General features: G+C 39.1%; 1 protein-coding gene across 2 annotated transcripts; it reads right to left on the reverse strand.

Moving 5' to 3' along the window:
- Nucleotides 1–39911: 39911 nt before the first annotated feature.
- GALAK (galacturonic acid kinase) lies at nt 39912–45023 on the reverse strand. 2 transcript variants are annotated; one of them, XM_016333842.3, is made up of 14 exons: nt 44753–45023; nt 44037–44150; nt 43776–43847; nt 43533–43576; nt 42832–42982; nt 42650–42715; nt 42326–42405; nt 41949–42048; nt 41559–41734; nt 41260–41300; nt 41119–41147; nt 40634–40703; nt 40437–40526; nt 39912–40323 (listed from the first exon to the last, which is right to left on the reverse strand). In XM_016333842.3, exons 1-14 carry the CDS (start codon nt 44786–44788, stop codon nt 40073–40075), a joined length of 1320 nt encoding a protein of 439 aa, XP_016189328.1. In that variant the 5' UTR covers nt 44789–45023; the 3' UTR covers nt 39912–40072. The 2 variants fall into 2 exon arrangements, with proteins under 2 accessions (XP_016189328.1, XP_016189330.1); XM_016333844.3 differs by having other exon boundaries at nt 44539–44775.
- Nucleotides 45024–72089: the final 27066 nt, after the last annotated feature.

Below are 72089 nucleotides of genomic sequence, written 5' to 3' on the forward strand. Positions count from 1 at the left end.
AAGCATGCCTCAAACTTTTACTCAAGCTTTTATGATTCTTGGCCCGGTTCACAATGGGTTTCTCTCCAACTCCAAGAGCAATCAACAAAGGCCATCTTCAACCCAAATCCAAAGCACGCAAAGCCCATTATCATCACTCAAAGGCACAAGAAACAATTTGATTAGGAATTTCAATTTCTTTATAATTTGCTTTTCAATTTTTATTTTCATTTGTCATGTTTGTAAAAGCCTATAAAAAGGCATCATTTTCATTTTAGAGAGGGGAGTCCCATCAGAGAGTACAGGGGAGCTCCATTAGAGAGCTCTCTCTTAGTTTTCATTCTTGTCTTGAATCTTGAGTTGAGAATTGAAGAAATTCTGTTTCAATCTCATCTTGAGAATTTTCTTGTTTACTTTCTCTGCACAATTGAATTTCCATTCCTGTTTACTGCTTCACCTTCTCTTGGCTTCTGCAATTTACTTTTCTTTAATTTCTCTTGCAATTGTTCTTGTTGGATCAAGGAAGGATTTGAGATCTAGACTTGTTTTCTAGTCTCTTCCACTCCTGAGATCTTCAATCTTCTTTTAAATTGCTACAAATTAAGCATAGTCTTTCTGTCTTTAAAGTCTTTAAGAAATTTTACTTTCTGTTGCATTGCTTCCAATTTGCTTCTCTGTTTATATTGCTCCCAGCACCCAGTTCGATTTATTCTTCCTGCAATTTACATTTTCAGTTGCTTGATCTATTGCTTTCTTTAATTTCCAGCACCCACTCCCCTTTAATTTCATGCAATTTACATTTCTTGTCATTTAAGATTTTGCCAATTTACATTTCTTGCTCTTTAAGTTTCTGTCCAATTTACTTTCTGCAACTTTAAATTCCTTGTCATTTACATTTTGTTGCTTTAAGTTTCACACAATTCACATCAATGTTAGCTTGACTAAACTAATCACCCACTAAAGTTGCTTGATCCATCAATCCCTGTGGGATCGACCTCACTCACGTGAGTTTTACTACTTGATGCGACCCGGTGCACTTGCCGGTTAGTTTTATGTGTTTGGGATTCGTTTTTCGTTTTTCGAAAATACACATCAAGTTTTTGGCGCCGTTGCCGGGGATTGATTTAGATCAACAATGATTAAGTGGGTGAGAAGTCTAGATCAAGCATTTTTTTTGTTTTTGTTCTCTGTTTTAAACTGAAACCAAGGTGTTTGTGTTTTTGCCTCACTAAGAAATTCTGTCTCTGTGACATGAATTTCTATTTTCAATGGTGTTGTGTTTTGCAAAATACAAATGGAGTTCAACTCATCTTGCAGTCAAACAAAATTTTTCAGGATATCACCCACCATCACCAACCTCTAATGGTGGCTGGGAATATCACCAAGAAAATACAAATTCTAAGCACTCCAATCCATGGAGATTTGCTTCAGAGACACAAGATGAGCAAGAAAACCATGTGGAATATTTCCTTCCACCACAAAATGATGCAAGTCATGATTCTAATGGTGGCTGGGAAGGGAATTCTAATGCTCCATATGATATTCATCCAAAGTTATCATCACTTGACCATGATTCAATAGAAAGCCCCTTTCAAAACTCACCACCCACACAAACTTCCATGAACCAAAGCCTCTCAAAGCTTGAGACCATGTTCAAAAGATATGAGGAAAAGACAATGAAAGTCTGGAAAGAACGAGAGAACTCCCTCAAAAACATGGAAGCACAATTAGGCCAACTGGTGAGTGCAATGAAGAAGAAGGAAAAACAAGAGGAAGATGCTACTGAGTCAAGTAAATTTTTAGTGAAAAAGAAAGAGGTGGTGGAAATAGTTGAAAATGAAACTGCACTTGAGGTGACAAAAGAACCTGAACACTCACAACCTCCTCAAACCCCCCTGGACCAAAAAGTCTCAATAATTGAATCTGAGATTAAAAGATATGAAGAGGAGATGAAGAAATGTTGGGAAGATCAACAAACCTCCTCCATGAAAGAGCTATTAAAACAAATGTTGAGTGTAAAAGAGGAAGTGGAGGAGAAAGAAAGTGAGGAAGGCATTCCAAACTCAAGTGAGGCAGAGAAGTACATGAAGGAGGAGTTCATGGAACCACCAGTTCAAAAGGCTCTGGATGAATACAAAACTCCAATAATCACACAGCAACCAAGTCTTGAATCCAAAGAAGTGAAGGCAACTAGCAAGAACACCAATTCTGTCCCTAATCCAGCAAGCAAGATCAATCAAGCCATTTGCAAAAGGAAGCTTGCTGAGGAAAGGCCAAGACAAGGGACACTAGCTGAATCCTTCCCTCCTTTGAGGTCATTCCTCTTGACAAACTGGAATAAGAGGAAGAAAGTGAAGAACAACATGTCAAGCTAATGACACTAAAAGAGCACTTGTTGGGAGGTAACCCAACCGTAGGTAACATTTCTTATCTGCTTTGTTTTTGTTCTTTGTTTTGTTTAAATTCAATAAATTGGCATATGGTTACATTCTAAGTTTGGTGTTGCCTAGCAACAAATTGTTTTCAATCTTTTTGGATGATTGCATCAAATCAAAAATGAAAGTGACACACCAAGATTTTAAGTTTGGTGTGCCACTTATTTTCCTATGCAATTTATTCAAGCAACACTACTTGTCTGCATAATCATAATGCCTCTGCAGTTTTATTTTCTCTTTTGACTTCACACTTTTTCATTCTACTTGCTTTAGTCATTTTTCTATCTTTACTTACTTTCATTTAATTTGCTGTTTAACTGTTCTTGTTAATACTTTACCAAGACATCCTTATTCATGACAGATTCTTCACTTGGTGATTGTATTTAACATATAACAGTCTTTCTTTTTTTTCATTTAGTATTAATTCAAATAAATTGACATAAGATTGCATTCTAAGTTTGGTGTTGCTATGCAACAAAATTTGCTTCCAATCCTTACAAGATACTTGCATCAATTCCAAGTGAAAGTGTCACACTAAGTTTGGTGTGCCACTTATTCTTTATGCAAAGTATTATGCTCACCTTCTTAAGTTTGCAATCACAATGTCTCTGTCTCTTGTGCCTTGATTATTATCTTTAATTTTGCTTGCTTAGAACACATGTACTACTAACTTTTCATTGTGTAAGACATTCATGATCCATCTTAGCCCCTAGCCATTGTTCTAATTGTTGCTTGAGGATGAGCAAGCATTCTGAGTTTGGCAAGGGAAGGAGGAAGAATAGAGGAAAAAGGACAACAATAATGAAGATGAACTACAAGGTTGTAGAGTTCCTTTTCTCCTCATTTGTTTCCAGCGCTTAAAATGCATGATTGTCTTCATCTTTTCTGTTTACATGTGTGTATGAATAAAGCATAGCTTGAATATTGATTTATAACATGTTGCCATGCCATTATGACTACCAACTTGAGTTTTGTAAAGCTTAAAGCAGTAAAGTATCATGATCATAAACAAACAAGGAATTAAAGAAGAGTTTAGCATGTGCATACAAGTATTGGAAAGCTAGTATGATTGATTGTTGCTTAATTGCATTAGATTTTATTTAATTGAAGTTTTCATCTAGGACATTTTGTGAAATCTTTTGAAAATCATGAAAACCTTGAAGAGGCAAATAAAATTAAAGCAAGAAAAGAAAAAGGGAAAGAATGAGAAAGCTGAAGGCTCTGAGTACCAATGGCAATTTATTTGTTAAGTACTTGTGGTGTTTATGTATCAAGCAAAATGCTTGAAAACAAAACACTTAGAAGTCAAGGTTAGGCTCAAAGTGCAAAAGCACTCCCTCAAAGCTCAAGGCTCTGAGCATCAATGATTAGAGAGTCAAGAAAAGAAAAGAAAAATGAGTTTAATGAAGTCCTCTAATCAAATGCTTGTGGTGCTTATGTATCAAGTGGTAATACTTGAAAACAAAGCATTTAGAAGTCGTAGCTTTGTTATTAACTCATGGGGCAAAGCACCCAAAAGGAGAAGCTAATAAGAAAAGAAAAAAGCTTGTTTCAAGGAAGAAATATAAGGAAAAGATTTCATAAAATGAGCTAGATAGAAGCATCAATCATTTACATTTCTTTTGTGATTGTAGCATGCTTAGAAAACTAGCTTACCATGAACATTGAGTTGCTATTCTTCTTACCTTGGATTGTCAATCTCTATTGCATGATTCTTTTCTTGCTTGGGGACAAGCAAGGTTTAAGTTTGGTGTTGTGATGACATGCCAACATGTCATATTTTTCTATGCTTTTTCATTTGTTTTCAATAGGTTTTATGCACTTTCTTGAGCCATAAGCAAGCCAATTGGGTAGATTTTCATGTTTCCTTTGATTCAATCAACCATGGATGAATTAATGCAATTTCATGAGATTTTATGCTATAATTGTCATATATTATGAAAGAATAACAAACTCATGATTTTGAGCAAAGCTTTGATGTGTTTGGTCGATTGATGATAGGTGAAAAGAGTTTTGAAGAAGGTTGAAGAAAGAAGGAATGGCTAGGAGCAAGAGAGAACAAAAAGCTTGAGCCAAAGTTTGCCTCAAACTTTAGCTCAAACTTTTGGGAGAAAAGCTTGAGCCAACGTTTGCCTCAAACTTTTTGGCAAACGTTGGCATCACAAAAACAACACCCTGGAGGAGAAAAGCTTGCGCCAACGTTTGCCTCAAGCTTTTTGGCAAACGTTGGCGCCACACACCACAACAGCCTAAAGGGGTATACTTCCAACAAGAATAACTTGAGCTACAGAGCTCCAAATGAGGTGATTCAAAAAGCAATGGAAAGTAGGAATCGAGAGATTTCCAAGGATATATGGCACTACATGGTGGACACTAGAATTGAGGGAGAAAACTGCCCCGCAATGTGCATAAACGAACATGGTGGCAACCTGCAGTGAGGCCAACTGACCTCTGCACCTTCGACAAAGTATAACTCGAGCTGTAGAGCTCCAAATGATGTGCTTCCAACGGCATTGGAAAGTAGACATCCAGGGCTTTCCAACAATATATAATAGTATGGGGTGGACAATACGTTTGAGCCTCCAAAACTGGCGTTTTCGACCACGTTTGAGGCAAACTTTACCTCAAACGTTGGGCACCAAAGCCAGCGACCCTGTCCTCTTCAAAGGAACATAACTTGAGTTGTATATGTTCAATTGAGGTGATTCCAATTGGGTTAGAAAGCTGACATTCAGAGCTTTCCAACCATATATAATAGTCTATAGTGGGCATAAAATTGACAATGTTGACAAGAGGACAAAGTAGCACCACAAGGCATGCAAGGAGACTCAACGTTTGGCTAAAAGTTTGACCTCAAACTTTAGCCCAAACGTTGATAGCAGCAAAATGAGGGCAGCTGGTATAAAAAGTTTGAGTAAAAGTTTGCCTTCTTGGCCCGGTTCACAATGGGTTTCTCTCCAACTCCAAGAGCAATCAACAAAGGACATCTTCAACCCAAATCCAAAGCACGCAAAGCCCATTATCATCACTCAAAGGCACAAGAAACAATTTGATTAGGAATTTCAATTTCTTTATAATTTGCTTTTCAATTTTCATTTTCATTTGTCATGTTTGTAAAAGCCTATAAAAAGGCATCATTTTCATTTTAGAGAGGGGAGTCCCATCAGAGAGTACAGGGGAGCTCCATTAGAGAGCTCTCTCTTAGTTTTCATTCTTGTCTTGAATCTTGAGTTGAGAATTGAAGAAATTCTGTTTCAATCTCACCTTGAGAATTTTCTTGTTTACTTTCTCTGCACAATTGAATTTCTATTCCTGTTTACTGCTTCACCTTCTCTTGGCTTCTGCAATTTAATTTTCTTTAATTTCTCTTGCAATTGTTCTTGTTGGATCAAGGAAGGATTTGAGATCTAGACTTGTTTTCTAGTCTCTTCCACTCCTGAGATCTTCAATCTTCTTTTAAATTGCTACAAATTAAGCATAGTCTTTCTGTCTTTAAAGTCTTTAAGAAATTTTACTTTCTGTTGCATTGCTTCCAATTTACTTCTCTGTTTATATTGCTCCCAGCACCCAGTTCGATTTATTCTTCCTGCAATTTACATTTCCAGTTGCTTGATCTATTGCTTTCTTTAATTTCCAGCACCCACTCCCCTTTAATTTCATGCAATTTACATTTCTTGTCATTTAAGATTTTGCCAATTTACATTTCTTGCTCTTTAAGTTTCTGTCCAATTTACTTTCTGCAACTTTAAATTCCTTGTCATTTACGTTTTGTTGCTTTAAGTTTCACACAATTCACATCAATGTTAGCTTGACTAAACTAATCACCCACTAAAGTTGCTTGATCCATCAATCCCTGTGGGATCGACCTCACTCACGTGAGTTTTACTACTTGATGCGACCCGGTGCACTTGCCGGTTAGATTTGGGTGTTTTGGAAAAATCAGTTTTCCACAAATTTTCACATCAAGGAGTAATCTACCCGATCTCAGACAGCCCCTGGGTCAGCCCCATGCATGTCGTGCCCAAAAAGGGAGGAATCACTGTAGTTCCCAATGAGAAGATCGAACTAATTCCTACAAGGACCGTCACAGGATGGCAGATGTGCATAGACTATCGGAAACTCAATAAGGCTACACGAAAGGACCATTTTCCCCTCCCATTTATGGATTAGATGTTGGAAAGACTCGCAGGACACGCATATTACTGTTTTCTTGATGGTTATTCAGGATATAACCAAATAGTGGTTGATCCCAGAGACCAAGAGAAAACTTCATTTACTTGTCCATATGGAGTGTTTGCCTACAGGCGCATGCCATTTGGGCTATGTAATGCACCTGCGACTTTCCAACGCTGCATGCTTTCTATCTTCTCAGATATGATAGAGAAATTCATTGAAGTTTTTATGGATGATTTCTCGGTATTTGGAGATTCCTTTACTCGCTGCCTGAGTCACCTTGCCTTAGTATTGAAAAGGTGCCAAGAGACCAATCTGGTCTTGAACTGGGAGAAATATCACTTTATGGTGACAGGAGGAATAGTCCTTGGCCATAAGGTTTCTAACCAAGGCATTGAAGTGGACAGGGCTAAAGTGGAACTTATTGAAAAACTTCCTCCACCCAATGATGTCAAGGCAATTAGAAGTTTTTTAGGGCATGCTGGCTTTTACAGAAGGTTTATTAAAGATTTTTCAAAAATAGCTAAGCCCTTGAGCAATCTCCTTATATCAAATACACCATTTATCTTCGATGAAACATGTATGTTAGCATTCGAGCATTTGAAAGAAAGATTGTCATCTGCCCCTATCATTTCCCCACCTGATTGGAACTTACCCTTTGAATTGATGTGTGATGCATCTGATTTTGCAGTTGGGGCAGTGTTAGGGCAGAGGAAAGATAACTTAGTTCATGTGATATACTATGCTAGCAAAGTCCTCAATGATGCTAAAAGAAATTATATCACTACTGAAAAGGAGTTGCTAGCCATAGTTTTTGCATTTGACAAGTTCAGGTTATACCTCATTGGTGCTAAAGTGATTGTTTTCACAGATCACACAGCACTTAAATATTTGTTTGCCAAACAAGAATCAAAACCAAAATTAATAAGATGGATCTTATTGTTGCAGGAATTCAATATTGAAATCAGAGATAAGAAAGGAGTGGAGAACATGGTAGCGGATCACCTATCTAGAATCCCTCATGAGGAAGGAGGAACACATGATACAAGTGTGAACGAGCTTTTTCCTGATGAGCAGTTGATGACAGTTCACAAAGCACCATGGTTTGCAGACATTGCCAACTTCAAGGCAACTGGGGCTCTATCTCCAAGGATCAATAAACATCAAAAAAGGAAGCTCATAAATGATGCAAAGTACTTTGTCTGGGATGAGCCATATCTCTTCAAGAAGTGTTTCAGATGGAATCTTTAGAAGATGTGTTTCGGAAGAGGAAGGACGAGAGGTCCTATGGAATTGCCATGGCTCTTGCTATGGAGGACATTTCGGAGGGGACAGAACTGCAGCAAAAGTGTTATAAAGCGGATTCTTTTGGCCCACCCTTTTCAAGGATGCCAAAGAACTAGTGAAGAGCTACAACGAATGCCAAAGATCTGGAAACTTGTCCAAAAGGAATGAGATGCCACAAAATTTCATCTTGGAACTGGAACTGTTCGATGTATGGGGGATAGATTTCATGGGACCATTCCCAACCTCATATTCAAACAAGTACATCTTGGTAGCAGTGGATTATTTTTCCAAGTGGGTAGAGGCTATTGCAACTCCAACGAATGATAACAAGGTAGTCATGAACTTCCTCAGGAAGAACATCTTTAGCCGTTTTGAAGTCCCACGAGCACTCATCAGTGATGGAGGGAGTCATTTCTGTAACAGACCACTAGAAGCTCTCCTCCTACGATACGGGGTAAAGCACAAGGTTGCCACGCCTTACCACCCCCAAACAAGTGGGCAAACTGAGATATCAAATAGAGAGCTAAAAAGGATTTTGGAAAAGACTGTGGGTGCATCAAGAAAGGATTGGTCGAAGAAGCTGGATGATGCTCTTTGGGCATACAGAACAGCATTCAAAACACCACTTGGCATGTCCCCATATCAACTAGTGTATGGAAAAGCTTGTCATTTACCACTAGAGCTGGAACACAAAGCTCTCTGGGCTATCAAGATACTAAATTTTGACAGCATTGCTGCTGGTGCAAAGAGGATCTTGCAGCTGCAAGAGATGGAGGAATTCAGGTCACAAGCCTATGAAAATACCAAGATTTATAAAGGAAAGGCAAAGAGAAGACATGACCTGCATCTTGCACCCAAGAGTTTCGAAAAGGGGCAGCAAGTACTCCTCAACAATTCCAAATTGAGACTGTTCCCAGGAAAACTCAAATCAAGGTGGTCCGGACCTTTTCTTGTCACAAAAGTCTCGCCATATGGACACATTAAAATCATGGATGAAGGTTCAGAGAGGACGTTCACTGTGAATGGACAAAGACTCAAACATTATATGGGCAACATGGGGGAAAATCCCAGAGTAAAGTATCATCTCAAGTAATTGAGGAATCGTCGAGCTAGCGACGATAAAAGAGCGCTCTGTTGGGAGGCAACCCAACCTCAGGTAGTTTCCTTTTCATCTTTATTTCAATAAAGGTCACAAGTTGTTTCCCATGTATTGCGAGGAGCTAAGTTTGGTGTTCCACACCAAAACAATCCAAGAGTGAAAGTGTAATTCTAAGTTTGGTGTTCCACCAAAGGATATTAGTTAGAATCACACTCCACTCCCAAAGCACATTGCTAGCTCCAACCAATCAAGGGAAACCACTTAGATGTAGTTAGACTTTAGTTAATAATTTTTTTGTTAATAACAAGATATGAGGTTCTCTGCATATATGCAAGGTTTTGTACTGGGCAAGGAACTAAGTTTGGTGTTCACACACCAAATTAAGTTCAGAAGTCACAAGCATACATGCAAGATAACTATTTCTCAAGTGCTTTGGGAACAAGCAACTTCCAATAACTTTGCAGGAATCTTATGAGGAAATGGTGCACCTTCACCCAAGGAAGTGAAGTAGCAAAGACTAGGATGATGACAAAAAGAGGGCAACTAGAAACCATCACCCAAAGGTTGTATTGTACTTAATTCCATGTACTTAGAATGATGAAAATTGGAAGTCCGAATGCACTTTTGATTAATAGTTACTCGTTAGTTGGAACCTTTTTAAATTCTGTCTTTTAAGTTTTTCATTGCTTAGGTCTAGGATTGCTAGTCTGAATGTCATTACTGCATCATTTCCTTACTTACTTGTATGCTTGTCCTTTTGAATCAAATGAAAAGAGAATGAGTGTTTTATAAAAGACCAGAGTGGAGTTCATACTATGGAGTAAGTTCCTGAGTTTGTGGTGTGGTCATAAGTTAGCTAAGTTGGTTCAACCACAAGGTGGGATGACAACTATCTGTCATGAATCATATGCTTGAACACACCCCATGAGACTAGCTAAATAACAAGATCCTAATAAGAAAAAGGGAAAGAACAATCAAAGTTGAAGAATAAAAGAAAAATAGCAAGAAAAGAGGCTGGGCACCAAGGGTTTGAGTCTTGAGGGATGTGTCTGTGGTGTTCCTGTACCAAGGATCTGCTTGGATTACTAAGCTCTCAGGGATGCTTTATCACCTGGTAACTTGGGTTAACTAACCCGGGATTATCAGCTGAAAGTCCACTATCAAGAGCAATCTTTACTACAGAACATTTAGTAACCCAAAGAGGTGATGGACACCAAGACCTCAAGGAAAGAAAATAAACAAATCATGTGCCTGTGGTGTGTATGTATGGGGGAGAGACTTGAGGAAGTATGTCCTTAGGGGTGCTTCAACACCTAACACCTTGAACCAACTGGTTCGGGAGTGTTGGCTGAAAGCTTATTCTAAAGAGTTGCCCCCTAACAGAGCACTTAGCCTAAAAACACAAATAAGCCCTAAAATGACAACAAAAGGATCAATGAATAAAAGTCTCATGGGATGCAATCAAGTGAGTATTCTAGAACATGATAAAGGTCTAAAAGCCAGTAAAGGAATGAACCTAAGTTGCTATGCATGAAACCACCATAAAACCAAGAACATGACTTCCACAAGAATGACTCATTTCTCTTGGCATTCCATTCATCATTCTCTTGTTCCAGTACTTGTTTAGGGACAAGCAAGCTTTAAGTTTGGTGTTGTGATGCCAGGGCATTTTGGCCAGTTTTACTGACCTTTTTTTTACTGTTTTTAAGGTAGTTTCATGCATTTTCTTAGAAAATAAGCTAGTTTTGGGTAGATATTCACTTACATCTTGATTCAAGCATACATTGTGCACTTTACATGATTTCATGAGAATTTTGCATGAATTATATGACAAATTGGATGAGGCATGACTCATGACTTGGACTAGAACTTTGATGCACTTTGTTGCTTGATTTCAGGACAAAGAAAGCAAAGAAGAACCACGTCAGCAGTCACGTTAGTCCCACTAACGTGACCTTTAACGTGGAATGGATGCTAACTTGCAAAGTTAATGAGAAAGGTAATCGCCAATAACGCCCTCGAAGCCATCATAAGCCCATGTTAAGAGTCACGTTAACTAAGTTAACGTGAACCCTAACGTGGAAGAAGACAACAAGGCCAACGTTAGTGACACTCTCCTTTGTCACTAACGTTGGACCAAGCTCATAATTGGCCACGTTAGTTGCCACGTTAACTTAGTTAACGTGGACTCTAACGTTAAGAAGCAAAAGAGAAGCCAACGTTAGTGACATTCACCTTTGTCACCAACGTTGGCCAAGCCTCCATAAGCCACGTTAACTCCCACGTTAACTTAGTTAACGTGGAAGCTAACGTGGAGAGAGCAATTGATAGCCAACGTTAGTGACACTTACCTTTGTCACTAACGTTGGGGTGAACCACCAAGAGCCACCATGAGCAACGTTAACTCCCATGTTAACTTAGTTAACATGGAAGCTAACATCGATAAAGAGATGATGAGCCAACGTTAGTGACACTCACCTTTGTCACTAACGTTGGGGATGGCTAGCATTACTACGTTAGAAGCCATGTTAACCTAGTTAACGTGGACTCTAACGTGGGAGAGGGGCACATTGGAACGTTAGTGATAAAGGTAAGTGTCACTAACGTTCTCGAAGAATTGACACTGCTATATTAGAAGCCACGTTAACCTAGTTAACGTGGACTCTAACGTAGGGACAAGGGAGGACTCTCCACGTTATTGGGAAAGGTAAGTCCCAATAACGTGTGCGAAGGACCAAGAGGCAACGTTAGTGGTCACGTTAGTGCCACTAACGTTGAAGTCAACGTGATCATATTTGGGTTAGGAACGTTAGTGAAAAAGGTGATTGTCACTAACGTTCTCGAACCCACACTTTCACTTAACGTTGACACCACTAACGTCCTGAGTCAAAGTCCCTGCCTACTTCACCTTTTCTCTTTGCAAGCAAAGCTAAGCCCAATGAAAAGGATAACTGCTTCAAACTCAAGATTCAGAGGCCCATACCTAAGACTTGAAGAGCCAACTAGAAGATGAGAAGAGTAGTATATATAGGAGTAGCTTTGAATTAGTGAGAGAGTTGGAAACTTTAGGGAGCCTTTGGCATAGAACTACTCTCTGTATTTTACTTTCTCTGTACTTCTAGTTTTACTTTCATCATGTATTCTCCATCTTGGTTTTCATTTTCCAAAGCTATGAACAACTAAACCCCTTTCATTAGGTTAGGGAGCTCTGTTGTAATTTGATGAATCAATATTAGTTTTCATTCTCCTTCTTCTATCTATTCTCTTGATTTTACTAGAAAGCTTTCGATCTTCATCCAATTGGGTAGTTATCTTGGAAAAGAAGCTATTCATACTTGGATCTCTTCTGAACCTTGAAAGAGGAATGAAGAGATCATGCTAGAAATGCTTTCTCATGCTGGACTAAATTGGGTTTGGATGGATATGTGACTATAATCCTACCAACACTTGATTTGGGAAATGCATGTGGTATAATCAGTGACCATACTTCATCTCTTCTCATGAGCAATTGACCAAGGAATTGGCTATTGATCAAGATTTGAGAGATTAAATTACCAAGAAATTGGAATTCGATCACTTAAGATTGCCAAGGAGATCAATGAATGCATTGATTGAGGAAGAGATGAAAATGAACTTGATCCGGAGAATGCAACATCTCCTGAGCCCAATGAACTCCCCATTTCTGATCTTACCCATTCTCTTTAATTTCTGCCATTTACTTTTATGAGCAATTACCCCATTCCCGTTTAAGATTCTGCAATTTACTTTCCGCCATTTACATTCAGCTCTTTATTTCTAGCATTTACTATTTCTGCTATTTACTCTCCCGCCATTTAATTTTCTGCAAATCTCAAATCAAATTCTGGTTCGCTCAAATAGAACATTCCTCTAATTAAAGTTGCTTGATCAATCAATCTCTGTGGGATTCGACCTCACTCTATTGTGAGTTTTTACTTGACGACAAATTCGGTACACTTGCCGAAGAAAATTTGTTGAGAGACAAGTTTTGTGCGTATCACCTCACCATTCAAATTCAAACCACTTTCCCTCCCAAACCCACCCTATATGGCCGAACCCACACCCCCTTCTTCACTCCTATATAAACCCATCTTCACTCCTTCATTTTCACACAACATACACACCACCTATCCCCCTTGGCCGAAACACATAGCCCACTCCATCTCCTCTATTTCTTCTTCTTCTACTCTCTTCTTTCTTCTTTTGCTCGAGGACAAGCAACCTTCTAAGTTTGGTGTGGTAAAAGCTAAAGTTTTTTTTGTTTTTTCCATAACCATTAATGGCACCAAAGGCCGGAGAAACCTCTAGAAAGAGGAAAGGGAAGGCAAAAGCTTCCACCTCCGAGTCATGGGAGATGGAGAGATTTCTCTCAAAGGTGCATCAAGACCACTTCTATGAAGTTGTGGCCAAGAAGAAGGTGATCCCCGAGGTCCCTTTTAAGCTCAAAAAGGGCGAATATCCGGAGATCCAACATGAGATCTGAAGAAGAGGTTGGGAAGTTCTCACCAACCCCATTCAACAAGTCGGAATCTTAATGGTTCAAGAGTTCTATGCCAATGCATGGATCACCAAGAACCATGATCAAAGTGTGAACCCGGACCCCAAGAATTGGCTTATAATGGTCCGAGGGAAATACTTGGATTTTAGTCCGAAAAATGTAAGGTTGGCATTCAACTTGCCCATGATGCAAGGAGATGCACACCCCTACACTAGAAGGGTCAACTTTAATCAAAGGTTGGACCAAGTCCTCATGGACATATGTGAAGAGGGTGCTCAATGGAAGAGAGATTCAAAAGGGAACCCGGTTCAACTAAGAAGGCATGACCTCAAGCCCATGGCTAGGGGATGGTTGCAGTTCATCCAACGCTCAATCATTCCAACTAGCAACCGATCTGAAGTTACTATAGACCGGGCTATCATGATTTATAGCATCATGGTTAGAGAGGAAGTAGAAGTTCATGAGGTTATATCCCAAGAACTCTACAAGGTGGCAGACAAGTCCTCCACTGTGGCAAGGTTAGCCTTCCCTCATATCATTTGTCACCTCTGCAATTCAGCTGGAATTGGCATAGAGGAAGACATCCTCATTGATGAGGACAAGCCCATCACTAAGAAAAGGATGGAGCAAGTGAGAGAACCTCACCAAGAGCATGAGGAATTTCCTCATCATGAAATCCCTGAGATGCCTCAAGGGATGCAATTTCCTCCACAAAACTATTGGGAGCAAATCAACACCTCCCTAGGAGAATTAAGTTCCAACATGGGACAACTAAGGGTGGAGCACCAAGAGCATTCCATCCTCCTCCATGAAATTAGAGAAGACCAAAGAACCATGAGAGAGGAGCAACAAAGGCAAGGAAGAGACATTGAGGAGCTCAAGCACTCCATAAGATCTTCAAGAGGAAGAACAAGCCGCCATCACTAAGGTGGACCCGTTCTTTAATTTTCTGTTCTTCGAAAATTGTGCTTTATGTTTATGTTTGTGTCTTTATTACATGATCATTAGTGTCTTAGTATCTATGCCTTGAAGCTATGAAAATGAATCCATCACCTTTCTTAAATGAAAAATATTTTTAATTGAAAAAGAAAAAGAAGTGCATAAATTTCGAATTTTAAAACAGTTTAATTATTTTGATGTGGTGGCAAGATATTGTCTTTCTGAATGAATGCTTGAACAGTGCATATTTTTGAATTTGATTGTTTATGAATGTTAAAATTGTTGGCTCTTGAAAGAATGATGGGAAAAGGAGAAATGTTATCTGATGATCTGAAAAATCATAAAATTGATTCTTGAAGCAAGAAAAAGCAGTGAAAAGCTTGCAGGAAAAAAAAAGCAAGCAGAAAAAGCCAATACCCCTTTAAACCAAAAGGCAAGGGTGATAAAAATGATCCAAGGCTTTGAGCATCAGTGGATAGGAGGGCCCGCAGGAATAAAATCCTGGCGTAAGCGGCTAAACCAAGCTGTCCCTAACCATGTGCTTGTGGCGTGAAGGTGTCAAGTGAAAACTTGAGAATGAGCAGTTAAAGTCGAGGTCCAAAGCAAAAAGAAGAGTGTGCTTAAGAACCCTGGACACCTCTAATTGGGGACTCTAGCAAAGTTGAGTCACAATCTGAAAAGGTTCACCTAGTTATGTGTCTGTGGCATTTATGTATCCGGTGGTAATACTGGAAAACAAAGTGCTTAGGGCCACGGCCAAGACTCATAAAGTAGCTGTGTTCAAGAATCAACATATTTAACTAGGAGAATCAATAACACTATCTGGATTCTGAGTTCCTATAGATGCCAATTATTCTGAACTTCAAGGAATAAAGTGAGATGCCAAAACTGTTCAGAAGCAAAGAGCTAAAAACCCCGCTCATCTAATTAATACTGATCTTCATAGATGTTTTTGGAATTCATTGTATATTCTCTTCTTCATCCTATTTGATTTTCAGTTTCTTGGGGACAAGCAACAATTTAAGTTTAGTGTTGTGATGAGCGGATAATTTATACGCTTTTTGGCATTATTTTTAGTATGTTTTTAGTATATTTTAATTAGTTTTTATTATATTTTTATTAGTTATTAAATAAAAATCACTCTTTTGGACTTTACTATGAGTTTGTGTGTTTTTTGTGATTTCAGGTATTTTCTGGCTGAAATTGAGGGACCTGAGCAAAAATCTGATTTAGAGGCTGAAAAAGGACTGCAGATGTTGTTGGATTCTGACCTCTCTGAACTCAAAGTGGATTTTCTAGAGCTACAGAAGTCCAATTGGTGCGCTCTCAATTGCGTTGAAAAGTAGACATCCTGGGCTTTCCAGAAATATATAGTAGTCCATACTTTGCTCGAGATTTGATGGCCCAAACAGGCGTTCCAAGTCAGCTCAAGAATTCTGGTGTTTAACTCCAAAACTGGCACAAAAGCTTGAGTTAAATTCCCAAACTGGCACAAAAGCTGGCGTTTAACTCCAAGAAAAGTCTCTACACATGGAAGCTTCAATGCTCAATGCAAGCACACACCAAGTGGGCTCAGAAGAAGATTTCTGCATTAATTACTGATTTCTGTAAACCCTAGGCTACTAGTTTTCTATAAATAGGATCCTTTGCTATTGTATTTTCATCTTTTACTCATACTTGGATAGACCTTTTCACGTTTGGGGGCTGGCCTCACGGCCATGTCTAGATTTCTTGTTCTTATGTATTTTCAACGGTGGAGTTTCTACATACCATAGATTAAGGTGTGGAGTTCTGCTGTTCTTCATGAATTAATACAATTACTATTGTTTTTCTATTCAACTCAAGTCTATTTCTTCTCCAAGATATTCATTCGCACCCAAGAACATGATGAATGTGATGATTATGTGACACTCATCACCATTCTCACCTATGAACGCGTGACTGACAACCACTTCCGTTCTATATGCAAACAAGCTTGAATGTGTATCTCTTGGGTTTCTAATCTAAGATTGGAACCTTCGTGGTATAGGCTAGAATTATTGGCGGTCATTCCTGAGATCCGGAATGTCTAAACCTTGTCTGTGGTATTCTGAGTAGGATCTGGGAAGGGATGACTGTGACAAGCTTCAAACTCGCGATTGTGGGGCGTGTGACAGACGCAAAAGGATCAATGGATCCTATTCCGACATGATTGAGAACCGACAGATGATAAGCCGTGCGGTGATAGCGCATTTGGAACGTTTTTACTGAGAGGACGGGAAGTAGCCATTGACAACGGTGATTCCCAACATAAATCTTGCCATGGAAAGGAGTATGAATGATTGGAAGAAGGCAATAGGAAAGCAGAGGTTCAGGAGGAACAAAGCATCTTCATACGCTTATCTGAAATTCCAACCAAAGAATTACATAAGTATCTCTATCTTTATTTTATGTTTTATTTATCTTTTAATTATCAATTCTCCATCACCATCTGAATTCACCTGACTGAGATCTACAAGGTGACCATAGCTTGCTTCAAGCCGACAGTCTCCGTGGGATCGACCCTTACTCACGTAAGGTATTACTTGGACGACCCAGTGCACTTGCTGGTTAGTTGTGCGGAATTGTAACAAAGTGTGATTCATGTTTAAGAGCTCCAAGTTCTTTGGTGCCATTGTTGATGATCACAATTTTACATACCATCTCTCTAGGATTAGGATTAGGTTTAGGTCAATAAGCTTAGATCTAGGTTTTAATTCATGCTTTCATCTACTTCTACCTTTCAATTCTTTATTCTTACATCTTGTTCTTCTATTCTTTTATTGTAATTTCCTCTATTTTATTTCCATACTTTGTTGTTGATCTACTCTTGTTCCTTTTATTTTCTTTCAATTCAATTTGAGGTAATTCATGTCAATAATGTTCTCTTTGATTGTTGTTGTTAATTATTTGCAATAATTTTTGTTGAATTTTACTTTTGTTGTCAATTTGCTATGTTTTCCTTTTATACCTTCCAAGTATTTGTCAAAATGCTTGAAAGGATATTAGAGTATATTTTTACACTCTTGTCTTGGGAAGGTAACTTAAGAATTCTTGAGTTACTAATGTCCAAGTGATTGTTAGCTGGTAGCCATTGACTCTAGCTCTCATTGATTCAATTAGTGAATAGCTAAGCCTTATGGACTTGGATTGATATAGCTCAGTTGAATTTCTTCTACTTGTTAGAGGATGACTTAATAGGATTGATCCTTACAATTATCATATTGTGGTTAGTACTAAGGATAGAGATCCTTGACCACCAACCTTTGCCAAGACCTTTTCATCATTTGAATTTCTTTGCAATTTACTCTTCTTGTTTCTTATCCAAAACCCCAAAATTTATATGTCCATAGCCAATAACAAGAACACTACCCTGCGATTCCTTTGAGAGACGACCCGAGGTTTAAATTAGGGGTGCACATGGGCTGGGTGAAGCCGGGTTTGATGTGACCCAGACCCGATCCAAAATATACATCGGGTCTATTTATTAGACCCGAACCCGACCCTAGACCCGATGAAACCAATACACTTTCGGGCCACAATTATACCGGGTGAAAACTGGGTGAAAATCGGGCCATTAACATTACATTACGTTGATACCTTCTTGTAAGCTAGCATGTAAAAATATCCAAATTTCCAAGACTCCAACCATTATTTAACATGGTAAAATTCACTTAGAAAAATATAACAAGAACCCACCCTTCTTTAAAATTAAAGTATAACCACAATCAATACTAAAGCAAAACCACAATCAATACTAATATTGTCTAATAATACCAAATATTTAAATCAATACAAATAACACAATATTATGCATTAGTCTAAAGTCTTATGCATTCTAAACATAAAACATTAACTTATAGTTTTATAATGACTAATAACATAAAATATTAAGGTTTACAATACTTAAATTCCACATAAGAATAGTCATGATCCATCACTAATAACACAAAATATTAATTGTGTATGATGACCGGGCCACTGGGCCGACTTCGGGTGACTCGAGCTATGACCTGGACCCGACCCGAAATAATGACCGGGTCTATTTTTGAGACCCTTACCTGACCCTAAATCCAATAAAATCACATCAAATTAGCCCCTAAAGTGTTTGGGACTGGACCGGGTCTTCGGGCCGGACCGGGTCTGTGCACCCCTAGTTTAAATACTTTGGTTTATAATTTTAGGGGTTTGTACTTGTGACAAACAATCTTTTGTATGAAAGGATTATTTGTTGGTTTAGAAACTATACTTGCAACGAGATTTCATTTGAGAATTCTAAACTTCAAAAATTAATTCATCAGCGCCTAACTTGAGCATGGCCGCATGGATTGGAGTTCACTTGAGTGATGTTGCGCCTTACTTGGAGAAATCATACGCCTTACTTGGAGTGAATGACATTATTAGTGTGTTATTGTGCATTGCCCTAACTTGAGAAATCTCAAGTTAGGCGCATCCTTGGCAGTCTCTAGGGAGTGTTGTTAGTGAAACTTGTGCCTAACTTGACAATTTGGGCGCCTAACTTAGAGTGTGGCCTAATCCTTATGCGTGCTTATTAATGTCTTGCGCCTAACTTGAGAAATCTCAAGTTATGCACAGCCTTGGCAGTGTGGTTGGAGAAGAAGTATGGACTATTATATATCGTTGGAAATCTTTGGAAGTTGGCTTTCCAACACCACTAGAATCATGTCCATTGGACCTCTGTAGCTCGAGTTATTCAGGTTTGAGTACAGAGAGGTCAGGATTGACAGCATCATTCGCCTTCTTCTCTTTTTCTGCGGAAACTCCATCAAATTCATCCGAATGCTACCTGAAATAAATAGAATTGCGTACAACTCAAAGTAGCATCCATAGTGGCTAAAAGATACTTAATTCTTGATTAAACTCACAAATTAAATGCAAATTTACTAGGAGAAGATAGTAAGGATGCTCACGCATCACAACACCAAACTTGAATTGTTGCTTGTCCTTAAGCAACCAAAACTAATACAAGGTTAAGATGTGAATTTGCATGAGAAGTGAGAGTTTAGTTATGCTCATGTCTCTCCTTAAAGTGGGGTTTATCTCTTGCAATTCTGAACAGTTCTGGCATCTCACTCTCCTTTGAATCAGAGGAATTTCAATGTCATTCGGAATTAGAATCCGGATCATATTATGAGTTCTCTGATCTTTATACCTTAGTTTAATCCTTGAATACAGTAGATATCCCTTAATTCTTAATTAACTGGTGCTTTACACCTTGAGCCTAGCCGTGACTTTAAATGTTGTGTCTCAAGGGTTAATTGACACAAGAACACCACAAGCACTTAACTGAGGAACTCTTTTGAAGTCCTGATTTTTCTTTCAGCTACTCCCAGACAATGGTGCTCAAAGCCTTTGGCATACTCTGCTAAATGCATTTGATCTCGACTCTAAATATTTTGTCTCAAGGATTACTTGAGACAAGAACACCACAAGCATATGACTAGGGAAACAATGCTTTGAGCTTTTAATCATGTCTGACCTCCCTGGTCATTGATGCTCAGAGTCTTGGACCTTGATTTTTATTTTTATTTTTTATTTTTTTGCTGTTTCTTTTTGCTTCAAAGATTAACTTTCACTAATTTCAGAGAATTCATAATGGTTCTCTAAATTCCTGTTCCTTATACATCAACATTCCTTTATTCAAATTCAAATATGCACTGTTCATATCATGCATTTAAAATCACAGATAATACCACCACATTTAAGTAAATAAGACTACTCTTTGATATAAACTCTAGTTCTCATACAATACATCTTTTTCTTATTTTTCTTTTGGATTCAAGCTCAGCGAGCAATACATGAGACACTTTTCAAAATTAAAAACGAATAACAGAATAAAAATAACTAATTAAATAGAACCTAGGAATTGAAATAACAAAGGATCATGCAGAAACCAAGTAAAATAGTAGAAAATAGGAATACAACATAATAAGAATGGAAGGAAATATATAATGAAAGGAACTCAACTACCTCAGTTATCCTAGTGGCCATCTCATTCTTCAGGCTGTGCTCCTCTGTGAAGATGATTCGCCTCCCTTTGGTGCCATTAAAATAAGCAGAAAAGGCACAAGCGAAGCAACAACACCAAACTTACAAGTTTGCTTGTCCTCAAGCAAGGAAAAACTGAAAATAAGGAGGGACATAAAAAAAACGTACGGAGGAGTAAAAACAAATATTATTACAAAATAAGCCGAAAATAAGAAAAAGACAAGAAAGATAATAAGTAAAAATTATATTTTTTTTCATAAACATATATATATAATTATTTATTTGAGTAAATAGCCAAAATCGTCCCTGAAAGATACCCCGATCTCCATTTTGGTCCTCGAAAGATAGAGTTAATCGAAATCGTCCCCGAAAGATACACGATTGGTCACGTTAGTTCTTCCGTCAGTTGGATGATGATGTGTCACGTTAAGTGCCACGTGGCATATGATGACGTGGAGGGCTAATGCCACGTGGCACTTGACATGTAAAAGAGTTATTTATAATCAAAATAGTCCTTGAAAGTTCAAACGTAAGTCATTTTCATCCCTTAAATTTTAAAAATTAATCAAATTAGTCCTTATATAATTTTATTTATTTTTTCTTGATAATATTAAATTTAAAATATTTTTTGATACTACTAATTTTAATAGAAATGTAATTGACAATCAAAAATTAGTAATTGTATCTTTTCTTCTTAAAAATTTTTTCAATAAAATTATCTCTCTCCTTTAATTCTTGTCAAAATCTCTCTTATTCTTTTCTATTCAGAAACCTTTTATATATATATACTCAAAATTGAAATGTAGGTATTTGTTAACCTAAATAAAGTTATATGCTCAAAATAAAAATTTATGTATGTTAACCTTAATGAAAGTAATACCATAATGAAAAAAAAAGACGTATAAATTTTTATTAACTTTGTTTAGGTTAACAAATACATATATATATATATATATATATATATATATATATATATCTTGATTATTATATGTATTATGTTATCTCTTGTACCTTTACGCTTGTAGTTATTTCGTGTGAACGTTACTGATGAGCGGATATTTTATACGTTTTTTGGGGTTAATTTCATATAGTTTTTAGTATGTTTTAGTTAGTTTTTAGTTTATTTTCATTAGTTTTTAGGAAAAATTCATATATCTGGACTTTACTATGAGTTGTGTATTTTTCTGTAATTTCAGGTATTTTTCTGGCTGAAATTGAGGGAGCTGAGCAAAAATCTTATTCAGGCTGAAAAAGGACTGCTGATGCTGTTGGATTCTGACCTTCCTACACTCAAAGTGAATTTTCTGGAGCTACAGAACTCGAAATGGCGTGCTTTTAATTGCGTTGGAAAGTAGACATCCAGGGCTTTCCAGCAATATATAATAGTCCATACTTTTCTCAAGGATAGATGACGTAAACTGGCGTCCAACGCCAGTTCTCTGCCCAATTCTGGCGTCCAGCGCCAGAAAAGGATCAAAAGTTAGAGTTCAACGCCAGAAATGGATCCAAACCTAGCGTTGAACGCCCAAAATGGCCTTATGCACGTGAATTGCTTAAGTCACAGCCCCAGCACACACCAAGTGTGCCCCAGAAGTGGATCTCTATACCATCTGCTATAGTTTACTCATTTTCTGTAAACCTAGGCTACTAGTTTAGTATTTAAACAACTTTTAGAGACTTATTTTGTATCTCATGATATTTTTAGATCTGAACTTTGTACTCTTTGACGGCATGAGTCTCTAAACTCCATTGTTGGGGGTGAGGAGCTCTGCTGTGTCCCGATGAATTAATGCAAGTATTCCTGTTTTCTATTCAAACATGCGTGTTCCTATCTAAGATATTCATTCGCACTTCAATATGAATGTGATGAACGTGACAATCATCATCATTCCCCCACGAACGCGTGCCTGACAACCACCTCCGTTCTACATCAGATTGAATGAATATCTCTTAGATTCCTTAATCAGAATCTCCGTGGTATAAGCTAGATTGATGGCGGCATTCATGAGAATCCAGAAAGTCTAAACCTTGTCTGTGGTATTCCGAGTAGGATTCAGGGATTGAATGACTGTGACGTGCTTCAAACTCGTGAGTGCTGGGCGTAGTGACAGACGCAAAAGGAGGGTGAATCCTATTCCAGTACGATTGAGAACCTGCAGATGATTAGCCGTGCGGTGACAGCGCACCTGGACCATTTTCACTGGAAGGATGGATGGTAGCCATTGACAACGGAGATCCACCAACACACAGCTTGCCATAGGAGGACGTGCATGCTTGAATCAGAAGACAGAGGAAAGCAGAGATTCAGAATACACAGCATCTCCAAAACTCCAACATATTCTCCATTACTGCACAACAAGTAACCTTTAATTCATGCTCTCTTGTTTATTCGCAATTCAACTCATAAATATAATTGACTTCCTGACTAAGAATTACAAGATAACCATAGATTGCTTCAAACCAACAATCTCCGTGGGATTCGACCCTTACTCACGTAAGGTATTACTTGGACGACCCAGTGCACTTGCTGGTTAGTGGTACGCGTTGTGAAAAGTGTGATTCACAATTCGTGCACCAAGTTTTTGGCGCCGTTGCCGGGGATTGTTCGTGTTTGGACAACTAACGGTTTATTTTATTGCTTAGATTAGGAAAATTTTCTTTTTTTGTTTAGAGTCTCTTATTATTGTCGTGTTAAAATTTTAGAATCCTTATTTTCTTTTTAAAATATTTTTCAAAAATAATTTCTCTATTAAATCCTGTGCCAAACTTTAAGTTTGGTGTTTTCTTATTGATTTTTCTGTGTTTTTCAAACATTTTAGTTTGGTTTTCTAAAAATTTTAAGTTTGGTGTTCTTCCTTCACGTTCTTGTGTCTTGATCTTAAAATTTTTAAGTTTGGTGTTCCTCGGTGTTTTTCTTCCAAAACTTTTCGAAAACAAGGAGCATTAGATCTAAAAATTTTAATTCTTGTGCTATTTTATTGTTTTTCTCTCTCTTCTTAAAATTCAAAAATATCTTTTCTCTCTATTTTAAAGCATCTTTTTCGAAATCTATTTCTAAAATTTAGATTTTTATTTCAAAATTTAAAACCTTTTTCAAAAATCATCATATCCTTTTCAAAATCTCTTAACCACTTTCTCTCTCCTCACTTTTTCGAAAATCTTTCACTCATTTTTATTTATTTTATTTTGATTTATTTTGATTTCGAAATAAATAAATAAATAAATAAATAAAAATAATTTTATTATCATCTCCCTTTCTCCATCATGGACCTAAGCGAAAATGAACAGTCCAGGAGGACTCTGGGGTCATATTCTAACCCCTCTACTGCTTCATATGGGAGTAGTATCTGCATACCCTCCATCGGAGTCAGTAGCTTTGAGTTGAATCCTCAGCTCATTATCATGGTGCAGCAAAGTTGCCAGTATTCCGGTCTTCCACAGGAAGAACCTACAGAGTTTCTGGCACAGTTTCTACAGATTGCTGACACATTACATGATAAAGAAATAGATCAGGATGTCTACAGACTATTACTGTTTCCATTTGCTGTAAAAGATCAAGCTAAGAGGTGGTTGAATAACCAACCTAAGACCAGCATAAGGACATGGAAACAGCTGACAGAAAAATTCCTGAATCAATACTTTCCCCCAAAACGGATGACACAGCTAAGGCTGGACATCCAAGGCTTTAAACAAGGAGATAATGAATCTCTTTATGATGCCTGGGAGAGATACAGAGAAATGCTACGAAAATGCCCCTCTGAAATATTTTCAGAGTGGGTTCAGTTAGACATCTTCTATTATGGGCTTGCAGAAGGAGCTCAGATGTCTCTTGATTACTCAGCTGGTGGATCTATCCACATGAGAAAGACAATTGAAGAGGCTCAAGAGCTCATTGATATAGTTGCCAAGAATCAGCATCTGTACCTAAGCAGTGACCCTTCCATGAAAGAAGAGGTTAAGACAGCAACTGCTGAACTCAGTCCTGTAAAACAAGCTGCTGAATTCAATCAGCAGTTGGACTTTCTAACAAGGCAGCTAGCCGAATTTAAAGGTAGGCTGCAAGAGACAAGAATGGCAAATCTACATATGGAAGAACAGTTTAGGCAAACAAAGCAACAGCTATGAAGACAAATAACAGAAGAATGCCAAGCAGTTCAATTAAGAAGTGGGAAAACATTAAATAACCCACCTCAAGGCAGCAAAAAGCCAAGAAATGAGCAAACCACCCAAGATTCACCTGAGGACAGTAAGAGCCCAGGGAAAAATAATTCTGGCGCTAAAACACTAGAAAATTGGTGGAAGGATGGCGCTGAACGCCCAGACCATAGCCAAAACTGGCGTTCAACGCCAGAAACAAAGCAGGATTGGCGTTCAACACCAGAACTGGGCAAGGATCTGGCGTTGAACGCCCAAAATGGGCAGGATCTGGTGCTGAACGCCCAAAATGGGCACAATTCTGGCGTTCAGACGCCAGGAACAGACAAGGAGTTGCCATCTAACGTCACTCCAGCTTCTAACTCTGGCACTCAATTGCCAGTGAGGGATCAAACACACACAAATGCTGATAACAACCCCTCTAAAAAGGCTTCTTCAACCACTTCTGTAGGCAGTAAATCTACAGCAACTAAGGTTGAAGAATATAAAGCCAAGATACCTTATCCTCAAAAACTCCGGAAAGAGGAGCAGGATAAGCAATTTGCTCGCTTTGCAGATTATCTCAGGACTCTTGAAATAAAGATTCCATTTGTAGAAGCACTTGAGCAAATACCTTCTTATGCCAAGTTCATGAAAGAGATCTTGAGTCATAAAAAGGATTGGAGAGAAACAGAAAGAGTTCTCCTCACTGAAGAATGCAGTGCAGTCATTCTGAAGAGCTTTCCTGAAAAGCTTAAAGACCCTGGGAGTTTTCTGAGACCATGCATATTAGAAGGTAATTGCACCAAGACAGCTTTATGCGATCTTGGGGCAAGCATCAACCTAATACCTGCATCCACTATCAGAAAGCTTGGCTTAACTGAAGAAGTTAAACCAACCCGGATATGTCTCCAACTTGCTGATGGTTCCACTAAATACCCATCAGGCGTGATTGAAGACATGATAGTCAGAGTTGGGCCATTCGCCTATCCCATTGACTTTGTTGTGCTGGAAATGGAGGAGCACACGAGTGCTACTCTCATTCTAGGAAGACCCTTCCTAGCAACTGGACGATCCCTCATTGACGTCCAACAGGGGGAAATAACCCTGAGAGTCAATGATGATGAATTCAAGTTGAACGCTGTCAAAGCCATGCAGCATCTAGACACATCAAAAGACTGCATGAAAGTTGATCTTATTGACTCTTTAGTAGAAGAGATCAACATGGCTGAGAGTCTTGAATCAGAGTTGGAAAACATCTTTAAAGATGTTCAGCCTGATTTAGAGGATTCAGAGGACATGAAAGAGCCTCTGAAATTTCTTCTGGAAGAGGAAAAACCTCCTAAACCCGAGCTCAAGCCATTACCACCATCCTTGAAATATGCGTTTCTGGGAGAAGGTGACACTTTTCCAGTGATCATAAGCTCTGCTTTAAATTCACAGGAAGAGGAGGCACTTATTCAAGTGCTAAGGACGCACAAGACAGCTCTTGGGTGGTCCATAGGTGACCTTAAGGGCATAAGCCCAGCTAGATGCATGCACAAAATCTTATTGGAGGATAATGCCAAACCAGTGGTTCAACCACAGAGGCGGCTAAATCCAGCCATGAAAGAAGTGGTGCAGAAAGAGGTCACCAAATTACTAGAGGCTGGGATTATTTATCCTATTTCTGATAGCCCCTGGGTGAGCCCTGTCCAAGTCGTCCCAAAAAAGGGAGGCATGACAGTGATTCATAATGAAAAAAATGAACTGGTTCCTACAAGAATAGTTACAGGGTGGCGCATGTGTATTGACTACAGAAGGCTCAATACAGCCACCAGAAAGGATCATTTTCCTTTACCATTCATAGACCAGATGCTAGAAAGACTAGCAGGTCATGATTATTACTGCTTTTTAGATGGCTACTCAGGCTATAACCAGATTGTAGTAGATCCCCAGGATCAAGAGAAAACAGCATTCACATTTCCATCTGGAGTGTTTGCTTATAGAAGGATGTCATTTGGGCTATGTAATGCGCCTGCAACCTTCCAGAGATGCATGCTCTCTATTTTCTCTGATATGGTGGAAAAATTTCTGAAAGTCTTCATGGATGACTTCTCAGTATATGGAGACTCATTCAGCTCCTGTCTTGATCACCTGAAACTTGTTCTGAAAAGATGCCAAGAGACCAACCTAGTTTTAAACTGGGAAAAATGTCACTTCATGGTGACTGAGGGGATTGTCCTTGGGCATAAAATCTCAAACAAGGGAATAGAGGTAGATCAAGCAAAAATAGAGGTAATTGAAAAATTACCACCACCTGCCAATATTAAGGCAATCAGAAGCTTTCTGGGGCATGCAGGATTCTATAGGAGGTTTATAAAGGATTTTTCAAAAATCGCAAAACCTCTAAGTAATCTGCTAGCTGCTGACACGCCATTTGTGTTTGACACAGAGTGCCTGCAGGCGTTTGAAACGCTAAAAGCTAAGCTGGTCACAACACCAGTCATTTCTGCACCAGACTGGACGTTACCATTTAAGCTAATGTGTGATGCTAGTGATCACGCCATTGGTGCAGTATTGGGACAGAGGCATGACAAGCTTCTGCATGTCATTTATTATACTAGTCGCGTTTTAAATGATGCCCAGAAAAATTACACAACCACAGAAAAAGAACTACTTGCAGTGGTTTACGCCATTGACAAGTTCAGATCATACTTAGTAGGATCAAAAGTGATTGTGTATACTGATCACGCTGCTCTTTAATATCTACTCACAAAGCAGGATTCAAAACCCAGGCTCATCAGATGGGTGTTGCTTCTGCAAGAGTTTGATATAGAAATAAGAGACAGAAAAGGGACAGAGAACCAAGTGACTGATCATCTGTCCCGGATAGAGCCAGTAGAAGGGACGCCCCTCCCCTCTCTTGAGATCTCTGAGACTTTTCCGGATGAGCATTTATTTGCCATTCAGGAAACACCATGGTTTGCCGATATTGCAAACTATAAAGCTGCAGGGTTCATACCCAAGGAGTACAACAGGATACAAAAGAAGAAATTAATTACTGATGCAAAGTACTACTTGTGGGATGAACCTTATCTCTTTAAAAGATATGCAGACGGAATAATCCGTAGGTGTGTGCCTAGAGAAGAAACACAGAGGATCCTATGGCATTGTCATGGATCACAATATGGAGGCCATTTCGGAGGTGAGCGAACAGCCACCAAGGTCCTCCAATGTGGCTTCTATTGGCCCACACTCTATAAAGATTCCCGAGAGTTTGTACGTAACTGTGACAGTTGCCAAAGAGCTGACAATCTGCCTCATGGTTACGCCATGCCTCAACAAGGAATCTTGGAGATTGAGTTGTTTGACGTATGGGGAATTGACTTCATGGGACCTTTCCCACCATCATACTCAAACACTTATATTCTGCTGGCAGTTGATTATGTATCAAAATGGGTTGAGGCCATGGCCACACCCACCAATGATACTAAAACGGTGCTGAAGTTCCTCCAGAAACATATCTTTAGCAGGTTCGGTGTCCCTAGAGTACTAATCAGTGATGGGGGCACCCACTTTTGCAATAAACAACTTTACTCTGCCATGGTTCGATATGGGATTCGCCACAAGGTGGCTACTCCATATCATCCACAAACTAATGGGCAAGCTGAAGTCTCTAACAGAGAATTAAAGAGAATCCTGGAACGGACAGTAAATACCCGTAGAAAGGATTGGGCACGGAGCTTGGACGATGCTCTGTGGGCTTACAGAACAGCATTCAAGACCCCTATAGGGACCTCTCCATACCAACTCGTGTATGGTAAGGCATGTCACCTGCCCGTGGAACTGGAACATAAGGCCTACTGGGCAACCAGATTCATAAACTTTGATGCCAAATTAGCAGGAGAAAAATGATTGCTCCAGCTAAATGAGCTAGAGGAATTCAGATTCACAGCTTTCGAAAATGCCAAGCTTTATAAAGAGAAATAAAAAAAGTGGCATGACAGAAAACTGTCATCTAGAATCTTTGAACCAGGACAGAAGGTTCTGTTATTTAATTCTAGACTCAGGCTATTCCCCGGGAAACTGAAATCCCAGTGGAGGGGACCATACGTGATTACAAGCGTATCACCATATGGTTATGTGGAGCTTCAAGATATTGATTCTGATAAGAAGTTCATTATCAATGGACAGAGAATCAAGCACTATCTTGAAGGCAACATTGAGCAAGAATGCTCAAGGCTGAAGCTAGATTAAAATCTCAGTAAGGTCCAGCTAAAGACAATAAAGAAGCACTTGCTGGGAGGCAACCCAGCCATGGGGCAACAATCCTCTAAGCATTTTGCCCTATTTTTATTTTTATTTGTTTATATAAAGTTCACTGACACTAAAGTGAGGAATCATTTGTATAAGTCCACAGAGTTACAGAAGGACTCGGCACACAAAACAGAGAAAAAGAGCTCACTGGCAAGAAAACGCCAGTAAAAGTGTATTTTGGGCGTTTAACGCCCAAAATGGGCATCCACTGGGCGTTGAACGCCAGTAATGGTAGCAATCTGGGCGTTCAACGCCAGAAATGGGCACTCACTGGGCGTTGAACGCCAGTAATGGCAGCAGCTGGGCGTTGAACGCCCAGGAGAGCAGCATTTGGGCGTTGAACGCCCAAAACAGGCAGTGTTTGGGCGTTCAAATGCCAGGATGGCAGGGAGGAGACAAAACTCATTTTTATTCAAATTTTTTCATTCTAAATCTTGATTTTCATACTTCAATACATGATTTCTTGCATAAACATGTTAAGAACCTTGATTTCTAAATTCCATAATTTCTAAAAACCCTACCCTAAAAATATCAAATGTATTTTAATCCATAAGCACCAGGCCTCTTTGCAAATTCAATCCAACTCTTTTCAAAACTATTTTTTTACAAATCTATCTTTTCAACTCATTAATATCTTTTTCAAAACCTCCACTTTATCTTTTTCAAAATCTAAATCTATCTTTTTCAAAAATCTTTTATATCCTCTCAATTTTAAACTATATCTTCTCTTATCATATCTTCTATCTTATCTTTTCCAAATAAATCTTTTTATCATATCTCTATCTCTTTTTTTTCGAAAACCCACCCTCCCTCCCTATAAATTTGAGTTCGGCCTCCCTCCCCTCCCATCAACAATTGCACCTAGCTCTCCTTCTATCCCTCTCCTTTCTTTTCTTTTGCTTGAGGACAAGCAAACCTCTAAGTTTGGTGTGTTTATCCGCAATCACTAAGATCATGGCTCCCAAAGGAAAACAACCCACTCCAAGAGGCAAGAAAGAGAGCGTTCCAAAACCACTTTGGAATCAAGGGAAGTTCTTATCTAAAGAACATTCAGACCATTATAACAAAATAATGGGTCTGAGATCAGTGATCCCGGAAGTTAGATTCGATCTGAAAGAAGATGAATATCCGGAGATCCAGGAGCAAATTCGAATCAGAAACTGAGAAGTCCTAGCTAATCCTGAAATGAAAGTGGGAATATGTGGCAGACTGACAAGCAAAAACTATCTGGAACTGCTTTCTATGAATATCGGACCATGGTCAGAGGAAAGATTGTTCATACCATCCCTGATAAGATCAGAGAGATCTTAAAGCTACCTCAGCTGAAAGACGATCCAGACTCCTTCAATAGGAGAATGATGAGAACAGACAAGGGCCTGGATAAGATTCTAGAGGACATATGTATCCCTGGAGCCAGGTGGACCACCAACACAAAGGGTGTCCCAAATCAACTCAAGAGAGAGGATCTCAAACCAGTCCCCAGAGGATGGCTGGACTTCATTGGGCATTCTCTGTTGCCTACTAGCAACCGTTCTGAAGTCACAGTTAAAAAAGCAGTGATGATCCATTGCATCATGATGGGAAAGGAAGTGGAGGTTCATCAGCTGATCTCAGCTGAATTCTACAAAATTGCTAACAAAAATTCTAAAGAGGCCAGGTTAGCTTATCCAAGCGTGATTTCTCTGCTCTGCAAGGACGCCGGAGTAAGAATGGGAATAACTGAGTATATCTCAGTTGAGAAACCAATCACCAAAGCATCAATGGAAAAACAACAAGCGCAGGAAGATCCCACTAAGAAGAAAACATAGGAATTTCTCCCAGAAATCCCTCAATCTGAATACTGGGAGTATCTTGAGACGTCTGTCACCAAGATCCGGGAGGCTATGGAGCAGATAATAAAAGAACAGAAGGAACATAGTCAAATGTTGACCTATATGTTTAAAGAACAAGAGGAGCAAGGGCGTGACTTAAGGGAATTGAAGCGCCAGAAGTTTTCTCTTGAAGAATCAAGCACCCCACGGATTAGAGGAACACCCATTTCCCAGAACAAAGGTTGTTAAATTCCAATTTCTGCTTTAACTCTGTGATAGTGTCGTTATAGAAGTTCACCTTAGGAGTCATATAGTAGTAATTAGTATCTATTTTGATTTTATCTCCAATTAAGCCATAGTTTATTTTTCTCATCATCAGCAAACATGAATAAAATAGTAGATCTTTTGAATAAGAGGCAATAAAATTTCGAGTTTTAATAAGAGAAATTCTAATTAGTTACATGTGGTGGCAATACTTTCTGTCTTCTGAATGAATGCTTGAACAGTGCATATGTCTTTTGAATTTGTTGTTTAAGACTGTTAAATATGTTGGCTCTTGAAAGAATGGTGAACATGAGACATGTTATTGATAATCTGAAAAATCATAAAAATGATTCTTGAAGCAAGAAAAAGCAGCAAAAAAAAAGAAAAAAAAAAGCAGAAAAAGCCAATAGCCCTTAAAATCAAAAGGCAAGGGTAATAAAAAGGATCCCAAGGCTTTGAGCATCAGTGGATAGGAGGGCCTAAGGGAATAAAATCCTGGCCTATGCGGCTAAATCAAGCTGTCCCTAACCATGTGCTTGTGGCGTGAAGGTGTCAAGTGAAAACTTGAGACTGAGCAGTTAAAGTCAAGGTCCAAAGCAGAAAGAAGAATGTGCTTAAGAACTCTGGACACCTCTAATTGGGGACTTTAGCAAAGCTGAGTCACAATCCAAAGGGTTCACCCAATTATGTGTCTGTGGCATTTATGTATCCGGTGGTAATACTGGAAAACAAAGTGCTTAGGGCCACGGCCAAGACTCATGAAATAGCTGTGTTCAAGAATCATCATACTAAAATAGGAGAATCAATAACACTATCTGAATTCTAAGTTCTTATAGATGCCAATCACTCTAAGCTTCAATGGATAAAGTGAGATGCCAAAACTGTTCGGAAGCAAAAAGCTATTAGTCCCGCTCATCTAATTAGAATCTGAGCTTCACTCAAAAACTCTGAGATATTATTGCTTCTCAACCTATTAGTCTTCCATTTTATTTGTCTAGTTGCTTGAGGACAAGCAACAGTTTAAGTTTGGTGTTGTGATGAGCGGATATTTTATACGCTTTTTGGGGTTAATTTCATATAGTTTTTAGTATGTTTTAGTTAGTTTTTAGTTTATTTTCATTAGTTTTTAGGAAAAATTCATATTTCTGGACTTTACTATGAGTTGTGTGTTTTTCTATAGTTTCAGGTATTTTTCTGGCTGAAATTGAGGGAGCTGAGCAAAAATCTGATTCAAGCTGAAAAAGGACTGCTGATGCTGTTGGATTCTGACCTCCCTGCACTCAAAGTAAATTTTCTGGAGCTACAGAACTCGAAATGGCATGCTTCCAATTGCGTTGGAAAGTAGACATCCAGGGCTTTCCAGCAATATATAATAGTCCATACTTTTCTCAAGGATAGACGACGTAAACTGGCATCCAACGCCAGTTCTCTGCCCAATTCTGGCGTCCAGCGCCAGAAAAGGATCAAAAGTTGGAGTTCAATGCCAGAAATGGATCCAAACCTAGCGTTGAACGCCCAAAATGGCCTTATGCACGTGAATTGCTTAAGTCTCAGCCCCAGCACACGCCAAGTGGGCCCCAGAAGTGGATCTCTATACCATCTGCTATAGTTTACTCATTTTCTGTAAACCTAGGCTACTAGTTTAGTTTTTAAACAACTTTTAGAGACTTATTTTGTATCTCATGACATTTTTAGATCTAAACTTTGTACTCTTTGATGGCATGAGTCTCTAAACTCCATTGTTGGGGGTGAGGAGCTCTGCTGTGTCTCGATGAATTAATGCAAGTATTCCTGTTTTCTATTCAAACATGCGTGTTCCTATCTAAGATATTCATTCGCACTTCAACATGAATGTGATGAACGTGACAATCATCATCATTCCCCCACGAACGCGTGCCTAACAACGACCTCCGTTCTACATCAGATTGAATGAATATCTCTTAGATTCCTTAATCAGAATCTCCGTGGTATAAGCTAGATTGATGGCGGCATTCATGAGAATCCGGAAAGTCTAAACCTTGTCTGTGGTATTCCGGGTAGGATTCAAGGATTGAATGACTGTGACGTGCTTCAAACTCGTGAGTGCTGGGCGTAGTGATAGACGCAAAAGGAGGGTGAATCCTATTCCAGTACGATTGAGAACCTGCAGATGATTAGCGGTGCGGTGACAGCGCACCCAGACCATTTTCAATGGAAGGATGGATGGTAGCCATTGACAACGGTGATCCACCAACACACAGCTTGCCATAGGAGGACGTGCATGCTTGAATCAGAAGACAGAGGAAAGCAGAGATTCAGAACACACAGCATCTCCAAAACTCCAACATATTCTCCATTACTGCACAACAAGTAACCTTTAATTCATGCTCTCTTGTTTATTCGCAATTCAACTGATAAATATAATTGACTTCCTGACTAAGAATTACAAGATAACCATAGATTGCTTCAAACCAACAATCTCCGTGGGATTCGACCCTTACTCATGTAAGATATTACTTGGACGACCCAGTGCACTTGCTGGTTAGTGGTACGCGTTGTGAAAAGTGTGATTCACAATTCGTGCACCAGTTACGCATTTTTGTATCTCTATTTTTGAGCTTCTTCATCGGACTTCTAGTATATCATACCCTTTGACTATATATTATCATATGAGCTTTAGAACTGTCGTGGCACTTTGCCTTTACTTTACGGATAGAGATAAAGCTTCGATTAATAAGGTGTTACACCGGTACTGCGTATGAGGGAATTAAAACTGTAGAAATGACGAGAAAAAGATTTAGAATAGAAATCCGAACACTTATTCTAAAGGTTTTGGTGCAAGATAGGGCTAACGGACCAAAAATCACAAAATGAGCCCATGTTAGGCCCAGGCCCATGATATTTAAGCTGATAACTTAGCATTTCAGCACATTCCACCCTTCATTTGAGCAAGAGAGAGAGCAACAAGAAAAGGGGAAGAGAAGAGAGTGAGCCCTAACTTTCACTATTCACATTCATACTAAAATCCACATAACTTTCAATCTGTAGCTCCAATTGATGACCCATTTGTGACCACGCGACCACCTCGTCATGCTCTTTGATTTTATACTAATTTTAAGGTGAGTACTTACAAGAATCTTGAGCCATTTTGAAATCTCTCTTCAATTTACTTTTGGGTATGTGGTGTTAAGATTTTTGTGATTTTGATGCTTTAGGAGAAACTCAAGCAAAATATCTAGCAAATTTTTTATCCGAGATTGAGTGGTACAAGGTAAGAAAGCTTAATCCCCTTATTATCCCTAATTTTGAGTGAAAACCCTGGTGTAATTGTTGAATAATTGATGTAACTAGATTATATGGAGTAGTTTGGCTTGTTAGGTTATTTTGGTGCATGTTTAGGGTGCTCAGAGTGATTGTGGAGCTTTTGTTGAAGTTTGGTTTGTTCAGAAAGAGAAGAATTCAAGGGTTATATACTGCCGTCATTAAAGTACGGGCTTTGGTTTTGGGTAGGTATTATATAAAGTTATGTGAAAACCTAGATTAAATGCTCTATGATAGGATCGAATGGAAATAGTCGGTTGATGAATGACTAATTGTTGTGATATAGTGTAAATGAATATAAATTGTGATTAGATGTATATATGTATGCTTGTGGATTGATTTCTTATAATAACTATGAAAATTGAGAATTTGGGCCAAAGGACAATTATGGATGGGATGCACCCTTTTGGGTAAGTATGGTGAAATTGAATAGCCAAGTGAATTTATATGTGAATTGATGTGTATGATTGTTGGATATTGTATGTGAACTGTGATTGATGATAATAATGAGGAATGAATGGTCATTAATGTTGGATTTGATTGAATAGGCTTTGAATGGTTAGAAGGTGATTGAGAATTGATGAATTAGTAATGAGAATGCCTAGAAATGGTTTTGGTGGCTTTGGAACAAAGTCAATTGAGAATTTTTGAACTTATATTAATGCATAATTTTTGGAAAAAGTGAAAATTTAACCAACTTTAACGGGTCATAACTTGGCGTTCGGAGTTCAAAATTTTATGAAACTTGTCTTGAATTAAAATTGGTGATGAGAGCTTTAAAACCGTCCAAGAGCGGAAGAAAAACAAATTTTCTAGCAAAAATTATGAACATTTGAAAATTGTAGATTTTACAAAATTTGGAGCAGAGGGAGGTTCCGTGCGTATGCACGCATAGTGGGTACGCATGATCCTAGATTGGTGCGTACGCATGAATATAAATTTTTGCGAAAAACAGACTCAAGTTTTGCGCGTATGCACAAGGTGTGCGTACGCAGAACTTTTCAGTTTTGGTCAAAATGCTATTTTTGAACTATTTAGCATTCACAACATGTTTATAACCCCTTGTTTATCCCCGTGTGAGGTTGAATAACTAATTATTAAGAATTGAATACACTAGGGAGGATTATAATGAAATAAATTGAATTATTTTTGGATAAACACTTAGTTTACTGGAGGAAATGTTGCGGGGATGGTGGTTTTATCCCGCCCGTAGTAGGGACGGTGATGTTATCCCACTCATGAGAGAATAAAATTGATAAACTGATAGAGGATTGGGGTTAAGAAATCTAAGTTTGAGAATTTGAACAAAGAGTTGTGCTTAATGAATCTAATGATTATGAAATTGATTAAAGACATTACTGTTGACTTATTTTGGTCCGAATGATTGAATGGCATGGACAATGGTGAATCCCACTTGCGCATTGATTGAATTTTTTCCTGAGAAATGACAATAGTGAATCCCGCTTGTTCGTGGTTTTTGGTTAAGGACGGTGGTTAATCCCGCTTACTCGTGGTTTGCTATGATTGGCAAGGATGTGATGAATCCCGCTTGTGCATTGAATTGAGATTATTCCGGGCAAGGATGGTGGTGAATCCTGGTTGTCTATGGAACCATCGGGTAAGGACGGTGGTTAATTCTGCTTACCTGTGTCGGGTTCTGACAATACAACTGACGCGTGAGCTCATGGCCAGTAGGACAGGCATGCATCATATGCATCTATCTGCTATTGTTTCGGTGTGCATATTGTACTTTCCTATGTGAATAACTTTGTTTAGTTGCTTCATGTTTGCTGTAATCGTTATTGCATGTGTTTGAATATTATTACTTGTGCTTGCTATGTTAAACTGATTACTAAAACAGGTGTATTGAGATGTTGAGATATGTTGTGAAGGACTGAGGTTATGGACTTCTGGTATAGCTAAAAACTTAGTATATTTATCCTGTTTGGGATTAGTGAAACCCTGGGCTTGAATCTTATTTGTTTGGAGTTCAGGAATGCCTAGTGGGTTTGTGTAGTTTTACATCGTCTCTATTTGGAACTATTAACCTACTAGGAACCCTCAGATTCTCACCCATTATGGATTTTGTTGATTTTCAGAAGTAGGACGTGACGCACCTCATTAAGCGTGTGGGACTCTCTTTGGAAAACAAAGACTCTTTTGTATTTTGTACTTAGTATAATTATTCTCCACTTTTGAATATATAAATTTGTATATCCCTCTTAGAGGTTTTGTTTTGGAGAAACGGGATTGTATTTTGGGTATACTTCTGGTTTGTAATACTTTCTAGTCGGTTTTTCTTCGCAAGTCAAGACTAGTACTTGTTATGTATTTCATTCTTTTATATATATATATATATATTGTTTCTGTGTATCTACGTGTTTATCTTTACCGTTGTGTGATGACGATTATCGCTTTTGTTTTATCTTTCCTTCACATACTCCTAGATATATAACATATATGTATGTATTTTTGTTTTAGGTGTCGGAATGCCTCACCACCTCGAATTTACGACTATAGCGTAAGACTTTCTGTGGTAGGGTGTTACATTTAGCTTATTAATCCGTTTAAGAAAGTGTCAGGGATTCGAATCTCGTCTTATACATACCTTAACTTATTGGCCTATAGCAAACCCTTAAATGAAGTTCAAATCTGTGATGAATTAGTCTTGGCCTACTGGGCTAAAGGATACCGACAAAAAAAGAAAAAGTGAATACGTATAAATGGTGCCTAAAATCTCATTATTAGCTACACGTAACGTATATCCACTTAAGAATCCTAAACTGATTTAGTAATAATAGAATATATCTTTTCAATGTTTATTTGAATTTGAAGAGGTTTTTTCTTTTTTTCCTTAACTTTGACCACGGATTGTTCTAGAAAATCCTCAGAGACAAAGAGGCTTGCCAAAACTCAAGATTCAGAAGCAAATCCTCTATGTTATTTCTTGTTTGTGATGGTTGCACTGAAATAGACTTGATTAGGTATGGAACAAAATGTGGAAATTCCCAACAGATTAAGATATAAAGATGTTAATTGACTTTATGTCGTGAGAATCATTGATTGGTCATGAATAATTCATGTTAATTCTTGAGTGAATTCACTTTTAAAGACCCAAATAATTTTGACATGATCACATGTCCACAGCTATAATTGTTTATTTTATGCGTCTACAAGCAGTTCTATAATTCCATTATTATTCCTTTGTCTAAAAGATAAATTGTTAGATATCTTTTGACATCGCCATCTTTGCTTTTGCTTTATAGAATTCTCTGCCTAAAGATACATCAATTTTTTTTGTTTTTATTTATTTATTTTATGATTTTGTGTCATGTGCTTGTTAGTGTTTAGCATGAATAGCTAAGAACTCGGCTACGCTATCATTACAGAGGTGATGAATTCACAATCATTTTGCAACCGTAATTATACGTGTCAATCTTATTTAGTTTGGGTTCCAATTTCATTCCTGCTAGGAATAGGATAGGGGCTCGTGAAGAGTAAATCCCCTTAATAGTCCCTGAGATTCAGATCGTTACTCAATGTGGTCTCTGAGAACCCAATTGTACCATTGTAATCCTCTAGATATACCTTTGGGCACCATAGTATTCCCTGGATAGCTTTTCAGTGATGAGTCATCACCGACGATCTAATGTGTCACGAAGTTGCCACGTTGGAGAGAGTCAAAACGTTGGCGTTTTGGGTTGGCCCCCCAATTTGTTAAAAACGTCATCGTTTGACCCAAAATGAAAATATGAAACGGGCTTGATAAAAAACACACCCTCCCTTCACTTGTATTCTCCACTTCCACCACCTCTGTCTTCTTCTTTTCTTCTTGTTCTTCCTCCTCTCTTCATCAATGTCACTACCTTAGGGTTCCATTGGTGAGGTTAAAATTCTTGCACTCAGAAGACATCAAAATCAGGTTTCACTTCGTCATTCGTCTCCTCCTGTGTCAGAAACAAGAGGTTCTGCCATTCGTAAAGGTAAATTTTTTTTATTCTCTTTTTTTGTAATGCATGATGGTTTTTGTATATGCTTGTGTTGTGAGTGTGGTTAGAATTATGGTTTTTTTTTCTGTTACTATGGTTCTAGGGTTTGATTAGGTTGGGGTTTCATGAGATGCTCTGTTTGATTATAGTCATGCTCTGTTTGAAAATCATGCTCTGTTTCATGGTCATGAGTATTCTGTTTGATAAAACTCTTATCTGTTGATGTCTGTTATATGAGTGAGTAGTGCAATAACTTGTAATGTAGACAATACTATAAATACTTCTGCTGCAGTTGTCTAGTATAATCTATAATTTCTCTAATTCAGTTCTTATGTATAATGATGAGAATATTTAGAAGATCTATTTTACTTAAGCCACTTTAATTTTATTAGAAGATTGGAAATAAACAGCAACATGTTATCACAAAAGTATACTCTTTTTTAATTTTATAGAAGATGTGATGTTATGGAACTTGAAACATACATATCTTATTGTTCAATTAAAAATTTCGTGTCCAGGAGTCAATATTGTATTTGTCTTGTACTAAATAAAGTGACTCTATCCTGCAAATAATTATGTAAATAGGATAGAAAAATCTATTTGTGTACATGTATTATTCTTTTTTATCGTTTTTTTTTTATTGAATAGTTAGTGTAAATAGGACAGAAAAATCTATTTGTGTTTATGGAGATTGTCAAGTAATGGGTTTTGAATTATTGCATCTAGACTTGGGATACTATAAAGAAAATGGCTGGTGCTTTATATCCGATATGCAAAAGGTAACCATGCATATTCGACAAATATTAATCCTATTATTAGTTAACTGTTATTGTTGTTATGACAATTATGTTGTGAATGAATTAATACAACTTATTTGATTGAAATGTTGATTTTATCCTTTGTTAGTATGTATACTATATTAGTGCACAAAGGTTCCATTTAGTTTGTAAGTTATTTGACTGAAATGTTGAAGTTATAACTTGATAGTATGTATGCTATACTAGTGCACATAGGGTATTTGATTGAAATAACAGTCAGGTAGGTAGGAGCAATCATAATAACACAAGCAATACTCATAACTCGCATTATAATTGGGACAACCAAAAAATGGTTTATTTGGGTTTAAAATGATTTATTTGGGTTTGAATTTGTCCCAGACCATCTGAGAACTGACTGACAGCCGCAACCGCACCATTCCGACACCCCAGATCTTCTGCTCCTGCTTTGCGTTCTCGTCCGATGGCCGCTGCACGGTGAACTAATAGAGCTTCCAGCTCTAGTGCTTCCACCACCCATCATGGGTATTCGCTTCCAGCTCCAGGAACAACAGTAACAAGAAGAATGAGAAAACAACGATGAAGAAGAAGAAGAAATTAACTTACTGAATATTTGAGAATTTAGAGTTAAATATAGAGGGAGGGACCACATTAAGTATAAATTGAAACTGTGCCAGCTCAACTAGCCGTTGGCACCATCCAGTGTGACAAAATGAGGCCATGTCAGCGTCTTGATGATGACTCATCATCGGAAAACTGTCAAGGAACTACTATGGTGCCCGGAGCTGTATTTGGAGGATTACAATGGTGCAATTGGGATCTCAGAGACTACATTGAGTAACGACTGGAATCTCAGGATCATTATGGGAATTTACTCGGCTCGTAGATATAATCAAAATTTTATTCCAAATTGATGCATTATTACTAGCAAAACCGTGTTTCTCGGAAGTAGAATAGACCTGCTTTACATCGTCATGGGCAAATTGAAATTACGACAAAAAAAAAATAATCAAGATAGTTCAGAGCATGTGTGCTATCTCAAACTCAAAGTACACGTGCACAATCACCAGATTCACATATAAAAATTGATGTCTGTCCTTGTAATTCCATTTCCCTAGCCAACAAAGGCTGGGCCTTGGGATATTCCCTCTCAACAAATGATGCAGCTTCATCTGCAAGGTCAGCCTCCACAAATGCAATGCAGCATCCTCTAAACCCAGCTCCGCTGAAGCGCGCTCCCAATACACCAGGAGCCCTCAAAAGGATCTCATACAATTGAATCAGTGGTTCCGCACCTTGGAACACATAATTTCACATCAATATAATTATCCAATGAGCAATGCTAATATCTTCGAGATTGCAGCAAGATGGAAGTTCAGAAATTCAAATAATGGGGTTCAGGCTATACCGCATTCATAATTTTGAATTGAACTTCGACCAGAAGCTGAAACGAGATCTCCAAATTCTTTTAGATCACCCTTTGCCCAGGCCTCAACTCCTGAGTTTAATATTAAGTAAATGACATTCAAGCACAAAAGCTGAAGCGATCAGTACACAAATATAGCCTGAGTTTGAGATTTATCAAATCAATTAAAGAGATTATACCCTTTGCAACCCGCATATTCTCAGAGAAATAATGCTCAGCTCTTTTGGCTAGATTGCTATCTAATTTGCACTGCACAAAACAGGATATGTGGTCATGCTTAAATAGAACAGGAACAAATACATATGAAGGACACAATAACACTAGTAAACAACCTAGAACAAGAATATGTGGTAGATTAACTTAATCAACTAGAAAGGTGCAGGCACGGGTAATCATTCTTTGCCTATGTCCATATAACATGCATAATTTTATCGGTTCTTTGAATATTCAAAGTGGTAAGATTGAGATTGCCGAGTGCTAGTGCCCTTGCTCAAAATTATATTTCAACAACCAACGCATTTATTTAGCAATACATTTCATGTTTATTAAACACATATGCCTGCAGAGTGTTCATTATAAATGTGGACATTTGCACATCACACAAATAGAACAAGATAGGTAAAATTATGTACACTTTGGGTTTTAGCACATTAATGCTTTATACCTTGTGAGTCTCATAAACTTCTGGTTTAACTGCTCAGTTGTAAAAACAGAGATAAACTTAGATCAGTTGACGACTTGATAAATCATTAAAGATAAATGATAAAAAGATCCAAGTTAAAATGTGAGAAGTCAAGTTACTAGCCGTTAGATAGGATGGGCTCCGCTGTGAAATCTCCAGATGCTCTGCAGAATGAACACAAAATATCAAACATAAACCTTCAGGGCCATTGATTATCCTGCCAAATTCTCCAGAGAAAAAAATTAAAAGGGAAATGCCAAGGGGCTGCAGCAGCACATGTAGTTTTGGTAATTGTGAAAAAAAAAAAAACTGTAATTAGCCTTACTTGTTATTTGTTTGCCCTACTAGTGGTTAACTTTTTCCATTGAATATAATGGAAAAAAGGAAAAGTAATGGATTCCCAAGAGGAAAAGAAAACTTACTCCAAAAGAACGCGTGCTGCCTTTTGACACTCTGCAACTCGCCCATTATATCCAGGGTTGCTAGTCAAAGCTCCCTTCAACCCAGAGAGTGCCACCAATATTTTCGTTCCCTTTGGTTGCCCACTCTTCTTGTATTCTTGGACCTTTGGTCGTTGTATAAGCCTGTAATCTTTGGTCTGCATATACCAAACACACACTTGAAACAGAGTAATGCCAAAAACAATTGAGGGGAAAGTTGTACAGACATATAAATGCATTTGTTTTCTGATAGTATTCTGTATCATTTATTCATCAGACGTCCAAAATCCAAACAGGGAGATCTGATAACGCTTTTAACATATAACAACACATTTAGAAGTAGCAACGGAGACACCTTAATCCAGATATTACCTTGCAATTCATGCATAACAAACAACCATGGCTTGAAAGTAGTATGGCTGACTGGTCCATTATACCATTCTTCAGACCCAAATATTCATTCTCAATCAACCTGAAGTGAGAAATCACTTACGGGTTATCATCAAATATCACTAGATAATTAGGAACATAAGTCGGTAACTTAATATTCAAACTTAGATCGTAACATTTCAAAAGCATTTGTCACTGCTATGCATAGTACGAGTAACTAGCTAGCATAAAGAGGTATAACATAAATAAGAAGCAGAAGAGTGAAAATAGTATTGACCTACAAACACCCACGCATACATATGCGGATGCTCTAATTATAAATTCACTTTGACTGATTAAATGGATTTGGGTAAACTTACCTATCATATTCAATATTCTCTGTGGGAGATATTGCTAAATTATTTGCATGTTCAAAAGCCATGAGGTAAGCTATTCCGGCCTGTTAAACAATGAAAGTTGAATTCCCCATATGAGGGAGGAAAAGAAATAGCAGTTTCCCTGATGACCTCCCATCCAAACATCCCCAACCCATACTCTGAACCGAATCTTGCTAGTAAGCATTATGTTTGATCCTCTTTTCATGAAATTCATTTCAATTCTCATTGCAATGCCCTTTGATTCAGACTTTTCATAACTGTAAGGACCAGAGAAAGAGAAAGTAAACAGGGAAATCACTATCTTACTGCAGCAGAAGAGCTTAGACCCACACTGTTCAGGCCATCACCATCAGATATTAATCCAAAGATACCCTGTAAATGTACGGACAAGGATGTGTGGGTTTATATTTCAAAATGATGGAAATAACTTGCATACGGTGATCTACATTAAAAAGACCACAATTATATTTCATGGCAGTATCCCTGACCTTAGAAAGTTTGTTTCCTCTACTCTGTAGAGCATATACAGCTCCTCTAGCATAACGCCCCCATTTACATTGTTCTTGTTGCCCAGAAGAATCTTTTCTTGAGTTCCCATTTTCAGTGGTGGCTTGTATTGGCTGTTGAATCTCATCAACTCTATCAAATACCAATGACTTTAAAGTTCAACATAAGGAAATATAGTGGAAGATATACCTATTATACAATGGAATTCAGCAAGTTGAAGACAACAACATGATGCAATGAAAATCAGAATAGCACAAGATCATAACTGACAGTTGAAATGCCAACGAGCTAGTTAGTATGACAATTGATAATAGGCCCAAGTTGTAAAAATTTGGACGTAATGATTATGTCTGGTGCAATCTTCCCCCTCCACCCGACACACACACACACTTGCACGCACACACACTCCCAATAAAATAAAAAAGAAAAAGGGAACCCAACATCCAGCCATATAAATAATGATAGTCAGTAAAGCTTTACTTCATTTTTCCATTGGTAAGACTTAATGATGATATTTCATCTTCATTAACTATTTCTTCACATGTCTTGTAACACTAATTGTTTCCACAGAAGTGGCACACATCCAAATGATTGCAGCTGACAGGATAATTTTACAAGTGATGAGGTGAAAACTTCAACAAAATACTTAGGAGAAAACAAGACTTTATGATCCCCGACAGACCTGAACCGAACTTGCCCTTCAAAATCTCCTGAAATAAGTGACACCTACAAGGTAAAATCCCAAGGACCATTTATTAAACAGTGGAAGGTATTATGAATAATCAGTACACATGTTACTATTGAAAACTATGCATATATGCTTAGCAAAGGTAGATACTAATAACATGCTTAGCTTCAAAATGAACAAATTTGCAGATGTCGTCTCATGTTTTTCAAGATTGTAAATTGAATGTTGTCAAATTACCTCACTACTTCTTGAAGGGACAAACCCTAGAAGTATTCCCATATCTAATGTCATAGCCGAAACAGTCCCACCCTGCAAGTAGCAAAGTGCAATAGAACTCATTCGAATTTCAGGTGAAATTACATGAGGAGGCTGCCAGGAAATTGAAGGAGTAAACAGCTCCAGTACGTATTGCATAGTCACGTTTCCGATAAAACTTGTTCAAGATCAACATTGAGTTAAAATTGTACTGTCATAATAGAAAGACATATACTGAAGTACCTGGTGATCAATATGAGCCCCTAAAGGACAAATTCGATAGGGAGATGCCACAATTCGAACTTCCTCTTTAGTAACCCCTGCCATGCTAGAAACTATCCGTCTCACTTCAGCTACCTGCAGGTTACAACAAGAATTAATCATGACATTTGAAAGATTATTGAATCCGACTGGATGTTTAATCAAAAAGGCACTTTTCACTTTTCGGTCTACATTCTCATTCTATATATATTTTTCCCAATTATTCCACCTCCACTGCAATTTACAATTCCTTATTGATTCTTAAAATGCTCAGAAAACTCAACCGTAAACGATCTTGGCAAGGTGTCAAAAAGTGTACCAGCATAACCTTACGAAATTATAGGCATACTAAACAGTAATACTATCCTAATATTAGCCATTTTAACACAATTCAGCGCAGTTTTAACAAAATTCATGGCACCATAATTATCTGGTTATCAATCAATCTTCTATATTTAGCATTTCATGGCATCACAAATCTCACCGACGCAGATCCTGGCATTAGAGATCAGAGCAAGCAAAATATACAGTTACTGATCCGTACGCAAGACAAGTAGTATTAAGAAACAAGCTCGAAAACAAAAACAATACGAGATCGAATTTGAAAACGAAAACAAAAAGAAAAAAGCAGCGTGAAAGCGCGTAATGCAGCAAGGCGAAGTGAATCGGAATGCGGAATTGGTATATAATGTGTGTACCGCGCGATCAGAAGGCCAAGAGTAGTGTCGAGCCATATCCGCCGCAAGCAGTGACTAACTCTCGGTGCAATGCGGTGGATGAGGATGAGAATGAATTGATGATTGTGAAAGAAAGTGAGTGTGGATCTGTCGTTTGGTGAAGCGCCAAAATCAGTTGAAACGGGTCTACCGACTACCGTAGTGGTAGACAGACCACATTTCATTTCTCTTTTTTAACCTCGCTGCACCATCCTCGCCACGGCCACCTCATTTTTTTTAAGAGTAAGGTTATAATTAGATTTTTGAAAATTTTAATTTTATGCTAATTAAATTTTTTAGTATAAAATAAAATAAAATTGTCTATGTATTTCGTTATTTAGAGTGGGATATGTTCTGTTGTTATATGAGTAAAAAAAATAATATAATTTTAGACAGTAAAATATTTATTATTTTAAATTTTTATATCATTTTTATCAATTACTCTATATTTATTACAAATCCTATTAAAACAGATAAAGTTTTATTCCAAAAATTATTATTTGTATGACTATTTTTTATAAATATACATGTTACAGTAAGTAATAATACATATAAAGTATCATCATTAAATTTTACGTGATAAATTAATAGAAAAACATCACATATCTACCGTTTATTAATATTAAAGACTAAATTCATTTTTTTTAAGACTAATTAATTTGAATCAAAATCTACCGTGACCTAATTGTTACCTCATTTTTTTAACTGAATATAAAACATAAATTATTTACAATAATAAATATTAATATTTAAATTTTAAATCTAACCTAAATGTCATAAAAAAAATCTAAACCTAAATTTTCGTTTGATTTTTATTGTACACTAGTGTATGTATCTGTACCGTACATACTCTCTCGCTCTCTCCCATCACTTAAAACTTAAAAGTGTTTACAACTCACCAAAATACATACAAACATCGAATAATAGTTAGCCGTATGTATATATTGTGAGTTAATAAAAAGGAATTTTTATTTAAATTAAATAAATATAATATTTACTGATTTAAATAAACGTGAAAGAATTTACCAAAATGCGTAATTAGTTACATCTCAGATACAGTGGGAGAAACCAAAAAATAAACATATCTCGGGTGCACTGATCCCATTCTGTGATACGGAATCTGAGAGTCATATCTTGGGTGCACCCGAGATATGAACATGAGCGCATCACGGATACACTGCATCCGAGATATGCTTATATTTTGATATGGATCAGTGCATCCGAGATACGTACGAGGATGTGGGACGGGGGCACTGCATCCGAGATATAGTCAAGATTCGATACGCTTATAATATAAAGAGTTGATACGTAGCCTAAAACCTCGGTCAATGAAGCGTATCTCATCAAACAAAATCAAATAAATAACAAACACCACCAAATCCGAGGACCTAAACAGAACTCAGAATCCCAACTGACTAGGATTAACGTCATCAAGATAACCTCGGCAAACACGGAAAATCCCTAAACAAGCTCTAACTAAACAGCTCCTAACGCCTATATAAACAGATAAGTAACTACGGAGTAAAGCAGGTTACAGAACACACTCTCAGTTATTTCATTATTCTCTCATACTCTTGTTTACTTACTTGAGCGTTGGAGTGCTTTTTGCAGGTGCTCCCGCCGCGGTGTTTCTCCTCAGCCGAAGTATTACTCTCCCGTTCGAGCATAGTCACAAGCAGGAAGGGTTGCTATACCTCGGCAACAATAGGACGGAACATTTGGCACTCACCGTGGGGCCCTGAGTTAATTTAACCCCACTTTTACTCCTACATTGCCCTTTTTCCTTTTCTTTTGTGCAGGGATTTTGACCTTCCAGATATGGCTGAAAACGGAGCTCAACCCTTCAACCAAGCCGAGCTCCTAGCCCAGATGGCCGAGCTCCAAGCAGAAGTTCGAAGACTTGCCGAGCTCTCCACACAGAATAATGCAGGAAAGCACGAGGAGAGTAGCTCTAAAAGCTCGGCCTTGGGAAACTCAGACCCCTTGAGCATCACCCTGCCAAAGGAAAAGTTGACGCTAGACAACCCCGTCTCCGAAGAAATCACAAACTTCAAGATGCCGAAGAATTTCGTGTTGCCTAACTCCCTAGAGCCGTATAAGGGGATTGGTGACCCCCGAGCTCACATTAAAAAATTTCAATCTATGATGTTCTTTAACGGCGCTAATAATGAACCTATACTTTGTCGTTCTTTTCCCACTTACCTTGATGGTGCTGCTTTACTGTGGTTCTCTAAATTATCTGCAGGATCAATTTCATCCTTTGAGGACTTGGCGAGGTCTTTTATTGACTACTTCGCTGCCTCGAGGATATACGTCCACGGATCGGATTACCTCGGGACAATTAAGCAAGGACAACATGAGAGCCTTAAAGATTACCTAACCCGATTCGCCGAAGCCACCATGGAGATTCCAGACTTGGACCCTAAAGTCCACCTACACGCACTTAAGACTGGACTCAGGCCTGGGAAGTTCAGAGAAATAATTGCAATTACCAAACCCAAGTCGTTGGAGGAATTCCGAGAGAGAGTTGCAGGCCAGATGGAGATCGAGGAACTACGAGAGGCACAAAAGCGGACAAATAGCCGACCAGAAAGGAGGAAGAAAGGACGTTCAAGCCGCCGAGCAAGAAAGAACAAAAGAAACCCTTCAAGCTCACACCAAAATTTGATACCTACACCAGATTCAACACAAAAAGGGGGAACATAATCAAAGAAACCCTCAACGCCAAGATAGTTAAACCTCCCGCCAGAGCAGGTAGTTATCAAGATCAACAATTTGTGGACAGAAGCAAGCACTGTGCTTTCCACCAGAAGTACGGACATACAACGGACGAATGCGTGATAACCAAAGATCTGTTGGAAAGGTTAGCTCGACAAGGACTCCTAGACAAATATATCAAAGGACGGAAAAGCAGAGAAACCAAAAGGGAGCCAGAAGAGCGAAACAAGGGGGATCATAAACTGCATATCAGGAGGATACGTAGGAGGAGGCGAAACAAGCTCTGATAAACCACTATTTTATGGTTTATATTGTGTTTAATTGTGTGGTTTTATCATGATCATTACCCACTTATTCATTAAATAAGCATGCATTTATAATTCCTTCCTAAAGTTATCACATGATTGAAAACTTGCTTCCTAGAGACTTTTAATTATGTATTTTATTTCTCCTTTATTCCATTCGATGCCGTGAATTGTGTATTAAGTGTTTTAGGCTTTATAGGGCATGAATAAGTTGGAGATTGGAAAGGAAGCTTGCAAAAATGGAAGGAACACAAGAGATTGAGGAGATGACCAGCGAGAAGCGACGCGGGCGCATGGATGACGCGACCGCGCGAAAGAAAAGAAATCGCAGTGACGCGGCCGCATGGATGACGCGACCGCGTGGCAAAGCAGAAAGCCGAATGACGCGGCCGCATGGATGACGCGACTGCGTGACATGCGCGATCTGCATAATCTGAAGAATCGCTGGGGGCGATTTCGGGCCTTATTTTGACCCAGTTTTCGGCCCAGAAAAGCAGACTAGAGCCAAAGAACATGCAGAAACCAACAACAACATTCATTCCGCGTAGTTTTAGTTTTTTAAATCTAGTTTTCCTCTCCTCTAGGTTTTCTCTCTACACATTCATAGTTTTTAGGATTTGTTATGTTCATTGTTTTGCATTGGGATATTGAGAAGAGTTATTGCCTCATCAAGACTTCGACATTCTAGTTCGTTTTCTTTACTTGTCTCTTACTCTTCCATGTTCCTTAATTTACTTAATTTTACTATTGGATTATTTTAGCATTTATTAAATACAAGAATTACTTTTTATTTTCAATTAATCCTTTGATCATTATTTATCATGTCTTTCTTTAATTCCCTTTCTTATGTTATGAATTCTTCATTTACAATGAGTGAGTAGTTCCCTAACTTGATGGGGAGTTGGTTGAAAGAAACCCTTGAGTTGGGATGCTCAAGAGAAAGATTGTAATTGGATTTATTGTTGGATTGCTCTCTAGTCATTAACACCAATCCTCCCAAGAGCGGATTGGAACTTGTGGATAGAACAGCATTCCAACTTGTTTGACTTACCCCTTACTTAGTGATGAGCGGATATTTTATACGCTTTTTGGGGTTAATTTCATATAGATTTTAGTATATTTTAGTTAGTTTTTAGTTTATTCTCATTAGTTTCTAGGCAAAATTCATATTTCTGGACTTTACTATGAGTTTGTGTGTTTTTCTGTAATTTCAAGTATTTTCTGGCTGAAATTGAGGGAGCTGAGCAAAAATCTGATTCAGGCTGAAAAAGGACTGCTGATGCTGTTGGATTCTGACCTCTCTTCACTCAAAATGGAATTTCTTGAGCTACAGGAGTTCAAATGGCGCGCTTCCAATTGCGTTGGAAAGTAGACATCCAGGGCTTTCCAGCAATATATAATAGTCCATACTTTGCTCAAGGATAGACGATGTAAACTGGCGTTCAACGCTAGTTCTATGCTGCTGTCTGGCGTCCAGCGCCAGAAACAAGTTACAAAGTGGAGTTCAACGCCAGAAACAGGTTACAACCTGGCGTTGAACGCCCAAAACAGCCCAGGCACGTGAGAAGCTTTAGTCTCAGCCCCAACACACACCAAGTGGGCCCCAGAAGTGGATTTCTGCACTATCTGTCATAGTCTACTCATTTTCTGTAAACCTAGGTTACCAGTTTAGTATTTAAACAACTTTTAGAGATTTATTTTGCATCTCATGACGTTTTAGATCTGAACTTTGTACCTTTTGATGGCATGAGTCTCTAAACTCCATTGTTGGGGGTGAGGAGCTCTGCTGTGCCTCGATGAATTAATGCAAGTATCTCTGTTTTCCATTCAAACATGCGTGTTCCTATCTAAGATATCCATTCGCGCCTAATTATGGAGAAGGTGATGATCCGTGACATTCATCACCTTCCTCAATCCATGAACGTGTGTCTGACAATCACCTCCGTTCTACATCAGATTGAATGAATATCTCTTAGATTCCTTAATCAGAATCACTGTGGTATAAGCTAGAATCCATTGGCAGCATCCTTGAGAATCCGGAAAGTCTAAACCTTGTCTGTGGTATTCCTAGTAGGATTCTAGGATTGGATGATTGTGACAAGCTTCAAACTCGCGAGTGCTGGGCGTAGTGACAGACGCAAAAGGATAGCAAATCCTATTCCGGTATGATCGAGAACCTACAGATGATTAACCGTGCGGTGACAGCACACCTGGACCATTTTCACTGAAAGGAAGGATGGTAGCCATTGACAACGGTGATCCTCTAACACACAGCTTGCCATAGGAGGGACGTGCGTGCGTGAAGAAGAAGATAAGGAGAAAGCAGAGATTCAAAGGACAAAGCATCTCCAAAACTCCAACATATTCTCCAATACTGCACAACAAGTAATTAATTTGCACTCCTTTATTTTCCACTATTTAAACTGATAAACATAATTGACTTTCTGACTAAGATTTACAAGATAACCATAGATTGCTTCAAACTAACAATCTCTGTGGGATTCGACCCTTACTCACGTAAGGTATTACTTGGACGACCCAGTGTACTTGCTGGTTAGTTGTGCGGAATTACATTGTGAAGTAATTTTCGTGCACCAAGTTTTTGGCGCCGTTGCCGGGGAATCAATTTCGAACAACAATTCACAACCTGAGTAGCAATTTCGCATACCAAGTTTTTGGCGCCGTTGCCGGGGATTGTTCGAGTTTTCGGCAAGCTTTTGGTCCGGTAACATCAGTGCCAAGTTTGATCCGGCAACAACACCAAGTTTTTGGCGCCGTTGCCGGGGATTGTTTGAGTTTGAACAACTGACGGTGAATTTTGTTGCTTAGATTAGGAAAATTTTTCCTTTTGGTTTAGAGTCTCTTATTATTGTTCTTGGTTAAAAATATCCTTCTTCAAAACAAGTGTTACATTTATTGCCCAATTGGCTAGAGTATTGGTTTATGTTCTTGATGATTGGGCACCAGTTTTATTAAAAATCTTTTTCAAAAATAATTTTCCCTTGATTAAATCTTGTGCCAAACTTTAAGTTTGGTGTTTTCTTGTTGATTTTTCTTGGGTTTTCTAAAAATTTTAAGTTTGGTGTTCCTTATTCATGTTCTTGTGTTCTTGTGAATCTTCAAAATGTTCTTGAGTTTTCCTTTTATCTTGATCTTAAAATTTTTAAGTTTGGTGTTCCTTGGTGTTTTCCCTCCAAAATTTTCGAAAACTAGGAGCAGTAGATCTAAAAATTTTAAATCTTGTGCTATTTTGTTGTTTTTCTCTTTCCTCACTAAATTCAAAAAAATATCTTTTCTCTCTATTTCTAAAACAAATTTTCGAAATTCATTTCTAAAATTCAGATTTTTTTTTCAAAATTTAAAATCTTTTCCAAATCATATCTTTTTCAAAACTCCCTTACCACTTTCTCTCTCCTCATTTTTTTCGAAAATCTTCACCTATTTTTATTTATTTTATTTCAATTTATTTCATTTTCGAAATAAATAAATAAATAAATAAATAAAAATAATTTTTTTTTATTTTACATCATCTCCCTTTCTCCATCATGGATCTAAGTGGAAATGAACAGTCCAGGAGGACTCTGGGGTCATATGCTAACCCCTATACTGCTTCAAATGGGAGTAGTATCTGCATACCCTCCATTGGAGCCAGTAGCTTTGAGTTGAATCCTCAGCTCATTATCATGGTGCAGCAAAGTTGCCAGTATTCCGGTCTTCCACAGGAAGAACCTACAGAGTTTTTGGCACAATTTTTACAAATTGCTGACACAGTACATGATAAGAAAATAGATCAGGATGTCTACAGACTATTACTGTTTCCATTTGCTGTAAAAGATCAGGCTAAGAGGTGGTTAAATAACCAACCTAAGGCCAGCATAAGGACATGGAACAGCTGACAGAAAAATTCCTGAATCAATACTTTCCCCCAAAACGGATGACACAGCTAAGGCTGGACATCCAAGGCTTTAAACAAGGAGATAATGAATCTCTTTATGATGCCTGGGAGAGATACAGAGAAATGCTACGAAAATGCCCCTCTGAAATGTTTTCAGAGTGGGTTCAGTTAGACATCTATTATGGGCTTGCAGAAGGAGCTCAGATGTCCCTAGATTACTCAGCTGGTGGATCTATCCACATGAGAAAGACAATTGAAGAGGCTTAAGAGCTCATTGATACAGTTGCCAGGAATCAGCATCTGTACCTAAGCAGTGACTCATCCATGAAAGAAGATGTTAGAACAGTAACTGCTGAACTCAGCCCTGTAAAACAAGCTGCTGAATTCAATCAGCAATTGGACTTTCTAACAAAGCAGTTAGCCGAATTCAAGGATAAACTACAAGAGACAAGGATGGCTAATATAAATATGGAAGAACAATTGAAGCAAACAAAGCAGCAGCTGTCAAGACAAAAAACAGAAGAATGCCAAGCAGTTCAATTAAGAAGTGGGAAAACATTAAATACCCCACCTCAAGGCAGCAAAGAGCTAAGGAATGAGCAAACCACCCAAAATTCACCTGAGGACAGTAAGAGCCCAGGGAAAAGTAATTCTGGCATTAAAATGCCAGCAACCTGGTGGGAGGCTGGCGCTGAACGCCCAGACCATGCCCAAGACTGGCGTTCAACGCCAGTAACAAGCAAGGACTGGCGTTCAACGCCAGAAACAAGCAAGGATCTGGCGCTGAACGCCCAAAATGGGCAAGATCTGGCGTTGAACGCCCAAAATGGGCACAGTTCTGGCATTCAGACGCCAGGAACAAACAAGGAGTTGACGTCTCACGTCACTCCAGCTTCTAACTCTGGCACTCAATTGCTAGTGAAGGATCAGACACACACAAGTGCTGATAACAACCCCTCTAAAAAGGCTTCTTCAACCACTTCTATAGGTAATAAACCTACAGCAACTAAGGTTGAGGAATATAAAGCCAAGATACCTTATCCTCAAAAACTCCGGAAAGAGGAGCAGGATAAGCAATTTGCTCGCTTTGCAGATTATCTCAGGACTCTTGAAATAAAGATTCCATTTGCAGAGGCACTTGAGCAAATACCTTCTTATGCCAAGTTTATGAAAGAGATCTTGAGTCATAAAAAGGATTGGAGAGAAAAAGAAAGAGTTCTCCTCACTGAAGAATGCAGTACAGTCATTCTAAAAAGCTTTCCTGAAAAGCTTAAAGACCCTGGGAGTTTTCTGATACCATGCATATTAGAAGGTAGCTGCACCAAGACAGCTTTGTGCGATCTTGGGGCAAGCATCAACCTAATACCTGCATCCACTATCAGAAAGCTTGGCTTAACTGAAGAAGTTAAACCAACCCGGATATGTCTCCAACTTGCTGATGGCTCCATTAAATACCCATCAGGCGTGATTGAAGATATGATCGTCAGAGTTGGGCCATTCACCTTTCCCACTGACTTTGTAGTGCTGGAAATGGAGGAGCGCAAGAGTGCTACTCTCATTCTAGGAAGACCCTTCCTAGCAACTGGACGAACTCTCATTGATGTCCAACAGGGGGAGATAACCCTGAGAGTCAATGATGATGAGTTTAAGTTGAATGCTGTCAAAGCCATGCAGCATCCAGACACATCAAAAGACTGTATGAAAGTTGATCTTATTGACTCTTTGGTAGAAGAGATCAACATGGCTGAGAGTCTCGAATCAGAGTTGGAAGACATCTTTAAAGATGTCCAGCCTGATTTGGAGGATTCAGAGGAGATTAAAGAGCCTCTGAAATTTCCTCTGGAAGAGGAAAAACCTCCTAAACCCGAGCTCAAACCATTACCACCATCCCTGAAATATGTATTTCTGGGAGAAGGTGACACTTTTCCAGTGATCATAAGCTCTGCTTTAAATCCACAGGAAGAAGAAGCACTTATTCAAGTGCTAAGGACACACAAGACAGCTCTTGGGTGGTCCATAGGTGACCTTAAGGGCATAAGCCCAGCTAGATGCATGCACAAAATCTTATTGGAGGATAATGCTAAACCAGTGGTTCAACCATAGAGGCGGCTAAATCCAGCCATGAAGGAAGTGGTGCAGAAAGAGGTCACCAAATTACTAGAGGCTGGGATTATTTATCCTATTTCTAATAGCCCTTGGGTGAGCCCTGTCCAAGTCGTTCCAAAAAAGGGAGGCATGACAGTGATTCATAATGAAAAAAATGAACTGGTTCTTACAAGAACAGTTACAGGGTGGCGCATGTGTATTGACTACAGAAGACTCAATACAGCCACCAGAAAGGATAATTTTCCTTTACCATTCATAGACCAGATGCTAGAAAGACTGGCAGGTCATGATTATTACTGCTTCTTGGATGGCTACTCAGGCTATAACCAGATTGCAGTAGATCCCAGGATCAAGAGAAAACAGCATTCACATGTCCATCTGGAGTGTTTGCTTATAGAAGGATGCCATTTGGGCTGTGTAATGCGCCTGCAACCTTCCAGAGATGCATGCTCTCTATTTTCTCTGATATGTTGGAAAAATTTCTGGAAATCTTCATGGATGACTTCTCAGTATATGGGGACTCATTCAGCTCTTATCTTGATCACCTGAAACTTGTTCTGAAGAGATGCCAAGAGACCAACCTAGTTTTAAACTGGGAAAAATGTCACTTCATGGTGACTGAAGGGATTGTCCTTGGGCATAAAATCTCAAACAAGGGAATAGAGGTGGATCAAGCAAAAATAGAGGTAATTGAAAAATTACCACCACCTGCCAATGTTAAGGCAATCAGAAGCTTTCTGGGGCATGCAGGATTCTATAGGAGGTTTATAAAGGATTTTTCAAAAATCGCAAAACCTCTAAGCAATCTGCTGGCTGCTGACACGCCATTTGTGTTTGACACAGAGTGTCTGCAGGCGTTTAAAATGCTGAAAGCTAAGCTGGTCACAGCACCAGTTATTTCTGCACCAGACTGGACATTACCATTTGAGCTAATGTGTGATGCCAGTGATCACGCCATTGGTGCAGTATTGGGACAGAGGCATGACAAGCTTCTGCACGTCATTTATTATGCTAGTCGCGTTTTGAATGATGCCCAAAAAAATTACACAACCACAGAAAAAGAATTACTTGCAGTGGTTTATGCCATTGACAAGTTCAGATCATACTTAGTAAGATCAAAAGTGATTGTGTATACTGACCATGCTGCTCTTAAATATCTACTCACAAAGCAGGATTCCAAACCCAGGCTCATCAGATGGGTGTTGCTTCTGCAAGAGTTTGATATAGAAATAAGAGACAGAAAAGGGACAGAGAACCAAGTAGCTGATCATCTGTCCCGGATAGAGCCAGTAGAAGGGACGTCCCTCCCTTCCCTGGAGATCTCTAAGACTTTTCCGGATGAGCATTTATTTGCCATTCAGGAAACACCATGGTTTGCCGATATTGCAAACTATAAAGCTGCAAGGTTCATACCCAAAGAGTACAACAGGCAACAAAAGAAAAAATTAATCACTGATGCAAAGTACTACTTGTGGGATGAACCCTATCTCTTTAAGAGATGTGCAGACGGAATAATCCGTAGGTGTGTTCCTAGAGAAGAAGCACAGAGGATCCTATGGCATTGCCATGGATCTCAATATGGAGGCCATTTCGGAGGTGAGCGAACAGCCACCAAGGTCCTCCAATGTGGCTTCTATTGGCCCACACTCTATAGAGATTCCCGAGAGTTTGTATGTAATTGTGACAGTTGCCAAAGAGCTGGTAATCTGCCTCATGGTTACGCCATGCCTCAACAAGGAATCTTGGAGATTGAGTTGTTTGACGTATGGGGAATTGACTTCATGGGACCTTTCCCACCATCATTCTCAAACACTTATATTCTGGTGGCAGTTGACTATGTATCAAAATGGGTTGAGGCCATTGCCACACCCACCAATGATACTAAAACAGTGTTGAAGTTCCTCCAGAAACATATCTTTAGCAGGTTTGGTGTCCCTAGAGTACTAATCAATGATGGGGGCACTCACTTCTGCAACAAACAACTTTACTCTGCCATGGTTCGGTATGGGATTCGCCACAAGGTGGCGACTCCATATCATCCACAGACTAATGGACAAGCTGAAGTCTCCAACAGAGAGCTAAAAAGAATCCTAGAACGGACTGTAAGCACCCGTAGAAAGGATTGGGCAAGAAGCTTGGATGATGCTCTGTGGGCTTACAAAACAGCATTCAAGACCCCTATAGGGACCTCTCCATACCAACTTGTGTATGGTAAGGCATGTTACCTGCCCGTGGAACTGGAACATAAAGCCTACTGGGCAACCAGATTCCTAAACTTTGATGCTAAATTAGCAGGAGAAAAGAGATTGCTCCAGCTAAATGAGCTAGAGGAATTCAGATTCACTGCTTTCGAAAATGCCAAGCTTTATAAAGAGAAATAAAAAAAGTGGCATGATAGAAAGCTGTCATCTAGAATCTTTGAACCAGGACAGAAGGTTTTGCTGTTTAACTCTAGACTCAAGCTATTCCCCGGGAAACTGAAATCCCGGTGGAGGGGACCATATGTGATTACAAGTGTATCATCATATGGTTATGTGGAGCTTCAAGATATTGATTCTGATAAGAAGTTCATTGTCAATGGACAGAGAATCAAGCACTATCTTGAAGGCAATGTTGAGCAAGAGTGCTCAAGGCTGAAGCTAGATTAAAAGCTCAGCAAGGTCCAGCTAAAGACAATAAAGAAGCGCTTGCTGGGAGGCAACCCAGCCATGGGGCATCAATCCTCTAAGCATTTTGCCCTATTTTTATTTTTATTTGTTTATATAAAGTTCATTGATAACAAGGTAAAGAATCAATTGCATAAGTTCACAGGGTTACAGAAGGATTCTGCACACAAAACAGAGAAAAAGAGCTCACTAGCAAGAAAACGCCAGTAAAAGTCTGTTTTGGGCGTTCAACGCCCAACAGAAGCATCCACTGGGCGTTCAACACCAGTAAGGATAGCCATCTGGGCGTTAAACGCCAGAAAGAAGCTCTTTCTGGGCGTTTAATGCCAGATTTACAGCATTCTGGGCGTTTAGAAAAACACCCAGTAACAAAGGACTTCCTGGCGTTTAACGCCAGAAAGAAGCAGCAGCTGGGCGTTGAATGCCCAGGAGAGGCAGCATTTGGGCGTTGAACGCCCAAAACATGCAGCGTTTGGGTGTTCAAACGCCAGGATGGTGGGGAGGAGGTAAATTCATTTTTTCTTCATATTTTTCATTTTAATCTTAATTTTCATGCTTCAATTCATGATTTCTTGCATAAACATGTTAAGAACCCTGATTTCTAAAATCCCTAATTTCTAAAAACCCTACCTTAAAAATATCAAATGTATCTTAATCCATAAGCACAAACCCTCTTTTTCAAATTCATTCCAACTCTTTTTCAAATTTTCAAAACAAATCTATTTTTTTCAACTAATATCTTTTTCAAATCTCCACATTATCTTTTTCAAAATCTAGATTTATCTTATTCAAAAATTTTTCATATCTTTTCAATTTTAAACTATATCCTCTCTTATCATATCTTCTATCTTATCTTTTCCAAATCAATCTTTTTATCATATCTTTTCAAAAATTTTTGAACCCACCCCCCTCCCTTTATATATGGGTTCGGCCTCCACCCTCCTCCATCAACAATTGCACCTAGCTCTCCTTCTATCCCTCTCCTTTCTTTTCTTTTGCTTGAGGACAAGCAAACCTCTAAGTTTGGTGTGTTTATCCGTGATCACTAAGAGCATGGCTCCTAAGGGAAAACAACCCACTTCAAGAGACAAGAAAGAGAGCGTTCCAAAACCACTTTAGAATCAAGGGAAGTTCTTATCTAAAGAACATTCAGACCATTATTACAAAATAATGGGTCTAAGATCAGTGATCCCGGAAGTTAGATTCGATCTGAAAGAAGACGAATATCCAGGAGCAAATTCGAATCAGAAACTGGGAAGTCCTAGCTAATCCTGAAACAAAAGTGGGAAGGAATATGGTCCAGGAGTTCTATGCTAATATATGGCATACAGACAGGCAAAGACTATCTGGATCTGATATCTATGACTATCGAACCGTGGTCAGAGGAAAGATTATTCATACCCACCCTGACAAGATCAGAGAGATCTTAAAGCTACCTCAGCTGAAAGATGATCCAGACTCCTTCAATAGGAGAATGATGAGAACAAACAAGAGCCTGGATAAGATTTTAGAGGACATATGCATCCTTGGAGCCAGGTGGACCACCAGCACGAAGGGTGTTCCTAATCAACTCAAAAGAGAAGATCTCAAACCAGTAGCCAGAGGCTGGCTGGATTTCATTGGGCATTCTCTGCTGCCCACCAGCAACTGTTCTGAAGTCACTATTAGAAGAGCAGTGATGATCCATTGCATCATGATGGGAAAAGAAGTGGAAGTTCATCAACTGATTTCAACTGAATTCTACAAAATTGTAAATAAAAATTCCAAAGATGCCAGGTTGGCTTATCCAAGTTTGATTTCTATGCTCTGCAAGGACGCTGGAGTAAGGATGGGAATAACTGAGTATATCTCAGTTGAGAAACCAATCACCAAAGCATCAATGGAAAAACAACAAGCACATGATGATCTCATCAAGAAGAAAGCACAGGAATTTCTCCCAGAAATCCCTCAATCTGAATATTGGGAGTATCTTGAAACATCAGCTACCAAGATACGAGAAGCTATGGAACAAATAATAAAGAAACAGAAGGAACACAGTCAAATTCTTTGCTATTTGATTAAAGAACAGGAAGAGCAAGGGCGTGACTTGAGGGAATTAAAGCGCCAGAAGTTATCTCTTGAAGGACCAAGCACCCCACAGATCCGAGGAACATCCACTTCCCAGAACAAAGGTTGTTAAATTTCAATTTCTGCTTTAACTCTGTGATAGTTGTCGTTATAGGAGTTTACCTTAGGAGTCATATAGTAGTAATTAGTGTCTATTTTGATTTTATCTCCAATTAAGTTATAGTCTATTTTTCTCATCATCAGCAAACATGAATAAAATAGCAGATCTTTTGAATAAGAGGCAATAAAATTCGAGTTTTAATAAGAAAAATTCTAATTAGTAACATGTGGTGGCAATGCTTTCTGTCTTCTGAATGAATGCTTGAACAGTGTATATATCTTTTGAATTTGTTGTTTAAGACTGTTAAATATGTTGGCTCTTGAAAGAATGATGAACATGAGACATGTTATTGATAATCTGAAAAATCATAAAAATGATTCTTGAAGCAAGAAAAAGCAGCAAAGAACAAAGCTCGCAGATAAAAAAATATAGAAAGAAAAAGAAAAGCAAGCAGAAAAAGCCAAAAGCTCTTAAAACCAAAAGGCAAGGGTAAATAAAAAGGATCCCAAGGCTTTGAGTATCAGTAGATAGGAGGGCCTAAAGGAACAAAATCCTGGCCTAAGCGGCTAAACCAGGCTGTCCCTAGCCATGTGCTTGTGGCGTGAAGGTGTCAAATGAAAACTTGAGACTGAGCGGTTAAAGTCAAGGTCCAAAGCAAAAAGAAGAGTGTGCTTAAGAACCCTGGACACCTCTAATTGGGGACTTTAGCAAAGCTGAGTCACAATCTAAAAGGGTTCACCCAATTATGTGTCTGTGGCATTTATGTATCCGGTGGTAATACTGGAAAACAAAGTGCTTAGGGCCACGGCCAAGACTCATAAAGTAGCTGTGTTCAAGAATCATCATACTGAAATAGGAGAATCAATAACACTATCTGAATTCTAAGCTCCTATAGATGCCAATCACTCTGAGCTTCAATGGATAAAGTGAGATGCCAAAACTGTTCGGAAGCAAAAAGCTACTAGTCCCGCTCATCTAATTAGAATCTGAGCTTCACTCAAAAACTCTGAGATATTATTGCTTCTTAACTTATTAGTCTTCTATTTTATTTGTCTAGTTGCTTGAGGACAAGCAACAGTTCAAGTTTGGTGTTGTGATGAGCGGATATTTTATACGCTTTTTGGGGTTAATTTCATATAGATTTTAGTATATTTTAGTTAGTTTATAGTTTATTCTCATTAGTTTCTAGGCAAAATTCATATTTCTAGACTTTACTATGAGTTTGTGTGTTTTTCTGTAATTTCAGGTATTTTCTGGCTGAAATTGAGGGAGCTGAGCAAAAATCTGATTTAGGCTGAAAAAGGACTGCTGATGCTGTTGGATTCTTACCTCTCTGCACTCAAAATGGAATTTCTGGAGCTACAGGAGTCCAAATGGCGCGCTTCCATACTTTGTTCAAGGATAGACGACGTAAACTGGCGTTCAACGCCAGTTCCATGCTGCTGTCTGGCGTCCAGCGCCAGAAACAAGTTACAAAGTGGAGTTCAACGCCAGAAACAGGTTACAACCTGGCGTTGAACACCCAAAACAGCCCAGGCACGTGAGAATCTTTAGTCTCAGCCCCAGCACACACCAAGTGGGCCCCAGAAGTGGATTTCTGCACTATCTGTCATAGTCTACTCATTTTCTGTAAACCTAGGTTACCAGTTTAGTATTTAAACAACTTTTAGAGATTTATTTTGCATCTCATGACATTTTAGATCTGAACTTTGTACCTTTTGACGGCATGAGTCTCTAAACTCCATTGTTGGGGGTGAGGAGCTCTGCTGTGCCTTGATGAATTAATGCAAGTATCTCTGTTTTCCATTCAAACATTCGTGTTCCTATCTAAGATATCTATTCGTGCCTAATTATGGAGAAGGTGATGATCCGTGACATTCATCACCTTCCTCAATCCATGAACGTGTGTCTGACAATCACCTCCGTTCTACATCAGATTGAATAAATATCTCTTAGATTCCTTAATCAGAATCTCTGTGGTATAAGCTAGAATCCATTGGCAGCATCCTTGAGAATCCGGAAAGTCTAAACCTTGTCTGTGGTATTCCTAGTAGGATTCTGGGATTGGATGACTGTGACGAGCTTCAAACTCGCGAGTGCTGGGCGTAGTGACAGACGCAAAAGGATAGCGAATCCTATTCCGGTATGATTGAGAACCTACAGATGATTAGCCGTGCGGTGACAGCGCACCTGGACCATTTTCACTGAAAGGAAGGATGGTAGCCATTGACAACGGTGATCCTCCAACACACAGCTTGCCATATGAGGGACGTGCGTGCGTGAAGAAGAAGATACGGAGAAAGCAGAGATTCAAAGGACAAAGCATCTCCAAAACTCCAACATATTCTCCAATACTGCACAACAAGTAATTAATTCGTACTCCTTTATTTTCCACTATTTAAATTGATAAACATAATTGACTTTCTGACTAAGATTTACAAGATAACCATAGATTGCTTCAAACCAACAATCTCCGTGGGATTCGACCCTTACTCACGTAAGGTATTACTTGGACGACCCAGTGCACTTGCTGGTTAGTTGTGCGGAATTACATTGTGAAGTAATTTTCGTGCACCACTTAGTAAGGGAAAACTAAATAGAATAACCCCCAATTATCAATTAATCTTGAGAGTACTGCAACAAGAATAGGGCTTCCAGCTAATCAACTCCCAGTCAAGGCTTTTATTTAAATTTATATAAATTCTCTAATTTAATTTTCTGCCATTCAACTCAAATCTTTTTGAAAACAACTGATTAATAAAATAGCACACTTTTCTGCAACTCATTGGGAGACGACCTGGGATTCATACTCCCAGTATTTTGATTTTAATTTCTGTGACACCCTTCTAAATTGATAAGCGGATTTCTGGTTGGTTGAGAACTATACTTGCAACGCATATTTTATAATCATTCTTAACTCGCCAATTTCCGCTCACATCAATTTTTGGTGCCGTTGCCGGGGAGTTACAATAGAGTGCTAAAGTTATTAATTGGAATTTATTTATCTGCATTTTATTTTATTTTGCTACTATGAGTTGCTTGTTTCTTTCGTTAGATGACACGTTCGCTTCCCGATCCAAGCTTGCTAATATTCAATCCTGAGATTGAATGAACTATTTCACGAATAAGGCAAGCTCGGCGTCGGTTGGTCCTCTCTGAGGGCGGATCTGAAACGTCATTTGAGAAAGAAACCAGCCCCTATTCTACTGATTTGGTTGTTTTACGTGCAGGTAACATGGCAGCAGCCAAGAGAGTTACTATCCAGGAGGCTGGAGCCCCTGATTTTACAATGTAACCATTTCAAGCGCATCACCCAATGGTAGCTACAGATTTTGAAATAAAGACCGCACTGCTCAATTTGATGCCCAAGTTTCATGGCTTACCTGCTCAAGAGCCTATCAAGCACTTGAGAGATTTTCAGGCAGCCTGTTCTACTGTCAAGCGTAAGGGTGCAGATGAAACTTCAATTTTGCTGAAAGCTTTCCCGTTTTCTCTTGAGGGGAAGGCAAGAGAGTGGTACTACACTCAACCAGCAGCAATTGTATCTAACTGGGATGCACTGAGAAGAGAATTCTTGGAAAATTTATTTCCAGCTGAAGTTACTGATAAACTGAGGAAAGATATTTCCATGATTGTTCAGGATGATTCTGAAACTCTTTACGAGTATTGGGAGCGCTTCAATAATCTTCTGGAAGCTTGCCCCCACCATATGATTGATAAGATAGTGTTACTCGGTTATGTCACACAGGGAATGAGGCCCCATGATAAGACCACATTGGAAAGTGCTAGCAATGGGTCTATGAAAAAGTACAAGACTACTGATGAGGCATGGCAATTGATCAGTGACTTAGCTGAATCTACTAGGAATCACAGGCAGAAATAAGGCCGTTCAAAAGCTGTTGTAGAACTATCCTCTAGCAGAGAGACTACTGCTTTAACTCAGAGTATCTGTGAAATGACCAATTTGCTGAAGCAGATACAATTGAATCAACAACAAGTTCAGCAAGCTCAACCTTCTCCACCACAGCAAAACCAACAGTTAGTCCCACAGAGAGTCTGCGGAATCTGTGCTGATTATAGCCATTATACTGACGAATTTCCGCAGCTCCAGCAGGAAGACAACACCGTGGCAGCCACACATAACTTCTATGAACGCCCCAACCAAGGGTACAATCAAGGTGGCAATTACAACCACGGATGGCAAGACAATTCTAACCAGAATTAGAGGGACAACAACAACAACAGAGGAGGAAGAGATAATCAGGAAAATCAAAGGTGGAATAACAACAACAACAGGCAGCAGAATCAAAATCAGCCTTACAGAGCACCTCACCTAAGGCAATCCCAAGGACCACAGAATACCCAACAGCAGACCTCTCAATTTACCCATCCTTCTGCATCTGCCAATGATGGCTTACTACAATCTATTGATCGGAGACAACAGACCATGGAAAATAACATTAATGCCACTCTAAATGGTCTGACCGCTACTTTGCAGGCTCTTGTCTCCCAGATAGGATCGATGAATAACTCCAATAACCAACCTTTGAGCTCCAGTGGGATTCCCTTTCAACCATTACCCAATCCCAAGGGTGGTATTAATGCCATCACCCTGATGTCCGGAACCACACTGCAGGAGAGGAATCAAGAGGAGCCAAACCCACCAGAACACGCCTCAGCTGAAGAGGTAGTAGAAATAGAAGATGTTGAAGAGGAAGAGGACATACAGGACATAGCTGGAGAAGAAGAAGTGCAACCACAGGAGGAAGCACTAAAAGGTGCAGACACTGCAGAAAATGCCACTCCCATCCCATTTCCACAACTTGCAAGGAAGCCCAGAAAGCAGCTGGAACCTGATCCCAAAATGGTAGAGATATTCAAAAAGATTGAGGTAACTGTTCCTCTATTTGATGTTATTCAACAGGTACCTAAGTATGCTAAGTTTCTAAAAGATTTATGTATACATAAAGACAAAATTAATGAATTAGAAACTATTCTTTTAGGAAGTTCCATATCTGCTTTAATGGGAGGTTTACCTGAAAAGTGTAGTGACCCAGGTCCTTGTATAGTTAATTGTACTATTGGTGGTGTGATAATTTCTAACTGCATGTGTGATTTAGGAGCATGTGTGAGTATAATGCCTTTGTCTATATATGATATTTTGAGGCTCCCTCCCTTAAAAAGGTCGGCAGCTCATTTTGTGTTAGCAGATAAAAGCATTATTACAGTGGTTAGAGTTGCTGAAGATGTACTAGTAGGCATTAAGGGACTCACATTCCCCACTGATTTTTACATCCTGGAAATGCCCCAAAATGACTCAGACAAGCCATCATCAATTCTACTCGGAAGACCATTCCTGAAGACCTCAAAGTTTAAATTAGATGCTTTTTCAAGAACATACTCTTTTGAAATAGATGGCCGAGTAGTGATCTTCAATCTGAACGGAGTTATGAAGCATCCTCTAGAGGATCACTCTATCCTCAAGTGCGACATTATAGATGAAACCGTGGCTGAAGTCCACCAGCAGGAATTTGAAGAGAAGCACACAGGACAAGGTCCAAGTGTGGGGACATTCTTAGAGGAGAATGACAGTGCCTTACCACTGTGACCAGCTCCAGACAACCCAGAGCCTGAACATGATCAGAAGTTAGAATTAAAACCCCTTCCTCCACACCTCAAATATGCTTACCTTGAAGACGGGCAGAAGTTCCCGGTTATCATTGCAAAGGAACTCACTTCTCAACAGGAAGAGCAGCTACTTGGTGTGCTGAGGAGGCACAAGAAGGCAATTGGTTGGAGTTTGGCAGACATAGTAGGCATCAGCCCTCAAGTTTGTGAGCATAGAATATTTTTAGACGAGGGAGCAAGACTTGTCTGTCAACCCCAGAGAAGACTGAACCCCACTATACTAGAGGTTGTCAAAAAGGAAGTGACCAGACTACTAGAGGCAGATATCATCTATCCTATCTCAGACAGTGAATGGGTAAGCCTAGTACAAGTGGTGCCAAAGAAGTCTGGAGTCACTGTAGTGAAGAATGAGCATGGAGAGCTCCTGACAACCAGAGTTCAGAACGCCTGGAGGGTCTGCATTGATTACAGACGCCTCAACCAAGCAACACGTAAGGATCACTATCCTCTTCCATTCATTGATCAAATGCTGGATCGCCTGTCAGGTAAATCGCATTATTATTTTCTAGATGGTTACACAGGTTATTTCCAGATTCATATAGCTCCTGAGGATCAGGAAAAGACCACTTTTACATGTCCTTTTGGGACTTATGCTTATAAGAGAATGCCCTTTGGCTTGTGCAATGCTCCAGCTACTTTTTAGAGGTGCATGATGAGTCTTTTCTCTGATCTTATTGAGGACTGTATGGAGGTTTTTATGGATGATTTTAGTGCTTATGGCGATTCCTTTAGCCTTTGCTTAGATGGATTATCTAGAGTATTAGATAGATGTGTCAGTACAAACCTGGTATTAAATTTTGAAAAATGCCACTTTATGGTTAAACAAGGGATTGTACTAGGACATGTTGTGTCTGATACTGGCATTTCTGTAGATCCAGCAAAGGTAGACGTTATTTCTAGTTTATCTTACCCCTCTTCTGTGAGGGAGGTCCGTTCTTTCCTTGGCCATGCAGGTTTTTACAGGAGGTTCATTAAGGACTTCAGTAAGGTAGCACTTCCCTTATCCAGACTATTGCAGAAAGATATTGAGTTCGAGTTCAGTGAAAATTACAAACAAGCGTTTGATAAGCTGAAGACTGAACTGACTCAAGCCCCAATTGTAAGAGGACCAGACTGGAGCCAACCATTTGAGATAATGTGTGATGCTTCCAACCATGCAGTAGGAGCAACACTGGCTCAGCGTGAAGGTAAGGATCCTTTTGTTATTGCTTACGCGTCTAAAACCTTAGATGCCGCTCAGTCGAATTACACTACTATTGAGAAAGAGCTTCTTGCTATTGTTTTTGCTCTGGATAAATTCCGAGCCTATTTACTTGGTACTAAAGGTAGTAGTGTATTCAGATCACGCAGCTCTAAAGTATTTATTATCTAAAAAGGAGTCCAAGCCAAGGCTTATACGTTGGATACTGCTATTACAAGAATTTGATTTAGAAATTAAGGATAGGAGTGGTAACCAGAATTTAGTGGCAGACCACCTGAGTCGCCTTGAACATATTACAGATGATTCCACTCCTATATCTGATAATTTCCCATTTGATAACCTGGAAGCAGTATCTGAGATAGTCCCTTGGTATGCACCTGTAGCTAATTATCTAGTTAGCCGCACCTTCCCTCTAAACTTTTCTAAGCATCAAAGAGACAAGCTGAAAAGCGAGTCTAAATATTATATATGGGATGACCCATATTTATGGAGATGTGGCGCTGACCAGATAATTAGACGGTGTGTGCCTCAATCAGAATTCCAGTCCATCTTAGAGGCCTGTCACTCGTCTGAGAGTGGAGGACATTTTGGCCCTCAAAGAACTGCTAGAAAAATCTTAGACTGTGGATTCTGGTGGCCTACTCTTTTTAAGGACGCTGCTGAATTTTGTAGATCTTGTTTTCCATGCCAGAAATTTGGTAATATATCCAGGAGGGACGAGATGCCTCAACAGATTATGCTTTTCTGTGAAATTTTTGATGTTTGGGGCATTGACTTCATGGGTCCATTTCCAAATTCTAATGGTTATTTCTATATATTGTTAGCTGTGGATTATGCTTCCAAATGGGTAGAAGCAATTCCTACCCGCAATGATGATGCTAACACTGTTGTTTCCTTTGTGAGAAACCATATTATTTGTCGCTTTGGATCACCACGAGCAATCGTGAGCGATCAAGGCACCCATTTTTGTAATAGGAGACTAACAGGACTAATGAAGAAACATGGGATAATTCATAAAGTTGCAATAGCTTACCATTCTCAGACTAATGGGCAAGCCGAGGTGTCAAATAGAGAGATAAAGCGTATCTTGCAGAAGATGGTCAAACCTCATAGAAGAGACTGGAGCACCAGGCTACAAGATGCACTCTGGGCATACAGACATCATACAAAACACCCATTGGGATGAGTCCTTTCCGCTTAGTTTATGGAAAAGCTTGTCATATCCCTGTTGAAATAGAGCATAAAGCCTTTTGGGCAGTAAAGGAATGCAACATGGGAATTGGAAAATCCGGAGCTGAAAGAAAGTTGCAACTGCAGGAACTAGAAAGCCTTCGCCTAGAAGCTTATGAGAACTTAAGACTATACAAGGAGAAGATGAAGGTTGTACGTGATCAGCACATCAAGAGGAAAGAGTTCCAACCTGGGGACTTAGTCCTCCTTTACAAATCTCGAATGAGACTCATGCCAGGCAAGTTGAGATCAAGATGGGAAGGTCCATACAGAGTAGAGAAGGCCGAACCGTACGGAGTTTATCACCTAAGCCATCCTTCAAGCTCTGAACCTATCAAAGTTAATGGACATCGTTTAAAGCTGTACCATGGCAAGAAGCTGAAGAAAAACAAGGAGCTTGAGATCTTCCTCTTGGAAGATCCCCATATAGCCGAAGACTGAGCTAGTGGAGCATCCAACTTATGGACGTTAAAGCAAAGTGCTAGGTGGGAGACAACCCACCATGGTATGATCGTTCTTTTCTTTATTTTTAGTTTTCTTATTCAATAACTCTTCTCTCCATTTGTATATTTCGTGCATCTGCATTTCCATACTTTTAATTAAAATAATAATAATAATAATATCACGCGACGCGACCGCCTCATTGACGCGTCCGCATCGCAGGGAGCTGGGAGACAATAATAATATGAACAGAGAGTTACGCAGGAGCAGGGCTGGAGGCGTGCCAATGGCACAAACTGTCCCACGCGACCGCGTTGCCGACGCAACCGCGTCATATGGGAACAATGACCTCCCACGCGACCGCGTGCCCTACGCGGCCGCGTGACCTGGATTTCAACGTAATAAGGGTGCACAGCCAAAAGTTGTGCTAGAGTGGTGCTAGACTGGCGCTGGACGCACAGTCCATCTCACGCGACCGCGTGCCTCAAGCGGCCGCGTCACATCCTAATATTTGACCACTCACGCGATCGCATGCCCCATGCGATCGCGTCATCCAAAATTTGGCACTAATATGATTTTGAACAGAGAGTTATGCGAGTGCGAGGCTACCTTCGTGCCATCAGCCTAAAATGGGTCACGCGACCGCGTGACCGACGCGATCGCGTCATTGAGTTTAAGCGCAAGTCGCACGACCGCGTGCCCCACGCGACCGCGTCGCTTGCGCCGCATAGCCTCCCCAATTTTGCCAATTATCATATCTTTTTCTCCCCAAATCCTATTTTCTCTTTTCCCTCCTTATTTCTTCTCCCTCCCTTCTTCCCTTCTTCCTTCTTTCTCACTTTTTACTCTCTCTCACCCCCATTAGCAAGGTTTTTCTTTCTCCTTCCCTCCTTACTTTTCTATTATTCTTCTTATTTTTATATGCCATCTTCTTTTCTTTTCTTTTTACCTTCATTATTCATATTTTCTTTTTCTTTCTTTTCCTTTTTACTTGGTGTTATCAATTTATATGAGTCATTATTTATTATTATATGCTTGTGGATTGTTGTACATTTGTTTGACAATTATATATTACTTTTTAAGGGATTACTTGCATGTTCAAATTCTTATTTTCAAGAACTTCTTCTACATGCATGCTATGTGTTTGTGAAAAAGCCTATATGGCATTATGAACTTCTCTACATTTTTCTACTCTAATATTCAATGCTTGCTTTTCACAAATTCCCTTTACTATTTTATTCATTGAATTTAATTGTCAATACAAACGTGATGGTTTGTTACGAGTGATACTTGATCTATGCTACTTGATGAGATATTTTGGAGGAAAAATAAATCTCTTCCAAAACACCACAAATCTAACCGGCAAGTGCACCGGGTCGCATCAAGTAATAAAAACTCACGGGAGTGAGGTCGATCCCACAAGGATTGAAGGATTGAGCAATTTTAGTTTAGTGGTTGATTTAGTCAAGCGAATCACGATTTGGTTGATGGTTTTGTGACTTGCAGAATTAAATTGCATTGAAGTAAAAAGAACAAGAAATAAATTGCTGAAACTTAAAGAACACGAAATTAAATGACAGAAACTTAAAGTGCAAGAAATGTAAATTGCGGAATCTTAAAGTGCAAGGAATGTAAATTGCTTGAAATGTAAAGGGGATTGGGATGTGGATTTGCAGAAATTAAACAAGGAAAAATTAAATTGCATCAAACAGAAGAGTAAAAGGGAATTGGGATTGAACCGGAAATGAAGCAGAAAAGTAAATGAACATAAGAAGCAGTAAACAGGGAATTGAAATGGAAATTTAGATCTCAGGACCCAGAGACTAGAAAACCAAGTCTAGATCTCAATGCCTTCCTAGATCCAACAAGAACAATTGCAAGGGAATTGTAAATTGCAAAGGAATTAGATGAGAAGTAAGTAACAGAAACGGAAATTCAATTAAGCAGTAAATAAACAGAGAGATCCAAGATTGAGATTGAAATAGAATTTCTTCAATTCTCCAATCCAAGATCCAAGACAAAAGTAAAAATGAAATTGAAAGCAATGGAAACAAAGAAATTAAAGTTCAAAAGCTTCTCCGAAAACTATTATGAAAATTCCAAAAGGAAAGCTCCCCGAATAACTTGAATTCTATACTATTTATACACTTTCTAAAATGATCTTCAAGCCTTGAGTTGGGCCTTTGCTCTTGGTGGAATTGGGTTGAAAGAGGCCTTGGTTGATTGCTCTTGAAGTTTGAAGAAGAACCAAAGTGAACCAATTGAACCGGTTTTGAAGTTAGCCAAAGTTGGACCAAAAGTTTGAGCCAAAGTTAGGGGTCTAACTTTGGCTCCAACTTTTCATAGCAGCAAACATAATTTACTGGTATGGACGTTGGTGCCAACGTTAGGGGTCTAACTTTGACCCTAACGTTGGCAATGCTTTGTGTGCTAGTGGCGCCAACGTTAGCCTCCAAGTTAGGGGGCTAACGTTGGCGCAAATGTTGGCCCTTCTCCCTTTGTAATTCATGTGCCAACGTTAGCCTCCAAGTTAGGGGGCTAACGTTGGCGCAAACGTTGGTGCCCAGGGGAGATCTTCTCAAGTTCCAACGTTAGCCTCCAAGTTAGGGGGCTAACGTTGGGGCTAACGTTGGCCCTTCTCCCTTTGTAATTCATGTGCCAACGTTAGCCTCCAAGTTAGGGGGCTAACGTTGGCGCAAATGTGGGATGGCCAGGGAGGAAATTTCAAGTTCCAACGTTAGCCTCCAAGTTAGGGGGCTAACGTTGGGGCTAACTTCTTGCTTCCTGGTTCAATTTCACTTATTCCATTGTCTTCTCTTCACTCCTAGCCATTCCTCTTTGCTTCAACCTTTCTCCAAGCTTTCTTCACCTATCATTAATCAACCAAACTCATCAAAGCTATGCTCAAAATCATGAGATATTCAATCTTTCATAATATGCAACAAATATAGCATAAAACCTCATGAAATGGCATGAATTCATATATGGTTGGTTCAATCAAGGGAAACATGAAAATCTACTCAATTAGCTTGCTTGTAGCTCAAGAAAGTGCATAATTCTAATGAAAACAAAAGAAAAAGACTAGTTAAAATAGGCTAGGATGACTTGTCATCACTACTCATGCCCTTTGCCGGCATGCCAATAAACACCTTGCATTCACTTGTCATCATATGCACTAGTTATTTTCCATTAATGAGTTTTTACATGTACTCATGAGCGTGTGTTAATATCATTTACCTTTTTGTGTGCATTTATAACCATCCTTTCCGTTCTCTTCCTTGCTCTATCTCTTTAAATTTAATTTACTTTCTCTTTCCTTTTTCAGGATGGCCACCAAGAAAGGAAAAGAGAAAGCTACTCCCAAACAACCAGCAAGGAGAGGAACGAAGAGAGCATTAGTGGCAGAGCCCTCTTCAACTGCAGTTAAGCCCTCAACAAAGAAAATTAAGAGGATTATAAAGGTTGATGATAAAGAAAGAGCTTTCCCAGCAAAGGACACTGCGCGATTCCCCAATCGCTACTGTGAGCAGATGTTCCCCACCCTGGCTGAAAGGAGTTACAACAACGAATACCTTCTTCTCCTCCCGCCCAATATTGCTACCTTTGTTGAGCCGCAAATTGCCCGAAGACAATGGGGTTTCCTACAGAGACAGCCAAGGCAGGTCAATCTTTCTTGGGTAGTCGAGTTCTACTCCAACTTCCACCTGTCGACCCTGCAGTCTGTCTATGTCCGTCAGAAGCAAGTCCCCATTACAGAAGAGGCCATTCAAAAAATTCTATGTCTTCCCCCTATTCTAGAAGGATTGGATGCCTTTCAAGAAGCCGCACTCAAGCGCTAGATGTACCAATTTGACTGGGACGCCGTTCTCAGAGTTATCGCACTACCTGGCAGCCAATGGATCTACGGATACCATCGTACCCGCCCTAAGGAAATTTCGGCTTCAGCACTTACCTTGGAGGCTTGCGTATGGGCACAGATTATGTCCCATTACGTCTTTTCGAGCACTCACGAATCCTCCTTCACTGCGGACATGGCCGTTCTACTATGGTGCATCCTTACAGACCAACCTATGAATCTACCAAGACATATCCGGAATGCCATGGGACACGTACAAATCGCTGGCAACCTACCTTTTCCAGCCCTGGTCTCAGATCTTGTCTCAGCAGCCGGAGTCTCCTACAGAGCTGGGGACACCAAAGCCATGCTTCCACGGGATGATCAGTTTGTCCCCAACGGGAAATACCTTAGACTTCCAGCAGCCACTATTAGCCAGCCTACTGAACCAGTTGAAGATATTCCTTCTTCAACACCACAAGCACCTATAACAGCCCAACTGCTCTATCAGATACTTGAAAAGTTGGATCGGCAAGAACACAAAGCTAAGATGAGAGAGCGCTGTAACAAGCGCCGATTCACATACCTCAAGGAGCTGATCATGGGAAAATTCAAGGACTCAGATACCCCGGACTCCACTTCTTTTACCAGCACAGGGAGCCATGATGGTCCCGACTGTGGAGAAACTGCTACCAGCCCACCTTTGTTCTTGACAGATGGTACTGAGGACGGTGCAAAGCCTTAAGTGTGGAGAGGTCGGTCAGTACCTGACTTCCGGAGGTAATTTCTCTTCCCTAGCACCAATAAATTAGGATATTTAATTAGATTTTTCTTTTGTAGAATAGGATAAATTGCATAGTAATAGGTTAGTTGCATGCATGTTCTGCTTGATTGAAAAGACAATAAATTTCTTCTAAGACCCTATCTTTGGAACAAAATTTCACTAATTTTAACTAAAATTTTTATGTTAAATTTGCTTGAAGTTGTATTTGGAACATGATTTTTGAGCTAAAGAATACACAACCTGTGAGATTTGAGCCTTTATGAATGGTTACATTATTTAACCA

The sequence above is a fragment of the Arachis ipaensis genome, chromosome B3 (genome assembly GCF_059453495.1).
Source record: "Arachis ipaensis isolate K30076 ecotype BB chromosome B3, ASM5945349v1, whole genome shotgun sequence".
In the NCBI taxonomy this organism is placed as follows: Eukaryota; Viridiplantae; Streptophyta; class Magnoliopsida; order Fabales; family Fabaceae; genus Arachis; species Arachis ipaensis.

Bases quoted from the DNA above. Each gene is read 5' to 3' on its own strand.
- GALAK (XM_016333842.3), bottom strand. From the start codon at position 44,788: ATGGCTCGACACTACTCTTGGCCTTCTGATCGCGCG. The intron at 44,151-44,752 runs GTACACACATTA...TGTAACCTGCAG, and splicing joins CTTGGCCTTCTGATCGCGCG to GTAGCTGAAGTGAGACGGAT. The intron at 41,148-41,259 runs GCTAGTAACTTG...ACAACTGAGCAG, and splicing joins GGAGCCCATCCTATCTAACG to TTAAACCAGAAGTTTATGAG.